This window comes from Salvia hispanica, chromosome 6 (genome assembly GCF_029641045.1).
Source record: "Salvia hispanica isolate PSC_SH4W2 chromosome 6, Shi_PSC_v1, whole genome shotgun sequence".
NCBI lineage: Eukaryota > Viridiplantae > Streptophyta > Magnoliopsida > Lamiales > Lamiaceae > Salvia > Salvia hispanica.
The window spans coordinates 8,845,711-8,915,805 of NC_142697.1; the positions used below are offsets into that span (position 1 = coordinate 8,845,711).

The following is a 70,095-nucleotide window of genomic DNA, read 5'->3' on the forward strand; positions in this document are numbered from 1 at the left end:
ACACTGTCTCCCTTCATCCACGAATAGGCAGCGACGTAATGCCCTCTCATCCGGTATGCGAGTTGGCATCATTTTGTTAGATTTCAAATTTTTATATATATATAAATATATAATTATAAAACTACATAAATTTTTAAACTATTTTTAAAATAGAATAAAACTATAATTTACAATGGCATACTTAAAGTCGAGTATGTAAATTAATAAAATATTAATAGTATAATCATTCACATTACAAAAAAGTTAATGTTGCATGCCTAGAGGGATCCTACTTCTATAGATATTTTGTCACTCTCACATTATTTGTAAGTTCAATATGAAAACATGAATTTTTTTTAGATAAAAATTTGATTATTTTTATATAAATTTGTTTGATTAAATGCAAAATTCAATTCTCGGTCTAGCCGTAAATAAATTTTGTTTAAACCTAATGATTGTGGGTTCATAACCCAACCCCTCATCTATTTTTCGATTTTTAATGTATTTGTTTTTCATTTTGTTACATTCTCTTTTTTTTTTTTTTCTTTTATAATGGATATTTGTATTTTACTAGTATTATGTGAATTTCATTACCAGTATATTTTTGAGTCATTATAACGATATCTAAATATATATTTCAATGCCATTATTGGTTATATGTGAAAAAATCTTCAGTGAACTTAAGGCTAGTTAATGTAACGTGAATACACTAGAAAAAATTATCTGACGGATTAAAGATGTATATTGACCAAGCAGTATTGATTTGCATTGGAAATAAATAATTAGTACATTCAACGTTTTCTTTACGTAATAAAGATATAGTTAGACTAAATTACATAATTTTTCTTGCTTATCCAGTTTATCTTAGACTCTAATCTACACATTTTAAAAGGATCGATATATTCCATTCCACATACATAAATTTTATTGTTTGCAATTAATTAAACCACATTATGTAACATCATTCTGTAGCATCACTATTAATTACTACTAGTTAGGTTAATCAACTTCCTAATATTTGCGTATCTGACTATTTAACTTTTGATATATGATAGCTACCCGATCACTATCCAACTAAGGAAATACGTACAATTCCAACATTGAACGCACTATTAATATACCCAACAATTAATTAATTATAGGAATAATGAGTGTGGGTCATATTCTAATTACTTATAGGACCCTAATCCAAAATCAAGACCAAATTTCTATCCTTAGATTTTAAAATGAGTGGATGAGATTAAATTTTGCGAATCTCAATCAATAGTAGACAAAATATCAACAAAAGGGTAATATCGTCATTATGTTATCATATGATAATTTTCGTGAATTTTTTTTATATCAACATAGTGTATTACAAATATCAATAATATGACATAAGAATATCAACACTAGTACAAGAAAACGTCAACACATATTTATTGAGATTTTTAAATGGTTTTATTGAGATTTTTTGATGTATTTGTTGATAAAAATCTGGTTATCAACATTTACGAAAACTAAAATAAAAAATATCAAATTTCACCATCCGAACGTCGTCGGAACATATGCAATTGATATCTCGTTGGAATCCTTATAAAATTATCTTTAATTTGATATATTTTTTGCGAAAAAATAATTTAAATCGAGAGAGTTACGTAAATTTAAAGTTTTAAGATGATTTTAATGAGAGGATATTGACATTAATACCCTCTAATTTTATTTATTAATTTTCTTAATTAAAAATATAATTCATGTGGCATTATTTCAACCACTAGATCTTCTAATCTAATGACTAAGATTTAGTCTTAGTTTGGGATTGCTAATTAGTTAGCAATTGATCACTCCCCTAATACGTGTTATATATAGTATGCATGTATTTAGTGAGTGTGTAGTGTTAGTGGGTGTTAGGGCATCCACAGCGGCAACAAAATCCAGCCCGGTCTCGTCTCGGAGAGACGAGACGCCCGCGAGACGCCGTTGTGGCTCGCATCTCGTCCCGGGCTCGTCGCTATCCCGTCCCGCGTCCCGTCTCGGCGAGGCAGCTGGCGAGACGGTCTCACCACGCGCTGGGGCGACGTGGCGCACGGCCGTTGGTGCGTGACGCCCACTCGCTGACCCCGCGAGTGGGCGTCGAATATCTGACGCAAATTTTAATTTTTTTTTTTAAAAAAAAAATTGATTTAAAATTTTTTTTTAATTAACGGTAATATTACCGTTTTTTTCAACGGTAATTTTATTTTTTTTTTTCTTTTTTCTTATTCTATAAAACACACACTACTCTCTTTCATTCTCCATTCCACACACAAACACTATAAACACCACATCTATTCTTCTCTGAATTCACTTCTCTTTCCCTCTCCAATTTCTTTAAAAATGTCTGGTGATGGAAACTCCAGCGGCTCCGACGACTTCGATTTAAACGTGCTTGGCGACTGGGGAGGCATGTACAACTCGCTGGCTCGTTCGTCGACGCCGGGCACCGAAGGCTCGTCGACGCTGGCGCCGTACCAAGCTCCACATTTCGATCTGGATGCATACTATCGTCCCTCCCCCCCCCTCCGAGGGCAACGCAGGGATTGTCCCAAATTAGGGAGAATTTTCAGGAGGAACACATTCCAGAATACGTTCCATTCAGCAGCGGTAGAGGCTCCGCCAGCCGCGATACCGAGGACGAAGAGACCCCGGTGGAGGAGGAGGTGGAGGAGGATCTAGGCCGTCATCCATACAACTCCAAGGAGACGTTGGCTCTATACACCTCTTGGCTCACCGTCTCGTACGATCCCATCGTCGGGAATCAACAAAACAAATTGTGCTTTTGGCAGAAGGTCACCGAGCTTTACAACACAGATTCAAAGCCGAGGGGGAGTCGCCCCCGCACCGTGAAGATGCTCCGCGGTCATTGGGACCGGGTCGACAAAGATGTCAAAAAGTTTTGCGCGGTCTACAGGGGTGAAGCGAAGCATTACCAAAGCGGAGCCAGTGAAGCCGACATTCTGCGAGCGGCGATGCGCATCTTTAAAGACGACGTCAAAAAAGATTTCAAACATATCGATGTTTGGCAGCTGGTCAGAAACGAAGATCGGTGGGCTGGCGGTGTCCAGTCCTCGAGCTCGAAACGTACGAAGCACACGGGGGGTGGCTACTCGTCTAGTGAGGGCGGCGGATCAGGCAACGCCTCACATGAGGCTGGGGACACGCCCACTGAAGCCGGTGGCTCCTCCTCCGGTTCATGACGTCGGCCGCAAGGGACCAAGGTGGCGAAGGCGGCTAGAGGGAGAGGGAAGGGGAAGAGCCGGGGCGAATCGAGCCAGGCAGGCGCGGGCGCGGGCATGGGCTCGAACACTTCCCTGTGGTCCGTATACATGCTCTCCACGATGGCTGACACTTCCAAGATGACGCCTACCCAATACGAACATCATGTTCTCGGAATGCAGGCGATGGCAAGGCAACTTGGTCTTCAGCCGGGTGCACCGCCACCGGCTTCGAGGGATGATTCGCCGGCAGAGTAGTTTTTTAAGTGTTTTTAATTTCTAGTATTTTAAATTACGTGTGTTTTTATTTTTTTAGGATTTTAATTATGTGTGTTTTTATTTTTTTAGGATTTTAATTATGTATTTTTTTATTTTTAGGATTTTAAATTGTAATTTTATTTTATTTAATGAAGTGTATTTTTTATTAATTGGATTTGTTGAAAATAAAAATGAAAAATGAAATTAAATGAATAGTTAAGAGATGAGATGGTTAAGAGATGGATTGATGTGGGTGCTATCTCTTAGTTAAGAGATGGAGTGAAAAGTACAGTGGGGCCCATGAATAGTGAAGAGATGAGACGGATAAGAGACACCGCTGTGGATGCTATTATATACTTATACGGATGTATGTACATATTTTTTTTAAAATTCAATTTCATATTAGCTGTGTTTTAAAAATAACAACTATTTATAATTTGGGTCCTTCCTTAAAAATAGAAATTTTAGAAACTTTCTATTTTAGGACATGGATCTCACAATTCACTAATTCTACTTTTACTATTTTTTCTTTTTTTCTCTCTTACTTTATTCATTTTTCTTTTTTTCTCTCTTACTTTACCAATTTTTCTCACTTATTGAAACCCGTGTCGTTTCAAATGTTTCTATTTTCCGAATGCGGATATAGTATCATTTATTTCATTTATTAAATAAAAAATTTGAATTTGAATTCCAATTAAAAAAATTTCAGTTTAGTTTTTTTAAAAAAATCAATTCCAATTCATATTTAATTCATTTACTAAACGGTCATCACAGATTTTGAATATGCAAACCCAATTATATATTCAATGCCTCTTTTAATTCTTATTTTGCAAAATGTGATTAATTGATTCGCGAATATCTGCAATATGAATTTTTAACACAAACTGAAAAAATAAAACCACATGCAACCGAATTTAACATTTGTGTTTCGACGAGAATAGCACCGACTCAATGATCATAGTACATAGCAATTAAAAAAAATATACTCTACTACAGTATTTTACACGGATTCTGTATACATACATATATAGGCGTAGTAATGAGGAATAATTTTCTTGCAAGGTAGCATATGTATTTTATATGAATTCTGTATACACACATATATATACACACGTAATCTAATTTTCTTGCAAGGTAACATATGTAATGTATTGATATTTTTAAAGGAAATATTATGTAATAATTGAAATCCCTCTGCCCCTTTTATAAATTAAATCTCTAAATTCACATTTCAATTTTAAACCGATTGGATAATAAATAAATTATCAAATAGTACTGTTCAATCCCTTAAATCAAAACATTCGCACAGAAACAAAAAAAATCACAAAATGCACAAGAGAAAAAATTACTACTATCATACATTGCCTCGTCTATATATCATGATACATCCACTCTATTTAATGCCATAAATGAATGAACGAAAGAAAAAAAATATGAAAAGAAGAGTTCCAATTCCGTGCATGTATGTGATCCACTTCTAAATTAATGCATTCTTGTGACAATATTCTTTCCTAACAATAACCGTAACCGTAAGTAATGTCTCTATTAATGAAATTTATTATTTCTTCAATTAAAATAATTTCTTCGTATTAAAATACTCAGCCAATTTCGTCGCTACATTAAACTTCCAAAACTCTATTTTGGATTTGTTAAAACTCATGCACATACCAAGGAGGCAAATGATATTTACATTTCTAATCTCCCTCGAATATTTTTATTCAAATATTAGAGTCAACTCAAAGTCCTAGAGTTCACTTGTTCTATTTAATCATTCTTCCAAGTTTTATCATCTTCGATGGTTTTTTAGTTTAAATTACAAATTTATTTATTTTGCTTGTGGAGTAGTATTAGTTAATGTAGGTCTTAACTCTTACTTAGAGTCTATAATAAATAATCTGTGGGGATATAAAGCGTTCATTTCGATTTAGCTATAATTAAATAAGTATTAAATTTTTGGAAAAACACTTACTATTAAAGATCAAGAGTTTAAGTTAAGTAGGACATTTTAAAAAAAAAAGAGGGAGTACCTATTATCACGAACATTAATTTTAAATAATAGCTGGTCAAAGTTCACGAAGTTAAATTTATATAGAAGTTCAAAAAAAAAAATTGAAAAGAAAATATGTCAATGCTTAATCTTTTATTAATTTTCTACATTAAATCTAGGCTAATTTATCATAGCCTTAAATGGGTCAATAAAAATCAGCTTTGATATTATTTAATGTTAACCTTTGAATTTATAATTTTCTTTGTCCTATGTTATTCGCTCTTTTCTTTTATGTTCATTCAAAATGATTTCTATTATATATAAGAATTATTGTATTTAATGATAATATTAAAGTTAATTAAGTATCCCTTATCAGGTGTTTCTTATTACATTTAAATTATTAATTTAATTATACTAATTACTTAATTCTTAATTATGTTTTAAAAAGAAAAATGCACGAGAAGCATAAGCTGGAGGGAGTACTATTCTAACCAAAAGTAGGAGTATTAGATTTTTTTTTTCAAATGAATTATACTCCCTCCGTTCAACAAGAATGTATATTTTTAGATGAAGACGGATTTTAATTACAATTGATAAAATACGAGAGAGATAGAAAGAAAAAGTAATTAAATAGCATCAGTGGAGTATGAAACTCACCTAAATAGGTAAAAAGAGTTTTCAAAATAGAAAAATACTACATATGTGAGACGGACTAAAAAAATGCATAATTTATGGAACGGAGAGAGTACACTGTTAATAAATAAGGATAATGAATCCATCTCAATGTAATAATTTTATTAATTTTATTTGAAATATTTATTTTATATCATTCCTCCTAGTTTATTATTCTAAGGTCGTCATACAAGTTGAATTGCTACCTGATGTATTCGACGATTGACATGATTAATACAAATCGAAACCATAAATATAAAAGTTAATTGATAAAAACACTAGTTATAAAACTGATAAGTTTTAAATATTAATAGAAATTGATAAATATTCCAGTAAATTCGGCATGAATCCTAATCCGGATAACTAAATAAACAAAAGTCATGAACCATTGCACCGCCAATAATTTCTACTACCAAATTAAGAAACGCTAAAACGGTAAATATATCGCTCAGACCCATCATCCGTACAGAATCTATCTGTCAATATACTCTTTTATGTAAGAAGAGTACTCCTTCCATCTTAAGTACTATAAAAGTGCATTTACTGGATTCACGAATTTTAAGAAATTTAAAGAATAATGTTTTGGAAAGTTATTGGAATATATCCACTTTTTTATATTGATTTTATATTAAAATGTGAGTTAGTCGAATGTGAGACCTACTTACAATTCATGGTAAAATAAAAATATAACTCTTACTGTGAGATAAACTAAAATGATAAAGTGTGACTTTTATTGTGGGATGAACTACAATGGTAAAAGTGTGACTCTCATTGTGTGACGGCGGAGTGCAATGTACTCCTTTCGTCCCATAATAAGAACTCTATTTTGCCATTATCCACTTTTTTATATTGATTTTATATTAAAATGTGAGTTAGTCGAATGTGAGACCTACTTACAATTCATGGTAAAATAAAAATATAACTCTTACTGTGAGATAAACTAAAATGATAAAGTGTGACTTTTATTGTGGGATGAACTACAATGGTAAAAGTGTGACTCTCATTGTGTGACGGCGGAGTGCAATGTACTCCTTTCGTCCCATAATAAGAACTCTATTTTGCCATTTCCATGCATCCCACAATAAAAGCCCTATTTCATTTTTACGATATATGATAAGTTAGTCCTACATTCCACCAATTTATTATACTCACATTTTAGTACTCCCTCCGTCCCGACTAAGATAACACATTTATTGGCCGGCACGAGATTTTAGGAAGTATTGGCTAAAGTGTTTAATTGGCACGACGAAAAAGTGATTGTAAAAATATTTTAATAGGAGTGAGAAAATGTGGTTGAATGTTTAATTGGAGAGAGAAAGTTTATAAAAAAGTAAATGTATCATCTTATTTGGGAAAAATTAAAAAGAAAAATGTAGCATCTTAAATATGACGAATGGAGTATAAAATTAATATAAAATAAAGTAAAAATAAAATAAAAACTAAGGAATGAAATTGGATAGTTATATAAGAAAAGAAAGCAACGGTTGGGCGTTCATGGCAATGCCCTCCTTTTTTTCTCTGAATTTCGGCATAACTACATTTCCTCGTATGCTATGTGTATCTCCCGCGCAATGTCATCCACCACCAATTCACCCACCGCCCAAATCACCCACCACCGCCGCCGTGTGCCCGACTCCGATAATCCGGACAAGGACAAGGACAAGCCCGGCGCTGAAATCGCCGACGCCGACGAGGAGGCAATCGCCCACACGCCAACGCGGAAGAGAGCGGCGGAGAGTAGTTGGATTGAGGATTGTGCGTGTGCAGTTTTGACCTCAAGGAAGAACACGCTTTTCGTCTTCCTTTTGTTGCTCCTCATCGTCTCCGCCTTCACCAAATTCTCCTTAACCAAAATCGTCAGGACGGACAAGGACTTTTTGTTTATTCACAATTTTAAGAATGATTTGTCGTCCAATGCCGTTTTTGATTCCGACGCCGCCGCTGCTTTGCAGAAGCGCCAGATGAAGAACTTTCCGGTCAGTTTATCTTCCATTTTTCCGAATTTCCGATTTTCATTCCCATGAGCATGAATCATCAATACAAAAACTGATCATATTCTTAATTTCTCCATTAATTAGTGTAAATGAAAATCAACAAATTGAGCGTTGAAGTTTCCATTTAGTAGTTTGCCTTTGACCCGTTTCGTCCTTTATTGTTTTATCCATGTGGAATTCTGCTTATTATTTTACCGAAATAATTCGTTATGAATCTGTTCTTGAATTTTCTGGATTCTGTTGTTTTCTGTATTGCATTTCATGTGATTTAGTATTTTTTTCCAGGAAGCTCATAGTAACATTTCAAAATTTGACTAATAAGCTATAGCTAATTATTGGTTTTTTTGATACAGGTCCCAGAAATATGGATGAAACCCAATAGTGACAACTACTACAGATGCATAGTTCGACCAAGAAATTGGACAAGTACGTCATTTTTCCTCTGTTTTAAGTTTCTAAGCTATACACAAGTATTAATTTTGAATTTTTTTTTTTTTTTTTTGCAGGGACAAGCAATAAGACAAACGGATACATATTAGTTCATGCAAACGGAGGATTGAATCAAATGAGAACAGGCGTAAGTAGTTGACCGTGCTGTGTTTTTTGCTATCCGGTCGAATGATCTAACAATGCACATGAAATCTTTGAATGCAGATATGTGATATGGTAGCAGTAGCAAAGATTATGAATGCCACTCTAGTTCTTCCTTCCCTTGATCATCAGAGCTTTTGGACAGATCCTAGGTGTCAAGTTTGTTCCAATATCATACATCACTTGTAATAATGCTTAGTAATAATCTGTGTTTTTCTGGCAGTGATTTCAAGGATATCTTTGATTCGGAGCATTTTATCGAGGTTCTGAGAGAGGATATCGACATAGTTGAGACGTTGCCACCACGGTACAATTCCGTGCATCCCCTGATCAAAGCGCCCGTGTCACGGTCGAAGGTAGTGCAGTATTTTTGCTGCAATGTAATACTACTAATTGAAATGGAACTAACTTAAAAGGGCTGTTTATGGTTGATGCATCATAGGCGGGTTACTACAAAGGAGAAATTCTACATTTGATGAAGAAGCATAAGGTGATTAAGTTCACACATACAGATTCACGCCTTGCAAACAACGGCCTACCCTCCTCGATACAGAAGCTGAGGTGCCGTGCTAACTATGAGGCCCTTCGCTACACGCCTGAGATTGAAGAGCTCGGGAAGAAACTGGTTGAGCGCCTCAGAGGCGAAGACAGCGAACCTTATATCGCACTTCACTTGAGGTAATTATACAACAAACTTGTTAGTACTACTTTTTCCGTTCTTGATTGAATACGACGACTTTTAACCTGGTCGTGCACAGGTACGAGAAAGACATGCTTGCGTTTACTGGGTGCAACCACAATCTGAGCGCTTGGGAGGCATATGAGCTTCGTGAGATGAGGTTCAACGTGAAGCACTGGAAGGAGAAAGAGATCGACAGCAGCGAGAGGCGGCTGCAGGGGGGCTGCCCCATGTCTCCGAGAGAGGCAGCATTCTTGCTCAAGGCCATGGGGTACCCTTCGTCAACGAAAATCTACATTGTCGCAGGAGAAATCTATGGCAACAACAGCATGGACGTGCTGAGAAAAGAGTATCCAAACGTCCTCTCTCACTCAACCCTCGCGACAGAGCAAGAGATGGAGCTCTTGAAGCCTTACCAGAACCGCCTCGCTGCGTTGGACTACATCATAGCTTTGGAGGGCGATGTGTTTGTGTACACATACGATGGGAACATGGCGAAGGCCGTGCAGGGCCACAGAATGTTCGATGGATTCAAAAGGACAATAAATCCTGATAGGTATACAACTATACATAGCTGATTCATTATTCAAACTCAACAACCCTAGATTTCAATGCTGAAAGTGTTTTGTGATGACAGGCTGAATTTCGTGAGGCTGATTGATTCTTTGGACGAGGGGGCGATTTCTTGGGAGAGCTTCGCCTCTGAGACGAAGCGTCTGCACAATGACAGAATCGGAGGGCCTTACCCGAGGCAGGCAGGGGAGATACCGAGACTAGAGGAGAACTTCTATGCAAATCCCTTCCCGGGCTGTGTATGCAACAAAACAAAGCATAAGCAGCAGTTGGATCAACAACAAGAAAATAGCAGTAGTTCGGTAGTAGCTTCACAATGACACACGAGGGCATTTGAGTTTGGTTCAGTAGGGGAAAAGAGGTGTTCTGGAAATGGAGAGAGCATTCCACAGACACCCTTCCGAGAACACGCCTCGAAGCAGATTCGCACGCATGCTTTGCCATGTTTGTACATTGACGACGAAGAATTGGTCAAATTTTGGTGGTATGCAGGGGATTATAACCTGCGACGAAATATATACTCCATGTATTCAATTTATTGTTCATAATATATTCGAGCACAGATTGGCAACCAAAGCGAGTTAGAAAGAATTATTCATAAATACAATGTCTATTTTATGAGATATACAAGAGAGGAGAGCACTTTGTTGACATCATAGTTAAAATGACAACTTAGACAAGCAATCCTCGGCTTATGGTTCCAATCAATCAGAAATATGCACTATGATGGCACCATAGTTAAAATGAAAAGGTAAACAAAATGTGATATATAGGCAAACAACTCAGTATATGGTTTTAAGCCATACTAAATAAGAGATAATCAAGTAATTTGCTATATGATTAAATCTGCTTCTTAAATCTAAGATTTCTTATTAATAATACATTATCATTTTAATTGTGGTCGTCATTTAGTATAGTTCATACAAGAAAACCTACATTTATTTATACAAAAACCAAAACCAAGAAGCCTCAATCACTGAACAGGAATCATGACTTCATTAGTCCGGAATGGCGGCAGAGTCCAGGGCGGATTATACCGAGCCAGCACAAAATCCCCAATTACTTTGTACCCATCCCTCTCCAAACACGCCCTTAACCCCTTCACCCTTTCGGCCACCGCCTCCTCACTCGCCACGCCGCTGAATTTCACCACGCCGTATTTCTTCTCCCCTTCCTCCCTTATCACCACCCTCTCATCCACCGGCTGCGGCGCCTCCTCAGCCTTAACATACTTCGACGGCAGTATAAACCCCATAGTCACCAGATCCCCTTCGCCCTTGCTCACGACGGGCGCGGTCATCGCGATCTTCTCCGGTGCCGTTTTGGTGATCACCGGCGCCGTCATGGCGATCTTCTCGGGCTTCGAATTCTGCGGATTGCCGACGGCGCCGATGTACTTGGCGAGGATCATGAAGCCACCGTCTCTGTTGGAATTGAGCTGCGCGGGATCGTAGGTGACCTCGGCCACCACCGACGGCGGGTATTTTCGGATTTCGTAGTAATCGGCGGCGGCGATTATCTCGTATTTCGGAGTTTCGACGCTGATTTTACCTAGTATCATTCCCATTGTGAGCAGGTTTCTGGAGAATTGAGTGATTGGGTGGAGGTTGTGAGGAGATAGATTCCAACGAATTAGGGTTTGCATATATGCTGGTGTGATTGAGTTGAATGGATTTTGTAATGCCACGATTTTATAATTCCACCGCGTACCTATGTTGAAATTAAATTCCTCTTCTTCCGCTATTCAGCCACGTATATACACTACTTAGCTAAATGCAGAATAACATGGATTTTAATAATGTATACTTCGTTGTCTGTCATTAGGAGTCTCATTTTTTTTCGGCATGAATTTTAAGAAATATTAAGTAAAGTGGGTGGAAAAAAGTTAGTGAAAAAATAATCTCACTTATATATATTAGCTTTAAATAAAATATGAGTGGAATAGGTTAGTAAAAGGTGAGACCATATTACCGTTTATAGTAAAAGTGAACCGTAACTCATATTCACGGACGGACTAAAATGAAAAAATGAGACTCCTATTCGCGAACGGAGGGAGTAATTAGTAAAGTAAGAGTGTAATGAAAAGTAAAATAGAGAGATGGAAAAGATAGTGAAATGAGTGTTAGTGGATTATGGGGTCATATTTAGAATGATGTGTTAGATTAGTATTGGTTAAAAATTTTCCTTTTTGAATTCAATCTATTATTTGTAGACGGACTAAAATAGCAAAACTTGTCTATTTTTCGTGGATGGTGGGAATATCATTTATTTCCTTTCTCGTCCGTCCCTAAAAAATTGGCACTTTTCACTTTTATTATTTTTGGTACACATTCCACTAATTCATTCTCATTCACGTTTTATTACTCCCTCCGTCCCACAAGAATATTTACTCTTGCATTTTTAGTCCGGCCTGCAACAATGTGCACTCTTTAATTTTAGAAACCCGTTCTCTCTAATAAGGTGTCTCATTCTCCACTAACAATATTTTATTTATTTTTTCTTTCTATCTATCTCTTACTTTTTCAATTGTGCATTAAAACACTGCCCAACCTAAAGTGCATATTCTTATGCGATGGTGGAGGAAGTATAAAACCTAATACTACTCCCTCCGTCCATAAAAATATGTGCACTTTCTATTTTCGTCTGTCTCACAAAAATATGTGCATTCCATTTTTGGAGTATCAATTTAATAATGTATGTCCCACTATCCACTAACATTATTTTAACTACCAGTCTCATTTTCTCTTTCTTTACCATATCATTCTCCTCCTCTCTCTTTACCAATTTTGTCTTAGAGCATCAGCATCGCCATTTCAATGCGGGCTCGTACTCGTCTCGGCGAGACGAGCCAGCATCGAGATAGCGATGCAGCCCTCCTAGCCCGTGAGTGGGCGTCATCATGCTAGCTGACGCAATAAATAATTTTTTTCAAAAAAAAAAAATCGATTTTTCAATTTTTTTTTTAAAAACAGTAATATTATCGTTTGAATTTAATTTAATTTTTTTTCTTTTTTTATTCTATAAATACTCTCATTACCTCTTTCATTTTATACACAAACACACTTTCTCTCATCTTTTTTTCTTCTCATCACTATCATATCACCTCTCTTTTCTCTCCAATTTCTGCAAAAATATCCGGTGACGAAAACTCCAGCGGCGAGGGGGGCTACGACTTGAACACGTTTGTCGACTGGGGGGCATGTACACTGTCTTGATTTTTTAATTATGTATTTTTTTTTTTAGGATTTTAAATTGTAATTTTCTTTTATTTAATAAAGTGTGTTTTTATTAATTGAATTTATTGGAAATTAAAAAAAAATAAAATTGAATAAATAGTTAAAGGATGACATGGTTAAGAGATGGAGGGTTGCATGTGTTGTCTCTTAGTTAAGAGATATGGTAAAAAGTGCAGTGAGGGCCATGGATAGTTAAAGGATGAGACGGTATTGAGACAAAGATGTAGACGACCTTAATTCTCATGACATACCCATTGCCCATATTTTTATGAGACGGGGGAAGTATCATTTAGTACTCATTTCATCCCACAAAAGATGTACTCCCTCCGTCCGCCATTAGGAGTCCCGGTCACTTTTGCGCACCCGTTTTATAAAAATGATAATAAATAGTTAAAGTAGATAAATTGTAAAGTAAGAGAAAGAATAATGTTGACAAGACTGTTCTCAACATTATTCTCTCTCTTAATTTACTATTTCTTCACTTTAAATATTTATTATCATTTTTATAAAACGAGTGCTCAAAAGTGACTGGATTCCTAATGGCGGACGGAGGGAGTAACACTTATGGGACCAGGATTTTAGGAGGTTTTATTTTGTGTATTAAGTAGAGAGAGAATATACTTTTATATAATGATGTGAGAGAACTTAAAACAAAAAATATGACATCTTTCATGGGACAAATTAGAAAAGGAAAAGTTTAGCATCTTTCATAGGATGGAGAGAGTAGTAAGTATTCTCTCCATCTCATAATAGATGTCACACTTTCCTTTTTAGTTTGTTCCACAAAAGATGTTGTATTTCCTTTTTTTTGGAAAATGCTTACTCTCACATTAATATAAATATACCATCTTCTCTCTCCACCTAACGCACAAAACAATTTCACCTAAAATCCCATGTCAATCCCCAAGTGTGACATCTATTATGGGACTAAGAGAGTATATTTTATTTTCCTCTTCTATTTTGTTCTTTTTTCACTTACCCCGTACAAAACAACACTACTCCCTCCGTCCACGAATGAGAGTCCCATTTTTTCATTTTGGTCTATCCACAAATAGGAATCCCGGTTCATAATTACCATAAATGGTAAAGAGACCCACATTCCATTAACTCATTCCACTCACGTATCATTTAAAACTAATATATACAAGTGAAACTTTTTTTCCACCAACTTTTCTTAACATTTCTTAAAATCCGTGCCGAATAGAAATATGACTCCTATTCGTGGACGGAAGGAATATATAAATTCTCTTGTTATCTAAGAAATAAACCATATTTAGTACGAGTAGTAGCTATATCATTTTTACCTCCAAAACATCATAATCAATGGGAACCAAAGTCGCTAACGCTTTCATACATTGAAGTCGCCTTTTACTTAAACTAAGTGAGCACTGAGCATCAGGGAAAAGGGAAAAGGGAAAAAAAGAAAGAAAACAAAAGTAGCCGAAAAATAAAATTGAGGGTTTCGACAGATTGTGATTTGTGAAATATCGACAAATATCTGCAGTTCGATCGAGTCAACTAAATAGCAAAATGCCGGTGAGAATGGTAGAGACTTCCTCTCCTTCTGAAGTTTCAGGTACTCAACCGGGTTTTTATTTCATAGTTACAATTTTCATCAGCTTTTCTTTCGCACCCTTAATTCTTGTTACTTTTAGTTTGTGTGTTTTTGTGCGAGTGTATATGTGAATTTTAATTTATATGAGTTTGCTGTGATTTTGGAAGGTGCGACTACTGGAAATACTATGCCCCAGCCCTGTACACTCTTAAGTGTTGGACAGGTTATATCTGCTCTCTTTCAATCTTGTTTATTTTATTTTTGGCACTAATTAGTTACTGCAGTTGATTCGATAATGGGGTTATGTAGAAATCATTTCTAAAGCTTTGTAGCTACATAAAAGAGAGTGGGATGAAAAATCACATTTTAAAAAATTTCTTGACTTGATGTTTTACCAAATTCTATCAAAACTGTAGTTTGATTGAGGTAGCACTTTCTTGAGTTGTGAATTTAGGTGCAACTTATGCAAGAGTTGATGATATATGGTGATCATAAATACTACTACCTCCGTCTTTGAAAAATAGAAACTTTTGAAACGACACGGGTTTTAATGCACAATTGGTAAAATAAGAGAGAAGAATGAGTAAAGTAAGAGACAGGAAGAGAGAAAGTAGTGGAAATAGAGTTAATGGATTGTGGGCTTCACTTCCTAAAATAGAAAGTTTATATTTTTAAGAGACGGAGGTAGTAGTATATCTTTAGGATTGTGTTTGCTTCGTGTTATGCTTATACCATGTAGTTCGTCACAGGCTTTCTCAGGGACTCAGAATGTTTCGAGTCTACAGAAAGATGAAGCTTGGAGAGTGAATGTACGAATCCAGGGTTATGACAATGATCGTGGATATCTATGTGGCACAATGGAAGCTCTGAATGTTCCCATGGCAGATACTCCGGTATGAACCTAACCACTATTTATCTTTGTAAGATGAGGAGGCTGCGACTATGTATATCATATTTCAGCTTTGCATTAGGTTGTTACGTTTTGGGAAGGGGAGATTGTGGACACCAAGAACTATACATTCTATACTGGAAAGTGGGGAGCAACGTAAGTCGTGTAATCCTTGCTTGAAAAGATCCAAAGTTCTAACAGTTACAACGCCGAATTTATGTGAAACAAGTGTAACTGACTTGAACTTGGTAACTGTGAATAGGCGAGAAGACGACATCAAGCACTGGACAAAATTTCCATCCTTTCCTCCTCTACTGGTAAGTATTATGTGCTCTCCTTTGATTAGCGTGACATTGTCTTATCTAAGTTCTCGTTTTCCAGCCCAAAGTGGAACCTGATGGAGGGAAATCGTTAGACTTGAGCAACTATCCTTATATATTCATGGTAATAACTTTGATTCTGTACTTCCACTTAGATTTGAATTTAATGTTGACTTTTATCTAGCTTCATTCTCTTCAATTCGGGCAGAGGTGGAAGGAGCAACACTTTGTCAACGTTGGAACTGATTGCGGACTGACAATTGCTGGCTTTTACTATGTCTGCTTCTCCTGTAGTGATGGATCCATCAACGGATTCTATTATGATCCTAACAGCAGGTAGTTTCCATGAATTTGCTTATACAGCATCACTACGGGGTTTCTTCATGTTGATGTGGTACCCGTATTATTTTGCAGCCCTTTTCAAAAGTTGGAGCTGAAGTCCATAAGTGTTGGAAGATCGGGATTCAGTTTCTCCACTTATGAACTGCAGTAAATGGAGCGTGATATTATCTGTCCAAACCATTGTTGGAAGGTAAAATTTTCAATCGCCGGCCAAGCTGATTGAACTAGAATGTCGAGAAGCTTTTCTTGAGATCATTTAAAAGTTTAGAAGCACATACACTATATATGTATGAGAGTGGATGAATTTTGTGTAATTTGATACTATTTCAATATCAGTAATGCTACCCCAAAATATGCTCTCACTGATCCAGCTTGTCGATTTTGCTCAGTTGTAGTAGTATAATATTAACAAGAAAATATTTCTCCCCGATTTATTAGAATTATATACTGAGGATTTTCCAGCAGAGTTGTGTAGTTTGGTAGTAAAAGGAGCCCAAGATCTGTATGCTAAATTGTTAAGTAGTAGTATTGATTTTATTGTATTTTTTGCGCCCGCTCCTCCCTGCAACAGAGGCTACAGCTGGCAGCGCGATGCTCCCACTCGACGTCTGTTGCGAATACCCTAAATTTGTGGGACAAATTAGAATTTGACCAAAATTGATATTTTTATTATTTTTTAATTTAGACTTGTATTCAATGAGAATTTTAAATTGCAAAGCTATCTGCGTGATATTTATGATGTTCAGGCTGTATGTAGTTGGTCCCTCTCCAAAATAGTGGTATTAAAAAAAATAGTATAACTATCTGAGTTCTGATAAAATAAGTAAAGTGATCTGGAAAATTCTTTTCAGCATTTATCGAGTCACAGAGACAAACATCTCCGTTTGAGCAGTGGAGGAAGCTGCAAAATATCAATTCTCTTTTCTGCAAAAGTACAACTTCATGTGGACGAATTTAATGTTAAAATAATATCAGTATATATGAACGCAAGTAAATTAATAATGAGTCATGAAAAATGTATTTTATCTACTTCAATGATACTAAGGTGAATTCTCTTGAAATACAAACTAAAAATGATAATATGGTGATATATTTTTCTTGGTGAAAATAAATTTCAGATTTTTATTTTCAAAAATACTCCTATAAAATAAAATATTAATGGACGAAACTCGATACACATGCATGGTCACCAAAAATAATACTCCTTCCGTTCCTTCATAGTTGAATCATTTTCCCATTTTGGGAAATTTCTTTATAGTTGAGTCATTTCCATATATGATAACTTTTTTCTCTTTCTTATTTTACTCACTCTTACTTTATTCTCTCTACTTTATTCACTTTATACTTAGTCTCTCTACCTTTTTCTCTCTATTTCTTTTATCTATTTATTTAACACACCCAACATTCTTTTCTAAAATTCCGTGCCGAAAAGTTTCGCCTCAACTATGAAGAAACTGAGGGAGTATTAGGAGTAATTTGGGAATACATTTGAACAAATAGAATTAAATCCATTTTCTTTTCTGAGTAATTTGGGAATACATTTGAACAAATAGAATTAAATCCATTTTCTTTTCTCTATTAGTTTATGTATATATATTGGCAGATAACCATTTGAGACACTCACCTTGCCACTAAAATCCTTATTTAACTTGAAAATAATGACTTTAGGGGAAAAAATAGCTAATATTAATAGATAGATAGTAAAATCCATATCATTAATATATAATGAATTTGTTTCTAATTAAAATAGAAATGAACTAATTTTGTTATACCGACCACAATTATAAAGGTAGACTGAGTATTGCGTATGGTTGTATTTTTCCCACGTAATTAATATAGCAAGTAATGATTTTTAAAAGAGGGTCCAGCCATTTTCATAAGAATATTAAATGAGGAAAAAGAAGAAAGCAATAATATATTAAGAAAATATGTTTGGCCCACAAGAAAACTTGAATACAGTGTGACAATTAGAGGGGCAGTCCTCGTGCAATCACGCAATATGTTACTGCAGTCAAAACCATATTGGCTGGCAAATCATAGAATTTCATTTGTCAGCATTTACCCATTTCATGAGATTCGTGGCCCTTTTTTTTATAACCCAATCTTCACCCCATACTCATACTCTCTCAAGTCTCAACCAACCATATATTATTATTATTATTTATACACACATGCATACACTTACCTCTCCTCCAATAATAAAAAAAAACCTTGCATGCATGTTTTGAACAAGTATAAAACCAAACATGCACAATCATTTTCAACTACACTAGTAGTTTTCTTCTTTTTGACTTAAATTTAATTTGTAGTATTATTATATTAAGATATGGAAAGTTTGTTGTGCAATGAAGTTTTTGAAGAGAATGATTGTGACATTAGAAATGGTATTTCATTTGAAGAATGTGAGGAAGCTTTTGCTGTTTATGTAGCTAAGGAGACCACTTATTTGCCTCACTCAGCCTACACTAAGCTTTTGCAGATTAATGGTTTCATTGGTTATACTAGGTTTAAAGCTGTTACTTGGATAATAAAGGTATTTTCTTTTTCATATCTTATCACTCCATGCCACTAATTATATATTCAATCTGATTTCGAAATCCTTTTCTATTACGTCTAGTCTCAGAGAAGAATGGATCTTTGCGATGATACCATATTCTGCGCTGTGAATTATGTGGATCGCTTCATTTCACTGAATAACCAGTGTCAAGTAAGAAATTAATACTACTTCTTTTAAACTAATGCATGGATATTTGCACATTAATTATAGATGTTCAGGGCTGGAAGGGCTGGATGTTTGAGCTTCTCTCCATCGCATGTTTATCCATCGCCACCAAGTTCAACGAAACAACTACTTATCTTCTGCATGAATTTCAGGTAATAAATTAATACAAACTCATCAGATCATATACTTGTACAAAATGAAAATTTGAATGGAAAATGAACTAACAGGAAGATATGGAGATATGGTTTGCTCCAAGGCTTATTCAATGGATGGAGATTGCGGTTTTGAAGAGGTTGGAGTGGAGGCTGGATGCTGTAACTCCAGTTTCTTATACTTATCTCCTCACACAAACCTTCAACAAAACCCTCCTCCAACAATCAAATCAATTACTTCTCCACCTTCTTTTAGGTACCATACCACCAGTCCTAATTACTAATTAAATCAATTTCATTTTATTATTTTGATCTACTGAAAAATATATTATTTTCAGATCCCAAATTTTTGGGGTTCCATCAATGTGTTGTGGCAATTTCGGCCATCAAAACTCTACTCCAAGAATCAAGGGAGCTTGGTTCATCATTTGTACATATTGACAACCTCGTCTCTCAAGATCTCAAGGTGAAATTAAATACTATACGTGCTTCATTTTGTCACAAATTTTGAAAAATTAATGCATGGTTGTGTTGTGTAGGATGATTTGATCCGTTGTGAAAGGCTGATGAGGAAACTAAGAGATGAAACGATTTGCCCTTCAAGTCCGGTAACCGTATTGAAAGTGAACTCCGATGCTGTTTTCTCTATCAAGATGAATGTGGGTTTGGGATCGAGTAGAAAGAGGAAGAGAGACGAAAAAGAAGAGATGATGGGATAATTTTTAATGGAACATGTTGATTTGCACATTACTCTTGAATCTTGTGGTGTGGGAATAATCCTTATCAGGCATTTCCTATGAGCTAAGCTTTGGGAAAATCTAACTACTGATTTTATTAATCTTGTTGCAATTTTGTGATGCAGAATAACATAATTGAATAAATTCCAAAATAACCATTTTTATTGCTGCTATTGGTGAATTCTTGATGGAGTGGATGTTGCATTATACCTTACCTACTCTATTTAATTTATACTCCCATGTTATCTCTTTTTAGATATTGACCTAAAGTCTCATCTTACTATTCTTAATGATAAAAACATCACAAATCACTAATTTATTGTTGCCTATATATCACCATGTACAAATGAAAAAATAGGACCTAATTTTCAAACTCTAGAAATATATTACTCTCTCGGTTCCAAAAATTTATCACTTATTTTCATTTTCTTCTATCCCTAAAAATTTATCACCTTTCACTTATATCATTTTTTATAGTGAACCTCATATTTCACTAACTCATTCAGACTCACATTTTATTATAAAACAAATATATAAAAGTATGACTCACATGCCACTAACTTTTTCAACCCACGTTATATTTACATTTCTTGAAATCCGTACCAGGTCAAATGGTGACAAATTATAAGGGACGGATGGAGTATTCCATTCGTCCCTTAAAAATAGAATTTTTTTCTTTCTTGGTTTGTCCCCTAAATATTAAAGCCTTTTATTTTAGTAAATTTCTTCTTTCTAATGAGATGAGACACATTTTTCGCTAACATATTTTTCTTTTACTTTACTAATTTTGCATTAAATTTACGGTTCTATTTTTAGGAGAACGAGGAAGTATACTATCAACAAATTGGAACTTTTTTTCAAACAATTTTAAGACTCAATCGGCACTTTTTTTTAATATATTAAAACTATGCACAGGTAAAATTGAAAAAAGACAAGGAAGATTTTGGGGCGAGTTAGGCTATGTTCTCTGAAAATAAAATGGGCTGTATTGGGCCAACCGGGATTTGAGCCCATGGTTTCTTTACTGATAGAGACATGATGGAGGAGAGATGGGAGTGAAGCGAGAGATCGAATTGAAGCATCCAATTTGTTTGAATTCATGGAGGATTCCCCTTCTGGCGGCATGACGGTAGCTGAATGCCAGGATTTTATCCGGAAGAGTTTCCAAAGTAGTAGATTTCTTCTTATGATTTTGATGTTTAGAGTTCCAATTTCTAATTGTACATGTCGCAGATCCAACCGTCAAATTTCTGAAAGAGAATTTGGAGAAATCTGGATGCAGAATCGGGACCAATTTCATTAAGGCCGTTCATTGCCAAGGAAGATTAACTAGCCGATTCGCCAGAGGATTTGGGGTATCTCCATTTCTTTTATTATGAATATTTTGGGGGAAATACTATAGCCTGTGTTAATCTTATATATATATATATATATATATATATAGGGGTGCATTAGGGTGCCACCATAGATAGAATAACATCATACCACCAATATAGTCCGTTAGATCTCGTTTATGGACGCCTAGGATTAAGTTTCGTGAAAAAACACGGGTTTGCAGTGTACAGTATTAGATATTGTAGTCTACTGTATTAGATATTGCAGTCGTGGTAAACTGCAATATTGCTGTGATAAGACTGCAATATTTAATGAACAGCACTGCAATCTGGTAACGTAAAATTAGAAATTTCCTATTTTACCCCTCCATGTTTTTACACGTGACAGCATGACAAGCACACGATTTTCAGATCCAATGGCCTAAAATGGTGGTATGGTATTACAATAAAGAGGGTTGTCATCTTAATACATCCCTATATATATATATATATATATAATTACTTCTTTGATAGAGCTATGTTAATAGATATAAATGGAAAACGTGATACATGTCAATACTCATGGCGTTAGACGTTAGTTTTAGCTAAGTGGCATGCTTTTATGTTACTACCTTGAATGGTTAATGGTTATGCATATAAAATGCTTGATAATATCACTGATTCTTGATTGTGCATTAGATTCAAGTATGCAGCAATAACTTGCGATGTGAAGATGAGGTGGTGCAAGTCGTGATTCATGAGCTAGTTCGTGCATATGATGAGTGCCGTGCTGCTAATCTCGACTGGACTAACTGCACTCATCATGCCTGCAATGAGGTTACTCATATCTTCTAAGCATTCTTGTGAAAAACAAATTAAGTTAATTGTAGCTTGCTTCATCATGCTTTTGCTTTGCTGTTTGTTGAAGCAGATTCGAGCAAATCATCTCAGTGGTTATTGCCATTTGAAACGAGAGCTTCTTCGTGGTCATTTCAACATAAAGGGTCATGAGCAAGTGAGTTTACAAGTTTTGAAATAGTTTGATTAGAATGAGTAGAGCAATGCCTCAAATATGTTTGAGTGGATTCCACAGGAATGTGTATGGCGAAGAGCAATCAAAGCTGTGATTGGAAATCCGTACTGCTCGGAGATAGAAGCTGAGGATGCAATGAAATCTGTGTGGAGTAGTTGTTATAACGACACAGCACCCTTCGACAGAGCTCCTTGACTTGAGAGACCCAACCTCAAACATTACTGCTTCATGGTATCTCACTTCTCTTGCTACGAAATTAGCCTGTTTTTGGGACTTAAGTAGTACTCCCCTCCGTCCCATAGTAGATGTTACACTTGGGAGATGACACAGGATTTTAGGAGAGAATATAAAATTTTATAATTATTGTGAGAAGAAACTTTTTCCAAAAGAAGGAATGTGACATCTTTTGTGGGACAAACTAAAAATGAAAGTGTGACATCTACTATGAGATGGATGGAGGTATCATTGAATTGTTCTCCCAACCTGCTACTACAATATGACACAGTTGTGCTCAATATGGAAGTAGGCGCTCAACATTTTTATTTACTCTAGTTACTCAATAAGAGCAAATGTACTTATTCATCGCTAGTTCCACGCTAAAGAGCAAATGTACTTTTCTATAATTATCATAATCCCAGATAGTCATTTAAAACATAAAGTTTAATCAAAATATTACATTGGAATATTAAATCACAAAGTTTCATACGTTTTCAATTGTCCATCTATATACAAAATATTTTCTGTTGACAATGTTCAAAATGAAGTATTTTGCTAAAAGAAATACTAGTATTTAATGGAAAAATGTCGTTTTTAACATCATCAAAAGATGACATTTTATACTCTTTCCATATTCAAAAAATAGAAACATTTGAAACGGCACGAGTTTTAATATACAACTAGTATCCCGTCTGTGCTATGCACAGATTAAGATATTTGAAAATATTTATTTTAGATTGTAAATTAATTAATAAAATTAGAAACAATATTATTATATAAAAATTGTAAACAAATGTTATTATTATTGTATAATAAAAATTATGATGTAGAAAACAAACTTCATATTTAAAGCAATAAAATTGAATATGAAGAACTGAGAACGTAAACAAACATTATTCTTATATAATAAAAATCATGTAGAAAACAAACTTCGTAGTAAGCTAATAACCATAAAGAATAAGAGAGTACCTGAAATTTGATCAAATCTCTGCAAAATGTTCAACAAAGAATATAATGAGAAAAAGATAGAAATATATGGATTATAAGCTATCAAATGTCATATATTTATAGTAGAAAAATAGAAGTTAATTTCTTTCAAAACCTTTCTCTTCCACCACATTATAATCAAAATAAAAAGAATTAACTTCCTACAATCAAAACCTATAAATATGAAGAATAAAACCTCCCACTCACTCCACTTAATCACACATTTTAGCTTTTAATAAAACGTGTTTAAATGGCCTTTAACTATACATTTTCTATTTAATAATAATTTTTTAAATTAAATGGCAATCTTGTAAATTTCTTCAAAACTCCCCTTTTATATATTGTATAGATTGGTAAAATAAGTGAGAATAATTGGTAAAGTAAGAGAGAGGAAGAGAAAAAGTAGTGAAAGTAGAGTTAGTGAATTGTAGGGTCCATATCCTAAAATAGAAAGATTCTAAAGTTTCTATTTTTAAGGAACGACCCAAAATGGAAATAGTTGTTATTTTTAAAAAACGGGGGGAGTATATGGATGAAACAATCGATAAAAACCAACTTCATAATTCAGTTTTAAACTTTATGCGGCAGATCATAATTTGACCAAATTTTATACTCCATATAAATGACTATTAGCCCTTTTTCTAATATGAAGAAAATCTACGATAATGATGATTATAGAAAAGTACTAGTCCTTTCGTTCGCGAATAGGAGTCTCATTTCTTTTTTACACGGATTTTAAAGTATGTTTAGAAAAGTGGATGGAAGAAAGTTAGAGGAATATGCGTCACGTTTGTATATACTTAGTTTTAAATGATATGTGAGTAGAATGCGTTAATGGAATGTGTGGTCTCTTTACCAATAATAATACTTATAAACCGGGATTTCTATTCACAGACGAACCAAAATAAAAAAAGAACTCTTATTCGCAGACAAATGGAGTACAATCTAAATAAAATGGGTTGCAATATTGACCAAATAATTGCCCTTTAGAGCATCTTCAACAATTCCACTAAACTCAAACCCATTTTAGTGTAAATTTTCACACTAAATATTGATTTTTCTCCAACCATTTACACTAAACTCACATCCAAAAATATATTCCCCATCCACTAACTTTTTATACTTTTCAATCATACCTATATATTTTGTCTAAATTACACACTAACCCCATGACACTTATCAATAACTTAAATTAAATTAAATAATATGATAAGATTTATTAATTAATATAACTATATATGAAATCTATTATTTATTAAATCAAAAAAATTGCATAATTTAAAAAAATTTGAATACAATAAAAATACTACTACAAAAGTTATCACAAGGTATAAATAAGTTAACTAAAATTCAAAATTAAAATTCATTTAAAAATACCACAAGTATATAAATTAGGTGAGATTTGATCTCTTGGGAGTCATTATATGAGCGATAGGTAAGCAACGGTTTACCTGGCAACAGCGGTGGAATATGAATTTTTTCTATTAATTTAATTTATTGTCTCCCTAATATTCTCTCTCCATGATAGACTTCATCTCTACCAAATACACCCGTCAACAAACCAGCTACGGATCTGATTCTTTTACTCTACAATTTCATTCAAATCTTATTTTTTTCTCCAAATCAAATTCTCCATCAACATTACGCATAACCCAATAATTTCATCTTCATAATTTTTTTCTCCAAATTGAAATTTCACATTCATGCTTCTCCTAAAATTTCAGAAATCACAAAATTGCAGGCGCGAAATGTTGAACCCCTTCCCACTCTCTTCCTTCTCAAATTTTAGAAAAAAATTACAGTGTAAAACCCCTTCCCAATCTCTTCCTTCTCAAATTTTAGAAAAAAATACAGAGTGAGACGAAAAACTTAAACAAATTTCTTATTTCCACTCACCCCTTTTCGATTTTGGGCATCAGGGGTTTTTTTTATTCAGATTGTACTCAATTATATAAAAATAATTTATAATTCCACTCCACAGCCACGTAAGCAGTCGCTCACGAGCCGCTCAAATTAGGCGTGTAGCAGAACAATTCTCTAAATTAGGTATCCTTATAATTATTAATGTTTAACTGTTGTTTGTTATACTTGATAGCGTATATAGCTTGATATTATGCCTAAATTATGCATTAGGCATAATATCAGTTTAAAATGTCAATTTTTTAAACTAAAATAAATCAATTCTTAATGTTAAAATTTAAAAGCTATCAAATTATGTAGATATTTAATAAAGCATAACTAATCAATATTAACAGACATAACTAATTAATATTTCTATTTGTTAATTTAGAAAAAAAATTCGTGTGTAACTTTTTAACTAATCAATAACATGTGTATATATTAATATGGGCCAGCCTACTAACTAATTACCAACCAAATATTAATAGAATAAAATTAGGTTATTTTCTATTGTTCTTCTCTCCGCCGCTGGAACAGTGCCTGTAGGGGAGTGTTATATTGCTAACTCAATGCTTAATTGCTAACTACAATTCAATAATAGCCATTAGATATTCAAATTAAAGGCTTAGATCATCAACCACGAAATGTCAATACGATCAACAAAAAACGTCAATAAGGTTATAGGATTAATTCCAATAAAAATCAATAGGGGTATTAATGTCAAGTTAGTTATAACTAACTTTTAAAAGAAATCCCTAAACTTTAAATTCATATAACATATATCAAATTAAAGATAATTTTATAAGGATTCCAACGATATACTACATGCATATGTTCCGACGTAAAAATTTGAAAAAAAATTGATTTTTTTTTTGAATTTTCGTATTTTTGACGAACAGATTTATGTCAATACACCTTACATAATATGCCAATATTATGCTTGTAAAATGTTAATATGAAATTGTGTCGACATTATTAAGTCTTCGTGTTGATGTATTTCATACACTGTATTGACATTGTATTTCTAAACCCTAAATTTGATACTCCCTCCGTCCCGGATAATTCGGGTCACTTTGACCGGGCACGGGTTTTAAGAATTGTAATGGAAAATGAGTTGAAAAGGTTGGTGGAATGTGGGTCCTACTTTTAAAATATTAGTTTTATAATAAAATGTGAGTAGGAATGAGTTAGTGGAATATGAGGTCCACTACCAAAAATGGTAAAAGTGAAATGAGACAAATTATGTGGGACAGACCGAAATGGGAAACTGGGACGAATTATCTGGGACGGAGGGAGTAGTTGCTAGTATTATCTTTTTAATTTTAAAAAATGAAAAACGGAATTACACATGGCAAATTGTAGACCACAAGATTTCTAAAATCTTATGGTTTTAAATTAATTGTAGTTAGCAACTAAGGGATGAGTTAGCAATTGATCACTCCCCGCCTGTTGTAAGTGTTTGTTTCTGTGTATTTTTACTTCTCTCCCTTCCCCTCGTTCTTTCCTTTTTATGTTGATAAATATAAAATGATTTGGACTTGAATGTAATAAAATAAAATTAGAAAAGTTTTTTGGTACACTTTTAGACTTTAGTGCAAATCTAAAGATATGTATTTTTTTTTTTAAAATCTATAATGGGATTGGTTCTGTAGGAGGTATTATCCTACTGACTTTTAAGTTTTGCAACTACTGAAAAAAAAAAATATACTGGTGATAATACTCGAACAAATTGGGCTGCAATATTGACGAAATGGGCTTTCTAACCCATTAGTTGAGAGTCAAAGCAACGACACTAGGTTTTGGTTCACTCTCACCCAATACAGCTAAAATCGTTGTTATTCATCGGAGTTGAAGCTCTGATTTATTTGAATTCATGGAAGACGAGTCCTCCTCCGCCGGAATGACGTTTCTGGAATGCGCGAAATATATCCAGAAAAGTTTCCGAAGTAATTCTCTACTACTTTTTATTGTTGCTTTGCTGCTTGTGAGCTCTACACTCATTTCTCAATGTTGCAGATCCAACGGTGAAATTTCTGATGGAGAAATTGGAGGAATCTGGATGCGGCATCCAAAAGAATTTCATCAAGGCCGGCCATTGCCAGGAGGATTGCTCCGGTGGATTCACCAGGGGATCTGGGGTATGTATGTCTGTCTATTCAAAATCCTAATTTTGCAATCGAAACTAATTTAATTCGTGATCGTGATTTGGATTAGTAGATTGTACTCTGCTATAATCACTTGCAATTTCAAGATCAAGTGGAGCAAACGATGATTCACGAGCTCATTCACGCCTACGATGACTGTCGTAGTGCTAATCTCGACTGGAGCAACTGCGCTCATCACGCCTGCAGTGAGGTCATTAGCTGCTTTTCAAAAACAAATTTAATCTATCATTATTTGAATTTGAATTTGTTGGAGCAGATTCGAGCTAATCATCTGAGTGGAAACTGCCGTTATAAATATGAGCTTCTCCGTGGTTATGTAAAGATGAGGGGTCATGAGCCTGTGAGTTTCATCTTCACTATCTATATGTGGCCATTATGTTTTCTGAATCATCGCAATAATATAGGAATGTGTGAAGCGAAGAGCGTTGCAGTCGGTAATTGCAAACCCTAACTGCTCCCAAGTAGCAGCAAAGGACGCGGTTGAAGCTGTGTGGAGCACCTGTTATAACGACACAAAACCCTTCGATAGAGCTCCTTGAATTCAATGTTGCTTTCCTGGAATTTATAATGTTTCTCTTGCGTGATGTTGAAAATCACATACCAAAGGAGTATGTTAATTGCCAAAAGTCACAAATTGTTGACATTATTGGTAGCTTCAAGCTTATGCCTTATGGTAGCAATTACATGCTAAAATAACCATTTATTGTTGCTGGCATATTTTTAACACTGATTTTTCCATTTCTTTCTATATAAATCTTATCTGGTTGCTGTTGTAGATGCTTGAGAATTTAATGGTGTTACCTTTGTAACAATTCTAGCATGCTAATTGTTTATAACCGACCAACCCAACTCATCAAACTGTCTTAACACAAGATTTGGTAACACTATCAGAACGATAAATAAACTAGAAATATATTGATGCAAACAATCAACTGTTGCTGATTTGAGAAAAAAAAAAAAGGTCCTATTTTCTGAAAATAGGGAAAGTACAAATATAGCACAAGATCTTGGACCAAGCCACAAACAATGATTCTGGTGGCACAATTCTTTAAGCTGATGGTCCGGGACCTAATAGCAATGGCGCTTCCTTCTTCCCGTCCTCTGGTTTTGGATCCGGATTTCTGTTTGCAGCAAAAGCTCTAAGAGGCGGCTGGAAATACTGGCTTGCTACATCTGGAGGAGGAGCGTCTTCTCCGGGGAGGGATAGAAGACCCTGCTCAAAAAGAGGTGATGGCTCATTGTGACAGGCTTTCCAAAGAGAGTCCACGAGCTCCATTTCCTCTTTCGCGGCTCCTAGGTCCTCGAGAGACATCTCACTAATCCCTTTGACCCTGTCTTGTAGGATCTGCTTCAGTTTATCATCATCTTCACTTGAGGTAATGGGCTTCTCTGATCTGTCCCGAGCTAGATCAAGAAGGCTCCTTAGTGCAGCTTCACGCACATCAGAATCCTCACTCGATGCAAGGTGCATCATGATGCGAGGAAATCCAAGCTCGGATATGACACCAATGTCTGAACGATTCTCGCTAAGTAAGTAATGGATCAAGTTAAGGGCTTTCCTGCACAAGAGTTACACAAGATATAATCAGCCTCAACTTTGGGCTAAACCACTGATCCTGAAATTGTTTGAATAATATACCTTTGAAATCTGACACTCTCAGATCCTAACGCGTCTCTTAGTGCGGCATAACCATTAGCCAACCGGAACGCAGCGATTCCAGACTTGTTATGCCTGATCAGAGCTGCAAAAAAACAACTGTTAATCTCTTCATCACATGAATGTACATTGCACAAAACAAACAAGAGGATGCGATGCTTACAAGAGATTGCCCCAAGTGCTTTTGTACGAACCGTAACATCCGGATCAGAAGTAAAGTTTGTAAGCAGTGGCTCCATACCATTGGCTTCCATTACCAACTGTTGGCTCCTGGGATTGTTTTGCACGACCGTGCTAACAACATCGGCCGCTTTCGCCCTAATATTAGGGTGTGAGTTCCGGAGGTAGTCAAGTAGAGGAGCAAGACCACCAATGGAGTGAAGATCTATCCAAGAACAAAAACATAGTAAAAATCAACTGTATCTTTGCATCAAAAACACATTATTATTATATATAAAAACTAACCATTAGCATTGTCTATAGATTCCACATGCTCTTGTAGTTCATCCAACATATCTACACAAGCAAGCAACAAAATTGAAAAGAATTCAGAATTGAACCTAATACAAATTAAAAACTGAAATAGTCAATTGTAACTATAAACACCTTCAACATCTTGAGGAGTCACCCCCTGAGACTCCAAAACCTGCTCTGGGGTTTTCATAACAAGTGTAATCTCCTTCATTCGCTTTATAACATCGATTGTTTGCCCTTGCATCGCCTCCATAAACCATCTTCTATCCTCCTCGCTGAATCCAAAATTAAATTAATTACTATCGAAACAATACTTTCAATCAACTAATTAAGCAATATTTTTGGTTGAAAAATAATTGGGGAATTATGAAAATACCTCAAATTACGAGTAGTGTTAGTACCGTCGGCGTGGGAAAGACTCCACTTGAGCAAACCTTCCCAATTAGGGCCTTCTCTTGCCATGGTTTTGCTTCACAATCAATAAACTTAAACTACAAGGATTAACAACAACATCAGATTTATCGGTGAATTTATAGTTTTCGTGGAGGGCTTCTCGAATTCCCTTGAAGGATCGAGATTTTGCAAGCGGAAAGTGGGCTGGGGCCCAAACCTAATTTTAAATGTTGGCCCAAGAAATACACAATTTTTACGGAAGTTCATATACTCCCTCCTCCGTTGATAAGTTGTACCTTCTGTGCTTCCCATAAAATGTCCTTCATTTACTTAACTTATTATACTTATATACTATTAACAAGTATTCGGTTTATGAAATTGTATCTTAGATTAAATATATAGTGTATTTTGTTCATAAAATTTAATCTCATAATTCAATTGTAGATGGATAATCATGAGATAATTAGTCAAGACTAACCTCATATGACTAAAATAATCTCACAACTCAATCTTAGATTATATCGTGGTATTATTTTATCTAGGAAATTGAACACCACATTATAAAACTAATACTCCATTTGTTTCCCATTAATGGGAAAATTTCCGTTTTTGTCCGCCCCCAATTAATTGGACCCTTACTTTTTAGTACTCCCTCCGTCCTAAATTACTTGAGTATTCCATTTTGGTTTGTCCTAAGTTACTTGAGGCATTTCTCATTTTAGCTAAATACAAAACATCTAATCCCACCTACTTTACTCTCTCTTACTTTATTCACTAATTTACTGTATTTTATCTTTATTTAACTCACTAAACATCACTTTCTTAAATTCTGTGCCGAAAAGTAACGCCTCAATATTCTTTTCGGCACGAGATTTAAGAAAAATTGTGTCAAGTGGGTTAGGTAAAAGTAGAATAAAGTAGAAAATGAAAATGGTAGGGAGATTAAGAGAGAATAAATGAAGAGAGTAATAATTGAGAAAACAATATGTTGACTTTTACTAAAAAAGAAAATGACTCCACAACTATAGAACATATCAAAATGGCAAAATGACTCTAATACTATGGAATGGAATGAGTACTACCTTTTATAATGTATCCTACATATCACTAACTTAATTTACTCAAATTTTATTATAAAATTAATATACATAAAATTAGGTCTCACATTCCGCTAACTTTTTTCTCTCGCACTTTTCATTACATTTTTTAACTCACGTATCTAACACTAAACTAAGTGGAATGGGGGCGAATAAAAAGTTGTAAAATTTCCGGATAAGGTGGGGGCCACATTATCCAATTGCAAACTCAATGTGTTGTTCATCGCGTGTCCACTTAATTACATACCCGATCACAAAATCTGTGTCACTATTAATATAAAATAAATTCCGAGTCAATCTCTGCAAATAAAAAAACAAGCTGAAATGGCGTCGGTCGCTCAATTCCAGGCTCTCTTCGTCCCCTCAAACTCGATCAAAAAATCATCCTTGAATGCATTCTTCGGCTCAACAATTTCTTTGCACCGTGAAATTCAGAAAATCAGACAAAGAAAGCAGCTGACGGTGGTCGCTGCCGTCGGAGATGTCTCGGCCGACGGGACTGTGTATCTGATAGCCGGCGCCGCCGCGGTGGCGTTGCTCGGAACTGCTTTCCCCATCATCTTCTCCCGCAAAGACACGTCAGCATAAATTAAAAAAATTACACTTTTCTATTTCCTTTTTTTATTAATTGTAATTGTAATTGTAATTGTAATTGTAATTGTAATATGATTATCAGGTGCCCGGAATGCGACGGAGCAGGATTTGTGAGGAAAGGAGGGGCGGCGCTGAGGGCAAATGCGGCAAGAAAAGATCAGACTCAAATTGTATGCGCTAACTGCAATGGTCTTGGCAAGCTCAATCAAGTTGACAAATAGAATTCTTATTATGTTTCTCCCAAATTTAAATTGTATTCTTCTTTGCTTTATCTCTATTTAATAATCATGTCCATCAAATATTTTAATTTCTGTATTTTTTTTTTGTCTTACGTTGATATGGGATTGAAGGTTTGGATTTGAAATCGTAACTTTTGATTCCAAATTCATTATTTAGTATACACAAAACATGTTTCAATTTGAAATTAAATTTATAAATATGAAGGCTCCTGATTCTACAATTAAATTATATAGACAAAATAAGTATTTGATCTAATATAAAATTGAATATTTCTCACGCTTACACTACAAACACATAATACACGCGGCAACATTGCGAACACACTATGTACATAACACAATACAACACATTCACGCAAATACACGACACACGTCGCACACACTCGCCTCACGCAATTACATAACTGCATATTAATAATATAAAGGGGTAACTGCTTTTAAAGTCATCAACTTTCCACGAATTCCGATTTTTCCCACGAACTTTAAAAAGTTTGTGTAATATCATGAACTTTATTGTCAGTTGCTATTTTCCCATGTCAGATTTTCCGGTCTGATTCATACTGTTCGTTTCCTATTAAGACAATGTCCAAATTCTTTTATCTTACTATCATTATTTTCGTTTTTGAAATAGCTTCGCGTGGGTACTTTGTACGCCTCAATCGGAACTCGGATGAAGAAGTTATGGCTATTTGATGAAGGCTGCGACCTTTGTGCGACCTTGTACTATCATAATGGCCATAACTTCTTGATCCGAGTTCCGATTGAGGCGTACAAGGTACCGACACGAAGCTATTTCAAAGACAAAGATAACGATAGTAAGATAAAAGAATTTGGACATTGTCTTAATAGGAAACGAACAGTTTGAATCAGACCGGAAAACCTGACATGGAAAAATAACAACCGACAATAAAGTTCGTGGCATTACACGAACTTTTTAAAGTTCGTGGGAAAAACCGGAATTCATGGAAAGTTGGTGATTTTAAAAGCAATTACCCTAAATATAAAATGGATGGAATAATATATAAGAATAAATAAAGTTATTTTTTCACTACAATTGATGTAGTGAAGTGATGAAGGAGCGAAACTTGTATCCGATTGACATACGGCTTACTAGATAGATGAGGGGCAACAACATCATCTCACATTAAAAAAAACATGCCTATTTACATTTTTTTTATCGATAATAATTATGAAAATATTAGAATATCTTTACATTTTCTTGAAAATAGTGGGCCCATGGCCCCTCCAAGCCTTAATGTTCATTTGTCGTTGACGAAGACAGCTGCCATATATTTTAAGTATAAGATATTAAAAGGATTCACTAGTGTAATTAAATTAGTATTTCAAAGATCAATTTTAATTGTACGATAAAACTTAAATTGCAGTAGAGAAATATTTTTAATAGTATTGCAAAATTAATTCTATTAAGGTAATACCAACTATTTACACTAAACTCAACGCCATTTTAGTGAAATATCACATCAAATAGTGACTTTATTTCAGCCATTAATATTTAACTCAAATTCTAAAGAATATTCTCACTCAATAAGCTCATTATCGATTTTCATCGGCTTCTTACACTCCAGCACACCGCTGAACCCAAATACGTCAAGCCAATGCCTCACATTGTCATGCATTTCCACCTCCCATACCTTAGTTTCTGTCTGGCAAACTCTAAAACTATGCTTTGTGCCATCTACCAACAATGTATTCGAAATGTGCTTATGTTGATAATAGAGCACTGACGTCTCCTCGAATCCATAAAATAATTATTCTCCAGTACTTGAAGATGTCATCTACTTCAACATATTCACAAAACAAGAATTATAAACTTATCTATTTCATGGGGCTAGAAATAAAGGTAAAAGGTAAACAGATTACCACAAGCAAAATAGCAAATTCAGTTCCATAATTCAACAAATTCACTAATCTTGTTTTATAATAGTGTTTTAATCAATAAAATTAGACATTGCAAAATTATCCAATCTAATCAGGCCAATAAAGGTTAAATACAAGTTTCATTTCAATACACTCTAAACTTCACCCAATAAAAAACAAAATCACAACACCAAGCATCACAAACATATCAAAAACTTCCACCTAGACTCATTATTCCATCGTCCCATCATCTGTCACTATTGTCTTACCACAACCAAAGTCCAAAGCTAATCCTGAAAAAATTAATAACTAACCCATCAAAATCATGGTATACTATTTATCATTTTAATAATGATTCATGTAAAATGTGATTTTTAATTTTCATGAAGAATTAATTATGTACATGCCAAAATAATGACACGAAAACAACCTTTAGTTCAAATTGATTGATTTAATTTGATTTATCTATATTTATGTTGTAGTTGATCGAGATGAAAGACTTTTCTCCAACTATTATTGAAGAACACTGAAAATTTGAAGATTTTATATGAAAAAATATCTAAAATTTTAAATAATTTTATAGAGGAAAATTTTGATACAAGAGACTATTTTCAAAAGTTTTTAGGTCCGAATAGCCCAAAACCCGGTGGGTAGGGTTAGGGTTGAAAATTTATGACCCGAAAAATTCATAACCCGAATAGCTCGCACCCAAATAGCCCCGCTGTTAGAGTTTGTATACTAGAAATTACGTTTTGAGTAATTGAATACTGTAAAACTCTTATTTTATTTTCCAAGGAATAAAACAGATTATTTTTGTCATAATGTTGTTATGTTTTACATTTAATGGATGTTAATTGCATGTTTAAATGTATAAGTTAACTTAACAAAGTCTAAGTCTTTGTTTTAGTAGACCGGTTGTGGGCGGCGTCCACTTTAAGGTAACACGGTCAGTCCTAAACAAAGAAAAAGAAAAATTTCACGACCTAGATGGAATTAGACTATCCATCGTGAAAGGTTGCAATGTCAGTCCGCATATTTCTAAGCCTTACTGAAATAAGATGACATTGGTGTGGTAAAGCACTGAACGGATCTAACAGCAAGACTTGCCTTTGTGCTATCTACTGAAAGGCAAGGTCTTGATAAATATTTGTTTCTTAATCAATGTAGGTTAACATTGAGCATACGGTATTGATTATGCATTACTTTGACTTATCAAATGGTGCGGGTTTTTCATAACCCAATAATCCTGATATATTGGGTGGTGGTGATTAATATCTAGCGGTGCTAGGATTGCTATTATATTGAATCGTGCGCGAGGTGGGTCTCGTTTGATAATGTCTCTTTTATTTATAGAGTTCAAGAATATAATCCCACAATTAAATAAATAAAGATTTGGGAAGATATGGGGGAGAGAAGTTGACGTGAATTATGGGGCGAAACGAGGTTTTATTATTCGGAACCTAGCTAGTTGGAGTTTGATCACTCTATGAGTAATAAATAAGCGTTTCATGCTAAGTCCACTCTTGGAATTAATAAGAAATTAATTAATTAAGTCCATAGCAGATATTAATTAATTAATGAACATTTTTATCTTAAGCGCGGGAAATGAAAGTTAAAACGGAAACCCGGATTACTTATGTAGTGTTGATAAGGCTAATATCATACATTGGTTATGTGGTGAAAAAACACTTTATTTTGCTGGGTCTAACGCAGTTTTTAAGCTAGGTGTGTGAAGGAGACGCTAGATCCAGGAAGAGCTGGAGGCAATGGACTAGCAAAGGAAAATGAAAGAAAGTGAGCAGAATTGAAAAGAAAAAAATGGCTAGAAGAAGGAAGTCAATAGCTGAGGGCATCAAAGACTATTCATACCTCGCTGGACCCACTTCAACGCCTATAAATAAAGGAGCATGCAACACACGCCATATACATGATTTGCTCTTAGCTCACACACTCACACACACACTTGGGAAATGGGAATTCTGGGATAGTTTAGGGTTTCTAAGGGGTTCAGGTTCGGCGAAAGTCAGTGGTAACACCGTCCTCTCGGAGGGCGAAGAAACAATCTGTTTTCATTCAGCTTTTAGCACTTTTATTCCGTCGAACTTCATTGTTTTGGAAGTCGATTTGGTTGTTGCTACTTATCGTTATCTGACAAGACGAGGTTTTTATTAGGGCGGCGACTCTTGTGTGTGCGTGTCAACTGGCCAGGAGGGTGCCTAGACCTAGCTGTGTCGTTGGGTCTGTGCCTAAAACCAGTTGTGAACAAAAATACCTCAACCCACTTCTACTGGCTAGTATAGTGGAGTAAGGGTCGATCCCACAGAGATGGATGTAGGCGAAGTGCAATTGCAAAGACATTTTGGAAGGGTTGGTTAGCTACCACGCTTTTGGGGATGAGTTCTACCTAGGCACAAAATTAAAATGAGACTCTACCTATACTGACCAGTAGGTAACTAAATGCTTAATGCTATTGGATGTGTACGTGAATGTGAAAGTTGGACACCTAGTTATGCATATGAGAAGCTACTAGACGAAACTTACTAAAAATGACTAGACAAAAGGTAAAGGGAATCAAAGGACATGTTGGCAAACTGGTTGCTGGATTTGCAGAAAAGCTGAAAAAAGTGCAAGTACAAAAGCAAAAAGTAACAAAAGCAACGTATCTTTGATTGTGACATTTTCTTCTTCACCAAGCTAAACTAACCAAATCTAACAAACTCCATTGATAAATGCTCAAGCTCAAAAATTCGTAAATGTAATATTTAATTTGAAATCAAGAACGGAAGTAAGAAAAACTGAGATTTAGGCATACTGGTCAACAGGACAGAGTGACAGACACAAGCAGAAACGAATTCCATGCATTTTTGTGAAACTTAAACCGATTAAAACTTGTAAACACTTAGATCTAACTAAGCTAGGCAGATTCAAGCACTTAAACAACATAAAACTATCAGATCTAGTTAACTAGAGAGATTTAAAGCAATAACAAAGCTGAAACTCAAATAAAACCATAAAAACTTAACTTCATTCAAACATTCAAACCATAAGATGCTTCAAACAGATTAACTACTGAAATCCGAGACAAATGCAAGTAAAACAAGTTCTTAAACTAAGAAAGCATTAAAAGAAAGCATGTAAATGGCTGATGACTTCTTCTGAAACTGGAACTGGACTACGGCGGTTGGAATGATTCAGGCATGATGACTCCCCGCCGGCTGGTGGCCGGAATTTTCATGGCAGGCTGCTGGATTTAGAGAGTGGAACTTAGAGCTAATAGAGCTATTCTCCCAAAAAAGTGTTCTCAAAGTGATGATAAAAGTGATAAAATGATAAAAAAAAAAAGTGATTCCTCCTTATGTTCAACTCCTATTTATAGGGTGGCTTGCCCTAATTTCTAGGACTGCCTCTTCATGCGAAATGACAATTTTGCCCCTCTTTAGTAGTTGATTGTTCCAAGCAAGTCCTTCCTTCTAGTGTCTAGTTTTGTAGCATCCATCCTGGCCAGTTTGCACTTGTTCTGCCCATAATTGCCAGTTTGCACTTTTTTTGCTCATACTGGCCAGTTGCACACTTTTTGCTGCTTTTTCGCGCCAATCCCTTCTGATCCTTTCCTCCTGATTTAGTACCTCAACCTGCACACTTTAGCAACTATTTTGCACATATTATCAAATAAAGCACGTTATACTGACCAGTAACCAAGGCCTAGAACGAGACTCATCATTATCTATGCATTTAGTTTATGTCATGTTGGTGTTTATCTTGTGTTGATTTACGATTCTGTGTTTTTGTTTGAGGTTTTATTTCGGCAGTTGAATGTTATTCTCTGTTTTGGATAATTCTGCGCTTGATTTCGGAAAGAGGTTGTGGATCTGAATTGTTGTTGTTGATCGGTGGTTATTTGGCGAATCTGCAGCTATGGCTATACTTTTGGTCGGAGTTGTGTCGGATGCTTGGATCCGGAGTGGATTTAGCATCCGAGGTTGGATCTGAACAAGGGAATCAAGTTGTGCATGGATTTCGAACTCTTTTGCTCTCTTTTCATTTTACTCCGTCTAGTAGCCGTAGATCTGCTTAGTATTTAATTGTTCTTCGTTAAATTGCTTTAAATTCAGTCTGCTTCGTTTCCGATTCACGTTCCATCTCTGTTTCTACTGAAATTTTATGCAAATTGATTGGAGAAGATGATGTCGCTGTTAGTTAGTACTTTAGTTAGTTGTTTTCCAGCTTTTCATCCGTACTTTACCTTTTTAGCAAATGGTCCCCACCGTCAGTTTATTTCCCAGGTCTAGGTAATTTAGGAAATAGTTTCTTAGATCTAGTGATTGTCTCGTTTTCTGGTTTTCATGCATGATTTCTGTTCTGCCTAGATCTAGTTGTTAGCATAGCAGATTTCACTCCAAGTTTAGTTTAATTTCCTCAACCCAAAAATGCGTGGCAGCAGCCAACCCAAAAATAGTCCCGAATCCTTGAGCATGCTTTATTACACATTCATCTCTGTGGGATCGATCCCTACTTCCCTGTGCTAATTTTAGTATACGTGGTTGAGGGTTTTTATTTGAAGCGATATGTTGTGTGTCCGACGACCGAGATCTTCCAACGATCTGTGAGTTCCTAGACTTTGTGATCTAGTGGATTCGCTGGACCTAGGAGACTTGTTATTCCTTTCTGTGCACACAGTACTTAGCAAACAGAGGCTTCAAATGGCGCCGTTGCCGGGGATGGATGGCGTTAATTGTTTATGCGTTTGAGGATTTGGTGTAAATAGTTTAATTTCTATTATTTTGTTTTTCTTGACAGTTTATGAACACGGGCTTCCATTCTGGAAGTTGGGCTAGTTCATCTGGGTCTAGAAACGCCTGATACAAGTGGCAAGTCAAGGAGTCTACGTCCACCGTCACTACCAGATCAGGGTTAAGGACAGCAGACCCGTTTCCGTTCGAATCAGAAAGTGAGAAGGAGTGGAACTCGTCAGGAGAAGAGGACCCGAAGTCGTCCACAGAAACAGAGCATTCCGAGACCGAGGAAGAGGAAGACGTGAATATGGCACATTTAGTGGATCCCGATCCGGAGATAGGTTCACTCACCGCGCATCTAGACCGTGAGCCCGCCCATGCCATAGTCTCAAACCCGCGCCGGAGGTCTATCGATATCAAGACAAATGTGCTCGGGGTTTTGCCCACATTCTCTGGACGAAGGAACGAATGTCCTTACGAATTCCTAAACGAGTTTAGTAAGCTGTGCAGCATTCAAAAGAGGCCCAACGAGGCGACTGAGGAGGACTACCGCTTGCGTGCAGTCCCGTTTGCCCTCAAGGGGGAGGCTAATACTTGGCTGTTGAGGCTCCCACCAGACTCGATCAACACATGGAAGGACTTCAAGCTGGAGTTCTTGGATTATTTTTTCCCGTCCAACAAGACAAACGCCTTGAAGAAGGAGATCCAGGAGTGCAAGCAAGAATATGATGAGTCTCTGAGCTCTTATTGATCCCAGTTCAAGGGACTGTTGGATGCTTGTCCGAACCACAGGATGATCGAGGCAGAGACTTACTATCTGTTTTACGAAGGTGCAAACCCTGAATCAAAAGACTTGATGAATTCCTCGAGCGAGGCAAATTTTACCAAGAATAAAGCAAGTGAAGCCAGAGAAACTTTGGGAAGATTGATCGAGGCGAAGAAGGCCTATGATAACCCGCGAAGCATTTTGAGAAGGGGATCAGCTAATGCAGTAACAGAATAAGATGACAAGAAGGTGAAAGACATGATAGATAAATTGGAGAAAGCACTGCTGAATGCAATTGAGAAGTACAATCCTCATGCTCCATCAGAAAATGAGAAACCCCCTGGTCCGGAGGAAAGGCAACTTCAGCCTTATTATGGTCAACCTTGTGAAGGGGAATGCCAAGCCCAGGCGAATTCAATGGGAAGCTGGAATCCGGATGGAAGTTGGAACCAAGGGAGACAAAGGGAGGCCCCATGGAGAACTTACCCCAATTTTAGATGGACTGACAATGATCAAAGTCAGCCGCCCCCACTGCAGCTCACAAATTATGCACACCCTCCAGAGAGGCAGTCCAACTGGTCGGGGAAAAATCAAGAAGGGCAACTGCTACTGGGGTACAAGAATCAGGATCATACTAATTGGGGAAACAGGAATCAGAACAATCCAGGGAACTCATATGTGCCACCTCAGCAGAGGAATAACCAAGGGAACTATCAGAATTCCCAACCAAATCACCAAGGGAATCAAGGGTCTAGCAACCAGTACAATAACCACCAAGGAAATCAGGGGAACTATCGATAAACCCAAGGACAGAACCAAGGTCAAGGATCAAATTCTAATCAATTCAACTCTAGGCCACAAAGGAGTCTGGATGACATGGTCCACGACCTAGTGAATTCACAGTAGTTCATGCAGAATAACTTGCATTCCAACAACGACGTGGTGCACAAATTGCAAGACGCTCAGTCGGAACACAAAGCCGCCATGGACATGATGGCAAAACAGCTGTCCCAGATCGCGGTTTCTTTGAATGAGATGCGGGGCAATGAAGGAAAACTTCCCGCCACGGTCAAGCCACCTGACTGAGCAAACATTAGTCACATCACCTTGAGATCCAGGAGGGGCTATGAAGGACCGACACTGGAAATCAACGAAGAAGTTCCGCGCAAGCAAGTAAGGGGAAGGAGAGTCAGGGAGCTAGCCCTAGACCCAGAGAAGTTCCTGTTCAGGATGACCTCCAGAAAGGAGATTTAGGGGGATCTCTACCTCGATCAGCTGATCCATTTTTCCTAGATCTAGAGCCTGAGTTAGTAAGAAAAGAAGGAAGTAGGGAAGCTGGCGAACCCCTAGCTGGGAGTTCCACAAATGCGGTTAAGCGGGCAAAGCCATTTCCATACCGAGGGGAAGCAAAGAAAAAGAAGGATGATACAGAGGACCTCATGGAGATTTTTAGCAAGCTGGAAATCAACCTGCCTTTCTTGCAAGCCCTGAAGATGCCTGCCTTTAGCAAGTTCATTAAGGAATTCATAGCAGGGAAGACCAAGCCGGACGGGAAGATTGTGATCGGGGAGAACGTGTCTGCTGTGATACAAAAGAGAAGGATGCCTTCGAAATGCACATACCCAGGTATGTTCACATTACCTATTTCTCTAGGGGATATCAAAGTCGAGCATGCTATGTGTGATCTAGGGGCGTCTATAAATGTTTTACCGCTTTCAATCTACAAGAAACTGACAGGGTTTAGGATGGTCGCCACTAAGGTGGTAATCCAGTTAGCAGATAGAACTTGCATCCGTCCTAAAGGTGTGTTAGAAAATGTCATAGTCAAGGTGCATGATTTTCTATACCCTGCTGATTTCTATGTTATCAAAATGAATGATAATGAGTCTGCTGAGTCTAGTGGTGTGCTTTTACGGAGACCATTCTTGCGCACTGCTAAGACCATTATCGATGTCTTCGATGGAACAATTTGCTTAGATTATAATGGGAAAAAATATACATTTAGCATAGATGAGGGAATGAAAAGACCATTGGATGTTGAGAATTTGTATCCTATAGATGTTGTTAACCCCTTGGTCCAAGAATATCTTGAGACAGAATTGATACAGGAACAAATTGACAACTCGGAGTTGAGCCATTTAATCGATCGAGAAGTTGTAGGGTGGTGTGCAGCAATGAACACAACGGAATTGACAGATGATGAACTAACAGAGGCCATCATGGAGTTTTGCAGAAATCCCGAGTCAGCTAGATCAAGGGGATCAGCCCATGTGGCTAGTCTGGAGAATTCTCCTGAGTCTGGGAAGGAAACGTTACCTGATATTGCAGAAAAAAATCCCTTGCCCCAGGAAACGAATAATACAAGGAAGGAACTGAAGACACTTCCACCAGGCCTCAAGTATGCTTATTTGGAGGAGGATGAGGCATTCCCAGTAATAGTCAACAGTAACTTGACTGGGAGCAGGAGAAGGAACTGTTGGATGTGATCAGGCGGAACAAGAAAGCAATAGGGTGGACCCTCTCTGATTTAGTAGGAATCAGTCCTGATCTCTGCATGCACCACATCCGTTTAGAAGAAGGTGTGAAGGCTCACCGAGACGCACATCGGAAACTGAATCCAAACATGCGAGAGGAAGTTCTGAAAGAGGTTTTGAAATTGCTCTCTCTAGGGATCATCTACTCTATTCCGGACAGTAAGTGGGTCAGTCCTGTCCATATGGTGCCCAAAAAGTCTGGAATACAGGTTCTCAAGAATGATAAGAATGAATTGGTGCCCACTAGGCTGGTGACGGGGTGGAGGATGTGCATCGACTACAGGAAGCTGAATGAGGCCACAAAGAAGGATCACTTCCCCCTACCCTTCATTGATCAGATGTTAGAAAGATTGGCTGGCAAACAGTATTTTTGCTTCCTTGATGGATACAGTGGCTATTTCCAGATCTACGTTAACCTAGAGGACCAAGGGAAAACCACGTTCACGTGCCCTTTTGGTACGTATGGATACCGAAGAATGTCGTTTGGATTGTGTAACGCACCAGGAACGTTCCAGCGGTGTATGATGAGTATTTTTTCGGATTTGCTTGAAGTATGCATTGAGATATTCATGGATGATTTTGCCGTATATGGGAATTCGTTCGACACTTGTTTGGCCAGCCTTGACCTAGTGTTAAAAAGATGCCAGGAGAAGCACCTAGTTTTGAATTTTAAAAAATGCCACTTCATGGTGACTGAAGGTATTGTCCTGGGTCATGTGGTTTCTGAAAGAGGAATACAGGTGGACAAGGCAAAGGTATAAGTGATATCAAAGTTACCTTACCCCACGAACCAAAATGAAGTCAGAGGTTTCCTGGGTCACGCAGGATTTTATAGGAGGTTTATCAAGGATTTTGCGAAAATCGCGCAACCGCTCACTCATTTGTTGCACAACGATGTGGAATTCGTCTTTGACGAAGGATGAAAGGAAGCCTTTCAGTTGCTTAAGGACAGACTCGTGTCCGCACCAATAATCAGGGCGCCAAATTGGAATCACCCTTTGAGATAATGTGCGATGCGAGTGATTTCGCTGTGGGAGCTGTCCTAGGGCAGAAGATAGACGGAAAAAGTTATGTGATCTTCTATGCATCCTAGACTCTAAATCAAGCTCAGAAGAACTATGATACCACGGAGAAGGAAATGTTGGCTGTCGTTTACTCGTTTGAAAAATTTCGACCTTATCTTCTTGGGTCGAGGGTTATTGTCTTCACATATCACGCAGCAATAAAGTACTTACTGGCTAAGAAAGAGTCTAAGCCGAGGTTAATCCGTTGGGTGTTGCTTTTGCAGGAGTTTGATTGGGAAGTGAGAGACAAAAGAGGAACGGAGAATAGAGTAGCCGATCACTTGAGCAGAATTCATCAAGGGAAAACGGAAGAGGCCATACCCGATGCTTTTCCTAAAGAGCATATGTATTATCTAGGGGATTTTCCTAGACGGATCAGTTGGGAGGTAGTTTTGGCATTAACCGGTCTAGGAGAATCCGACAAGGGGAAGCAAACACTTAACGCAAAACCATGGTTTGCTGACTTAGCAAATTACTTGGTCACGGGAGAGGTGCCAAGTTCAGACGAAGTTTCTCGGGCCCAGAAGATGAAAATTAAAAGCGAAGCCAAATATTACTTGTGGGACGATCCTTACTTATGGAAGATGTGTTCGGATCTAGTGATTAAACGCTGCATTCCTGAATGGGAACAAAGAGATGTGCTAATTCATTGTCACACCTTGGCGTGTGGAGGTCACTTTGGACCAAGGAAGACAGCAAGGAAGGTATTGGACAACGGTTTCTACTGGCCAACGCTTAACAAAGATGCTTTCGAGTTTTGTCAATATTGCGAGAGGTGCCAACAGACAGGAGGAATTTCAAGAAGGGACGAGATGCCCCAGGTCCCGGTGATTGTTTGTGAAATCTTCGACGTATGGGGGATGGACTTCATGGGACCATTTCCATCATCCTGTGGGAACACATATATATTGGTTGCAGTAGACTATGTGTCTAAATGGATAGAAGCTAATGCCACCACGACATGTGAATCGAAGGAGGTGGCAGAATTTCTGAACGCCGATATCTTCAACAGATACGGAGTTCCTCGAGCCATTATCGTTATCTATGCATTTAGTTTATGTCATGTTGGTGTTTATCTTGTGTTGATTTACGATTCTGAGTTTTTGTTTGAGGTTTTATTTCGGCAGTTGAATGTTATTCTCTGTTTTGGATAATTCTGTGCTTGATCTGGAAAAGAGGTTGTGGATCTGAATTGTTGTTGTTGATCGGTGGTTGTTTGGCGAATCTGCAGCTATGGCTATACTTTTGGTCGGAGTTGTGTCGGATGCTTGGATCTGGAGTGGATTTAGCATCCGAGGTTGGATCTGAACAAGGGAATCAAGTTGTGCATGGATTTCGAACTCTTTTGCTCTCTTTTCATTTTACTCCGTCTAGTAGCCGTAGATCTGCTTAGTTTTTAATTATTCTTCGTTAAATTGCTTTAAATTCAGTCTCCTTCGTTTCCGATTCACGTTCCATCTCTGTTTCTACTGAAATTTTATGCAAATTGATTGGAGAAGATGATGTCGCTGTTAGTTAGTACTTTAGTTAGTTGTTTTCCAGCTTTTCATCCGTACTTTACCTTTTTAGCAAATGGTCCCCACCGTCAGTTTATTTCCCAGGTCTAGGTAATTTAGGAAATAGTTTCTTAGATCTAGTGATTGTCTCATTTTCCAGTTTTCATGCATGATTTCTGTTCTGCCTAGATCTAGTTGTTAGCATAGCATATTTCACTCCAAGTTTAGTTTAATTTTCTCAATCCAAAAATGCGTGGCAACAGCCAATCCAAAAATAGTCCTGAATCCTTGAGTATGCTTTATAACGCATTCATCTCTGTGGGATCGATCCCTGCTTCCCTGTGCTAATTTTAGTATACGTGGTTGAGGGTTTTTTTTTTAAGCGATATGCTGTGTGTCCGACGACCGAGATCTTCCAACGATCCGTGAGTTCCTAGACCTTGTGATCTAGTGGATTCGCTGGACCTAGGAGACTTGCTATTCCTTTCTGTGCACACAGTACTTAGAAAATAGAGTCTTCAAGTGCCTGCTCGTAATATTCCAATTAAAGCTTATATTAAATTATGAGTTCAATTTAATTAGTAAAAAGTAAATTGGATGAGCCCATATCCAAAACCTTCCATAGATCCCTGTCTGGGCCCAAAAGGAACTTAATATAAATAGAAGAATAAAGGAGATAGAAATCATAATTTTTATTGCTTAAATTTGCTTAAATTCTCCTCTTAGGAGTAGGATTTCTCCTGTCTTCTTTATTTACGTCCTAGTATTCCGGTGAGATCAGCCCACACTGATATTGGAGTACAGTTCGGGAACCAGAGAGAAGATCCGTGGTCTAGTATTCAAAGCGTCATGTGGAGAAGTCACTAGCCATTTGATGAGCTGGGACTTAAGAGCTAATAATGGTTAGCGAAAGAGTGTTCTAAAATTAATGAACAAAACCCTCGGTTCAGGAAATCCGCTAGATACTGGGTCTAGGAACTCAGAGAACCTTGAGCTACCTGTCGTTGGTCACACAATCACTACCTTAACTCCCCCTTCAAAACCCTCAACCCGCTTTAATTAAGAAAACTAGTACGTGGAAGTAGGGATCGAATCCACAGAGATGAATGCGCAAGTAAACATGTTCTAAGACTCGGGAACTATTTTTTTTGGCCGCTGCCACGCAATTTTCGGGGTTGAGCTTTAATTCCTAGACTTGGTAATTAAAATATTATACTCTAACAGATAGATCTAGGCAGAGACATAAAAGCTTGCATATTAACCGAAATAGAGTGAGACAATTGCTAGATCGAACGAACAGTTTCCTGAATTAACATAGACTTGGGAAAGAAACTAGACGTGGGGACCATTTTCTGAAAAGGTAGAGTACGATTGAAAAGCTGCAAAATAACTAACTAAAGGACTAACTAACAACGACATCATCTTCTCCAATATTTATCACGAAACAACGAGTTAAAATAGAGCAAGAACAAAAATCGAAGCAAAGTAAGCGAAATTAAACCGATAAAAATGAAGAACAGTTAAAACTAAAGCAGATCTACGACTACTAGACGAGGCAAACGAGAATGCATAACTTAAACAACGGAATGAAACGAGAACAAGCAGATCCAACCACAAGATGCTTAATCCACTCCGGATCCAAGCCATCCACAACAATCAAACATCATTTCCACCTCCGATCCTCACACTGCTACGTAGATTCAACCGATCAACAACAGTCTTCTTACAAAACAACTCCAAACTCAGATCAACCAACAATAATCAGCAAATCAAACCCAAAACAACACGATAAGATAAACGAAACAAAAACAGTGATATCCATAGCAAAATACGAAATATCCAACGATAGTAACAGAGCAAGGCCGAGCCTTGAACAGCGAGGGCTCGGCGAGTACCAAAAGTAGACAGAAAAATAAAAGACAATTGTTTCTTTGCCTCCCTAGAGAAGGTGTTGCACCACAAACTTCCGATGAAATGAGAACCCCCCTAAGATTTCTCCCAAGTGTGTGAGTGTGTAGAGAAAAATTGGAAAACTAAGCTAGGAGCTGAAAGTTGATGATCCTTCATGTTGATTGCGTGCTCCTTTTTATAATTGATAGAGCTTCTAGACTGTTCTTGTAATGCCCATTTTGCCCTTCGATTCGATGCCTATTTGTCTAGCGCTCTTCCTTGTTCAGCTTATTTTCCCTGCCGACTTCCTCCACCAGGTGATCTCTGTCTTCTTCCTGGGGTTGACAATTTTCTCTACACACCTGGCTCAAAAAGGTTTGTTAGACCCGGGAAATCACAGAATTTATCCCTATAACCAATGCATAAAATTAGACTTATCAAACTGCTCACACTTAAAACATACTTGTCCTCAAGTATAAAGACAAGAAAAGAGAAATAAGGCGAATTTCAATGCATGGTTATTCCCTGACCAAAGAGAACTCCTAGACCTAGACACTAACATGAAAGAAAAAAGAAAAGACAATAACACTTAAGGAAAATAAAACACATAGGCATGAATTAGTTCAGATTTTGGGCAGCTGTCCCCACAAGTTTAAGGTCAATCCAATAGTCTACACTCTCCAAATCCTCCCCTTCCCTTCTTCCACCTAATCGGTTTGTCAGCTCGTCCAGATAGCCATTAGCCTGCTAATTATTAGATTTGCTCGATCACTCATTCTTCACCAGGGATGTTAGGATCGATCGCTCATAGTTAGTTCCTGCTACTGATGCTTCGGGTTATGAGAATTTCTCCTTCTATCCTCCTTTCCTAATGATTTTCTCTCTTTTCCTCTGGACTTTGTCCAGCTTATACCTCCTCTTTCTCCTGGACTTCGTCCAGCTTATACCTCCTCTTTTCCTGGACTTTGTCCAGCTTATTCCTCCAGATTTTTTTTCTTTTTATTTTATTTTATTTTATTTTCCTCCTCTGGACTTTGTCCAGCATATACCTTCAGGTTTTTTTTCTTTATTTTTTATTTATTTTCCTCATCTCTAAATTCTTATCCCTAAGCATCAGGTAGCAGCCCCTTTTATTATGTTAGCACTCAATGTTAAGGCTTCTAACTCACATTAATAGTGGGTCTTCACAATTAGGTCAGCTAAGACACCTTCTATCGTTCTTGCCTCCTCCAAACCGATTTTAGCTTATTAAGGAAAGAGGCCTAAAAGTTGTAGTGCATCCTATTTTCAATTACTCTCCCTAAGGGAATCTTGCCTTATTATCCTTGTTAATTCATGCTTAAACACATAACCTAAAAAAAACTAGAACTCCTAGACCTAAGAACTCCTTTACATGCTGAGCACATAGTGCACTAACTCTCCCACCCCCTCCCACTTCACTCCAGCTTGTTCCCAAGCTATCGTAGTGAAGGGGGGAAATGAGGGAGTTGGTGCACACAATCAAAATAAAACACATAAAACTTCTCACACTTAGACCGAAGAACGGGCTAAGTGGGAGAGAAAAAACAAAGACATAAACAGGAACAAGCATACTGAATATATACACAAACTTCTCACACTTAGACCAAGAATTGGGATAAGTGGGAGATGAACACCTTATCACCAAAAAAACATGCTGAAGAAACATATAAACTTCTCACACTTAGACCAAAGATTGGGCTAAGTGGGAGAACACAAGAAAACAATTAAACATGCTCAACACAAACAATATGGATATTCAAAAACAGAAAATAAAATGAAATGACTGAAATGTAAAATTTACTTGGTCAACGGGGGGGATTCAATTCTGGGTCCGGCTCCCTTGGGAGCCAGACTTGGATGGTACGCTGGGGCGGTTCACTTTCACTTTCTTCTTTGCCGGTGACGCCGGCGCTTCTTCTTCAGTAATAACGGGGGGTCTCGATAGGGGTTTCTTCACAGGGACAGACGCCAAGGATGGAGACACAAGCGGGGCTACCGAAGGCTTGGAGGGGGGTGGAAGCTGCTGCTGGGGGGAACTTCTCGGACCGGGCTGCCGCTTCTCCTTGATGTGGGGAAACATCTCTCCCAACCATACTGCCATTTTCTGCATAAGCTTGACCGCCTCGGTCATCCTCTCATTCTGGGCAGATGAGCGTCCAGCCAGGGTATTCAAACTACCCTTGATCTCCTGTAGCACCTTCTTGACTTCCCCAATATCTCATCTCACCTCAGCCACCTCCTTCTGTAGTTCGGTCACATCCACATTCACCACGTCTTCCACCAGCTCTGGTTCGCGCTTCACCTTGTCCACGTTGGCCCCTATGTTGTAGAAGCACAACTCCTTCCCTTCCATGTGTAAGAGCCCTTTGTTGAAAAAGTACTCCATGCTGAATAGCTCCGGGGGCTCACACATTGTAACACTCGGCTCTGTCTTCCCAATCTTGATGTCGAAGTTGCGCTCTATATAGGCGCCTAGAAGGTGGCAGGTGTACATGTGGCGGGAAGGGTTGGCAGCCATCTGATGGCAGGCCTGGGCTGATCAATATCTAAGGTGAACCTTGATGCGTTTAGACATGCACCAAGTATAGTAGAGCTCGGTGGTAGTGATGTTGGAGCTGGCCGTGCCCATCAGATTGTACCCAATGAATTCCTGGGCGAAACGGAGAAGATGGTCGGTGATGTGGATCCCTTTTGATATGCTTGTTTTGAAAATCCCACTCCTAGCGTGTATAAAATATTCCCAGGCAGCTTGTGATGAGAATCCAGGGGTGTCTCTCGGTGGGCCGTATACTCTATCATCCCAAATACCCTTGTCATCCTCTGCATTTGTAAATAGCCCAATCCTCAAAGACCACTCCCTAACACTCATGGTATGCTCGATGGTGAAAAGACGGAAAGAGATAGAGTTCGCATATGGATCGGTAGTTGCCTTGAATTTAAAGGTGGAGAAAAATTCCCGAGCCGCTTCCACTGGTACCTCCTGTTCACTATGGTTCAGGAGCACTCAACGCCTATTCCCTTGATGTGACCAAGGAATTCTTCCTCGCACTATATCTCCCTCAGCGAGTCCCTGTCGTATCTCTTCCCTGATTTGGCCAGTTTCCGACTGCACTTCGATCCTTGTACGTCTGTGTCCTCTTCGAGTCATTGAACTTAGACATAGCTCCAAAGAGCTTCTTCGTGATCCAGACTTCCTCTCGCTCAAAGTTTGGGGTCTCCTCTTCTTCCTCGAGCTCTTCCTCGGTCTCGCTACTCTCATCACCAGGTCCAGAAGCCTTGGGAAGCGGGCGAGGAGATTTATCGATCGAGATGAGTCTCTGAGATTTCCTGGGCCGAGGGACGACGCTCCCTGGCCACTCGACGCTCTTCCGCGGCGTCCACCTCATCTTCAGAGTCAGGAGTCTCTCCTCCCTGCATGCTAGTCGCCCCCGGGGCCAGGAATCTTAATCCCTTCGTCTGGTTGTCCTCATCGACTTCGTCCAGCAAGCTTCGCCGTGCCATCTTCCTGGACGCCCGCAGATCAACTGGTGAGTCCTCTGGTACCTCCTCTAGATCCATTACCTCCAACGGCCCGTCCTCTTCGGGCCTCTGTTATGTAACATCAATGGGGACCTCATCCCCTCCAGAATTCCTAGGGATTTCTCCCTCAGCACACACAATTGGGTTTTCCCCCGTAGATTTATTCGGAGTCTCCTCCTCAGGTTTGTTAGGGATTTCTCCCTCGGACACAACTGGGGTTTCCCCCTCAACAAGCAAAGTCGGGGTTGCCCCCTCATAATCAAACGGGGTTCCCCCCTCCATATATAAACTCGGGGTTTCCCCCTCCACAATCTTAGAAACAAGGGTTTCCCTCCCCCCTCCCCCACAATTTCAACCACAGGGGTTTCCCCCTCCACCAATTGTAAATCAGATGCGTTACCTTCCCTTGCGACTCCATCTAAAGAGTGATCCACCGCCATCCTGTCAATTTCGTCTGCAAATTCGCTGACGCTTTCCTCCTCGAGTCCGCTGCTGCCTTTCCCCTGTTCTGCAATGTCTGGGCTCGGCCAAGTTTCTGCATGCGTCTGATCTAGGGTTTTGGAGTCCCCTAGGTTTGAACTCTGTGGTTGCTGACGAAACATCGAGAAACGGGAGAAAAGCTTCTCGGCCTCTTCCTTACTCCCGAACTTCTCCTCCAGTTCTTTCAAGAATGCCTCCTCATCGGAACTTTTGTCGGTAGAGGAATCTGGCACAGGAGTCGGGTTCCATTCTGAGCGTATATCGATCACCAAGAAGGTCGGCTGAGCCGGCGGTTGTTTGGCGGTTTGGTCTCCCTTCTTCACGGTGGTTTCCTGTGTTTTCTTCATGGTTACCTGCAAACTCACAATATTCTGGGGTAGATTTGGTTAGGATTTGAAACGAAATTATTTAGAGAGAGAATTATGAGAGTAGAGAGAGAAGTGGACTATTGATTCTGATTGAAAATCAAATATCTTCAGCCCTTTTCAGAGTGGCAGGCGAACAGTTGCAATATGATGTAAGCAACCGTACGTTCCTTGAAAAGCGGAATTCAAATTTCAAAAGGCAACCGCCTTCCCTCCAATCTACAAGCTCTTCCTCCCCCTATCAATTCAGAACAAAAGAAATGAAACACCAAATTCCTGGGTCGAAGATCATGAGTGACAAAGCAATTTCGCTAAGGAGTTTGGTGCTTCGAAAATATTTTTAGAAGATTAAAATTTTAATTTGTTTGGATTTTCTGTTTTTTTTAGAAAGCAAATGAACTATTTACATAGCAAATGAGTATCCTCAAGATTTCCTAGGTCAGTGCAAAAATAAATTTTTGTTTCCAACTTTACCTGACCTAGGAATTCATTGAGGATATCCACTTGCCTGACCATCCTAAGAAATAATAGCAGATGCATGTAGTGGCGTCTCTTCCACCACATGCATATCTGTATTATCTCTATATACCTTCACTCTGTGCCCATTTACCAGGAAAGGAACTGCGTTTGGGGCGCTTCCTTGAATCTCTACAGCTCCATTTGCTCGGAGGCCAATGATCGTGTATGGCCCTATCCACTTGGATTTCAACTTACCAGGCATTAGCTTCAGCTGGGATTGAAAAAGGAGTAATTTCTGCCCTACTCGAAGTTCCTTGACTCGGAGATTCTTATCATGCCAGAGCTTGGTTCTTTCTTTATACCACATGGCCGAGTCGAATGCCTCCAGTCTTAGTTCCTCTAATTCATGTAGCTGCAGTTTCCGTTCCTCTTCACAGGCATGTGCCTTCATATTCATATCTTTCACAGCCCAGTAAGCCCTATGCTCCACTCCCACGGGCAAATGACACATTTTCTCGAACACCAATCTGTACGGTGACATCCCAATTGGTGTTTTGTAAGCAGTCCTATACGCCCAGAGAGCATCGTCGAGGTGTTTACTCCAATCTTTTCTTGTGGTGTTCACCGTCTTCTCCAATATGCTCTTGATTTCTCTATTTGATATTTCCGCCTGACCATTCGACTGGGGATGATAGGGTGTAGCTAACCGATGATGTACACCATATTTTCTCATCAAAGCTTCTATTGTGTGGTTACAAAAGTGCGTACCTTGGTCCGAGATGATAGCTCTGGGCACCCTATACCTATTGAAAATATTGGCCCGCAGAAATTTAGCTACCTCCTTTGACTCGCAGGTGGGTGTAGCCTTTGCTTCTATCCATTTGGATACATAATCCACCGTAATCAAAATGTATGTATTCCCATATGAAGATGGGTTCATATGGGATAGGGCCCATAAAGTCCATGCCCCAAACATCGAAAATCTCACAAACTATTATCGGATTCTGCGGCATCTCATCTCTTCTAGAAATTCCCCCGGTCAGTTGACATCTTTCACAGACTTGACAAAACTCAAAAGAGTCCTTGTTCAGAGTCGGCCAATAAAATCCACTGTCCAAAACCTTCCTGGCAGTTTTCCTAGGCCCAAAATGCCATCCACAGGCTAAGGCATGGCAGTGGTTCAAGACATCCTTCTGTTCCCACTCCGGGATGCATCGTCGGATAACCTGATCTGAGCACATCTTTCAGAGGTAGGGATCATCCCAGAAGTAGTATTTGGCTTCACTCTTCAGCTTCATTCTCTGGGCCCAGGAAATTTCGTGGGACCCTGGTAGTTCTCGAGTGACTAAGTAATTAGCCAGGTCAGCGAACCATGGCTCTGCATTCATCGGGCGCTTCCCCCTGTCTGATGTTCCTAGACCTGTTATTGTGAACACTGCTTCCCAGTCAATAGACCTAGCGGACTTCCATATAAAATAAAGATGTTCCTCGGGGAAGGCATCAGGTATAGCTTCATCCGTATCCCCTTGGAGTATTCGGCTCAAATGATCTGCAACTTTGTTCTCCGTCCCTTTTCTTATCATTTACCTCCCAATCAAATTCTTGCAACAACAGCACCCATCTAATCAACCTTGGCTTAGACCCCCACTTGGCCAGGAGATACTTAATCGCAGCATGATCTGTGTAGACTATTACTTTTGACCCTAGCAGATACGGTCGAAATTTCTCGAATGAGTACACCACTGCCAGCATCTCTTTTTCTGTGGTATCATAGTTCTTCTGAGCCTGGTTGAGGGTCTTCGAGGCATAAAAAATGACATAGATTTTCCCGTCAATCCTTTGACCTAGGACCGCTCCTACTGCAAAATCACTCGCATCGCACATTACTTCGAAGGGGTAATTCCAGTCTGGTGCGCGGATTATCGGGACGGAGACAAGTCTATCCTTCAGCATCTGGAACGCCTTCTTGCATCCTTTATCGAAATCAAACTCCACATCATTGTGCAAGAGATGCGTTAGCGGTTGGGCAATTTTTGCAAAATCCTTGATAAACCTCCTATAAAAACCTGCTTGACCCAGGAATCCTCTAACCTCCTTTTGATTCGTGGGGTAAGGCAGTTTCGAGATTACATCCACCTTGGCTTTATCCACTTGAATCCCTCTCTCGGAGACCACATGAAATGACATTTCTCGAAGGTTAGGACTAAATTATTCTCCGACACCTTCTCAATACCATATCCAAATTAGTTAAGCATGCATCGAAGGAACTCCCATACACCGTGAAATCATCCATAAAAATTTCAATGCACACTTCCAACAAGTCCGAGAAGATGCTCATCATACAACGATGGAATGTACCCGGTGCATTGCATAATCCAAACGGCATTCTTCTATCATAAGTACCAAATGGGCAGGTAAAGGTTGTCTTCTCTTGATCTTCCGGATCTACATATATCTGGAAGTATCCACTGTATCCATCTAGGAAGCAAAAATATTGCTTTCCAACCAACCTTTCCAACATCTGGTCAATGAAGGGCAAAGGAAAATGATCCTTTTTACTGGCTTCATTAAGCTTCCTGTAATCGATGCACATTCTCCATCCAGTCACCAATCTAGTAGGCACCAATTCATTCTTATCGTTTTCCACAACTTGTATTCCCGACTTCTTTGGTACCATGTGAACTGGGCTGACCCATTCACTGTCTGGAATGGAGTAAATAATCCCCAAGGATAGCAACTTCAATACTTCATTCAGAACTTCTTCCCTCATGTTTGGGTTTAGCTTGCGTTGTGGGTCTCTGCGCGTCTTCGCCCCCTCTTCCAGTCGGATGTGGTGCATGCAATGATCAGGGCTGATTCCCACCAGGTCGGAGAGCGTCCACCCTATGGTGTTCTTGTTCCTTCGGATTACTTCCAATAGATCATTCTCCTGTTCCGCTGTCAAGTGGCTATTGATTATTACTGGGAATGTTTCATCTTCCCCAAGGTAGGCATACTTCAGGGTCTCGGGTGGTTTCTTCAACTCCTTCTTTGGAGTGATGCTGGAAATTCTGATTGTTTCCGGTGGTGTTCCTCTGATGTGGTGGCACATAAGAGCTCCCTTGATTACTCTGGTTCCTGTTGTTCCAATTGGACTGGTCCCCTTGATTGCGATAACTCCAGTTATTCGATCCTTCCTGGTTTTTCCCTAACCAGTTTGAATTATGCTGGGGTCCGTCTTGACCACGGTTAGGCCAGTTCTGCTGGTTCTCTGCTGGACCTGGGTACTGTAGCTGGAGCTGTTGGTTTCCGTCTGCCCATCTAAAACAAGGGTTGTCTCTCCATGGTGCCTCCTTGATCTTCCACTGATTCCAGCTTGTATTCTGATTACTTTGATTCCAATTCCCCACTGCATTTACTTGGGCTTGGAACTCTCCATCGGGTGGTGGACCATAATAGAGCTGGAGTTGATTTTTCTCTGGACCTGGCGGCTTCTCTTTCTCCTGCGAGGTCGGGGAATTATTTTTCTCAATCGCACTAAGAAGTGCCTTCTCTAACCGATCTATCATGTCCCCAACTCCTTCTCCTTCTTGTTCCTTAATTGCGTTTGTTGAACCTCTCCTCACGATACGCGGGTGATCACAGGCCTTCTTTGCGTCGATCAGCCTTCCCAAAATTTCTCGTGCTTCACTTGCCTTGTTCTTTGTAAAATTCCCACCGCTCGAGGAATTCATTAAGTCCTTCGACTCAGGATTAGCTCCTTCATAGAACAAGTAAAAAGTCTCAGCCTCCATCATCCTATGGTTGGGACAGGCGTCGAGCAACCCCTTAAATCGAGAGCAGTATTGACTCAAGGACTCATCGTAATCCTGCTTGCATTCCCGAATCTCCTTCTTCAGGGCATTTGTTTTGTTGGACGGGAAGAAATAATCCAGGAATTCCAGCTTGAAATCCTTCCATATGTTGATCGAGTCTGGTGGAAGCCTCAGCAGCCAAGTATTAGCCTCCCCCTTAAGGGAAAACGGAACTGCACGCAAACGGTAGTCCTCCTCAGTTGCCTCGGTAGGTCGCTTTTGGATACTGCACAGCTTACTAAACTCGTTTAGGAATTCGTAAAGACATTCATTCCTTCGTCCAGAGAATGTAGGTAAAACACCCAGCACATTTGTCTTGATATCAATAGACCCCTGGCGCTGGTTCGAGACTATGGCATGGGTGGGCTCACCGTCCAGATGCGCGATGAGTGAACCTATCTCCGGATCGGGATCCTCCAAGTGTGCCATATCTACGTCTTCCTCTTCCTTGGTTTCGGAGTGCTCTGTTTCTGTAGACGACTTCGGGTCCTCTCCTCCTGACGAGTTCCACTCCTTCTCACTTTCTGATTCGAATGGGAATGGATCTACTGTCGTAAACCCTGATCTGGTGGTGATGGTGGATGTCGATTCTTTAACCTGCCACCTGACTTGAGCGTCTTTTGACCCAGACGGGTTACTCCAGTTCCCAAATCGTGAGCCCTTGCTCATAAACTGCCAAGAAAAACAAATAACAGAAATGAAAACTATATACACCAAATCATCAAACACGTAAACAAACTACGCCATCCATCCCTGGCAAGAACGCCATTTGAAGAGCTGTGATTTAAGAGCTAATAATGGTTAGCGAAAGAGTGTTCTAAAATTAATGAAGAAAACCCTCGGTCCAGGAAATCCGCTAGACACTAGGTCTAGGAACTCAGAGAACCTTGAGCTACCTGTCGTTGGGCACACAATCACTACCTTAACTCCCCCTTCAAAACCCTCAACCCCCTTGAATTAAGAAAACTAGTATGTGGAAGTAGGGATCGAATCCACAGAGATGAATGCGCAAGTAAACATGTTCAAAGACTCAGGAGCTATTTCTTTTTGGGTGCTGCCACGCAATTTTTGGGGTTGAGCTTTAATTCCTAGACTTGGTAATTAAAATATTCTACTCTAACAGCTAGATCTAGGCAGAGACATAAAGGCATGCATATTAACCGAAATAGAGTGAGACAATTGCTAGATCGAACGAACAGTTTCCTGAATTAACCTAGACTTGGGAAAGAAACTAGACGTGGGGACCATTTTCTAAAAAGGTAGAGTACGATTGAAAAGTTGCAAAATAACTAACTAAAGGACTAACTAACAACGACATCATCTTCTCCAATATTTATCATGAAACAACCAGTTAAAACAGAGCAAGAATGAAAATCGAAGCAAAGTAAACGAAATTAAACCGATAGAAATGAAGAACAGTTAAAACTAAAGCAGATCTACGACTACTAGACGAGGCAAAATGAGAATGCTTAAACAACGGAATGAAACGAGAACAAGCAGATCCAACCACGGGACGCTTAATCCACTCCGGATCCAAGCCATCCACAACAACCAAACATTATTTCTGTAACGCCCCCCACCCGATCGTCCATCGGCCGAGTAGGTGATGTCACAATTCCGGTACCATAAAGTATGACAATTTAAAATTTTCATTTTCTGAATTCAAACCAAATATTTAAATCATTAATCAATATTTGTAATTACAACAGAAGTAACTTATTATAATATTTGGTACTAACATGCCATAACTAACAAATCAAAACGTCTATCAATGACAGAGCTCAGTGACCCGCTAAGGATGCAGTGCAGAGACAGACATGAAGAAAGGTCAACTCGTACTCTCCAATATCGATTAACCTGTAACACAGCCAACACCTCAGCCTAAAAATTCTCTCCAAGCAGTAATTATGCAACTTAAAATTCTTATTATCATTTTATTTACCACTTATTACCACATCTATCATATTATTATCGTCTTATTAATTTCTAACGTAAACTGGGCAGCATCTCTCTTATAACCAACACATGCTCAGAATCCAACAATAGACAATATTAATCGCAGAGCATATCAACCGTCATCAACATTTCCATAGCTTGAAGTAGTCCACGTGACATGTACAAAGCAGTATCACATACCAACGCACATAGCACATATACAAACCAACCACATTTTCACATATGCAAACACATAGATAGCCCCATTAAGTGCTTAGTGACAGACTGGGTATGCGGACCAGATTAGAAACAGAATCAGATGTAGACGCGGATTTTGTCCTCGAGAGGACTCCGCACAGACCACCCATTTAGGGTGCAGAAAGATACCAGAGAGATCAGAGACAGATCAGATACCAGAGACAGAGATCGGAGACATATCAGATTTGATTTCAGACGATCCTCGCTTCGGTTATCCAGAAGACGAGTGATCGCCGATAATGCAGCGCTGCTGTCCTATGGCATGCCAATTGTACCCACAGAATACACCAATGCACGGGGCATTAACACAGTCAAATATACATATTTTCATCTCAAAACATATTTCCAACAATATATAACATAAGAGATCAAGTATACATATTTTCATCAACAACTTTGTCAGACTATATCGTATTAAATTAATATATTAAATTCCAACTCATCCCAGATTCACATATCCAGAACTCACATAATTCACACCATAAGCACCATAAGCAATATATTCAGATCGTATATTGTATCACTGATTAGCACACACTATTATATACGCAATCACATAGACTTAATTTAGGAACATAATTCACACCATAAGCACCATAAGCAACATATTCAGATCGTATATTGTATCACTGATTAGCACACACTATTATATACGCAATCACATAGACTTAATTTAGGAATTAAAATCTATTGAAGAGTACACTACCTTAAAACCGAGAGTGTCTTTGTCTGCTCGTTGCTCGTGCTATCTTTTGGGAAGAATTAGATTTCAATATGCATTTCTTATATAAGCATCAAAACAAAGTAATTTTAAGCATATATCAAGTTCTCCTTTTTACTTACTCTTAGCTAAATTTATGTACAATTGCTAAAAATTCTATACTTGCTCTGATTCTCAACCAAAAATCTTTCAATCAAATTATAGCTAACATATTACTCTGTATAAACTTTAACCTTAACATCTATAGTGAAAATTCTCTCAATTTTGGAAACTAAGTTAGCGACATCGATAAATTTCAAATAAATTCAATTCAAACATTATCAATGATTTAAATTTCAAAACCAAAGACCAATTTATCAGAATAAAATCACCACATATTGAACCCATAGCTGATCAGCTTGACCCTTTCCTAAGTTCAACCTAAACTTCATACTTCTTTCGTTTTTCGATCCAAAATGAGCTCCTACACGTCGTGCAACATATATCTCTATCCAAATCAAGCTAAAACCCAACCAAATCCAACATTGAAACACCCCCTGCATTCAGTCATTATATTTCTAGGCTTAAATTACAACCATTTTGTTTTCCTAGTTATGCATATAAATCGGTCATATTGCAAAATAGAGGAAGGAATTAATTTATTTTGGGTAAAATGGCTATTTTTTCCTTTAGTATATTACATTCACTATCTTTAATTAAAGTCCAATTCCTTTCTTAAACCCGATCTAAATCATACTATTGATACTTAAATTCTAAATACTGCATAAATCCTACGTAATTATCATTAATTAGATCGAGCAATCTGATTCATTTTCAATAACATACCGATACGATCATCGACAAACCTCGATTGGCGAATTGGATTCTAATCGCTTTATCTTTAAATTTAACTACATGTACCATTTATAATAATTATTCTACATTATTCTTATATCGACGTCAATTACTAAACATAGAAATCTCATTTCACGGGCTGTTATAACCGGAACTATGATTCTCTTTTCGGGTCCATTTTGGGATATTACAATTTCCACCTCCGACCCTCACACTGCTATGTAGATTCAACCGATCAACAACAGATTTCTTACAAAACAACTCCAAACTCAGATCAACCAACAATAATTAGCAAATCAAACCCAAAACAACACGATAAGATAAACGAAACAAAAACAGTGATATCCATAGCAAAATACGAAGTATCCAACGATAGTAACAGAATAAGGACGAGCCTCGAACAGTGAGGGCTAGGCGAGTACCAAAAGTAGACAGAAAAATAAAAGACAATTGTTTCTTCGCCTCCCTAGAGATGGTGTTGCACCACAAACTTCCGATGAAATGAGAACCCCCCTAAGATTTCCCCCAAGTGTGTGAGTGTGTAGAAAAAAATTGAAAAACTAAGCTAGGAGCTGAAAGTTGATGATCCTTCATGTTGATTGTGTGCTCCTTTTTATAATGGATAGAGCGTCTAGACTGTTCTTGTAATGCCCATTTTTCCCTTCGATTCGATGCCCATTTGTCTAGCGCTCTTCCTTGTTCAGCTTATTTTCCCTGCCGGCTTCCTCCACCAGGTGATCTCTGTCTTCTTCCTGGGGTTGGCAATTTTCTCTACACACCTGACTCAAAAAGGTTTGTTAGACTCGGAAAATCACAGAATTTATCCCTATAACCAATGCATGAAATTAGCCTTATCACCATCGTCGATTCTTTGGAGAATAAATAAGGTATTATTTCTGCTCTGTAGAAAAACATGTTTTAGGTTTCTATATACTTAAAGCATGATTAATTCAAGTTATGAGCATGATACATGTGAGAATTATGCGAATAGATTTTTTCTAAATAATTTGCTAAATAGATCTAATTATTATCTGATTTATTTGTTCGATTAATTATTAAATATGAAAACTCGAACAAGCTTCCGCTGCCAGTTCCTTCAATTGGTATCAGAGCCAGTCTTTGGCTCTGATTATTTGGATTTAAATTTCGCGAAATTCATGTATGCATGTGTTATTTGATTACGAAGCATGTTCTTGTATTTTATTGTTTGTTTGTATGCATGATGAACTCAAGAACATTCGAATCAAAAGAACTTGAATTATTCGATCACACGAGATGTGCGATCAACCGGCGACGCGCAGACGAGCGTGGACTCGTGTGCGCCGCCGGCGAAGACCGCCGGTCCCGGAGCAGCCTCGCGAATCGCGTCGACCAGAGGGAGCTAACGAAGCGATCCAACGGCGACATGAAAACGAGCAAGGGCTCGTCCATGCCGCCGTAGAGACCGCGACGGAGTTCATGCTCAGCCACAACTGTCGTCGACAGTGGTGGAAGGAGGCGGAGCTCGCTGCTCGTCCGAGAGCAGCGGCTATCCTCTCCGCCGGTGATAAACCGTAATCCTAACCCTAAAGGTAACCCTAGTCAGCTTCCGGCATGAGCGAAGCCAAATCGAGAGCTCCGCCGCCTTGCATGGCGGGTGCTGGTTCTGGTAGGATCACGGTCGTCGGAGGAAGCCGCCGGAGCAATGCGGTGATCGCCGCGCGATCGGCAAAGTCGACGAAGGAATTACCAGGCGTTCAACGCCGGAGAAAGGGGAGAAAGGAAGCAGCGCGCCTCGCGCGCGGGCTGCCGACGAAGGCTGGACGACGAACTTGTCGTTTCGGCGAGCATATCGCCGGTGAATCTTCATCGTCGTTGATTTGTGCAAACCTCGAACAACGAGATAACGATGAAGCATTTTTAATGATTATTTAATTCCTAAATTAAAAGATATCATTAAAAATAATATTATTAATTGAAATAAAATATTTTGGGAAGATTTCCCTAGATTTTAGGAATATTTTGATTATTTTCTATATCTATGGAATATTTTATATCCTAGATGATATAGATAAGAATAATTTAATAGTTTCCTAAATATTATATATCTAGAATCCTAATTAGGATAGATATGTAAGATTACATTAAATAATATAATTATTTCTTCCTAATCTTGAACATGGATATAATTTGAATTTAATTTTTCATGTCTTATTAAGATTTAAATAATGTACTTTATTTTAGATATATCTTATAATATGACATGAATAAGAATTAATTTCAAGATTAATTAATTCCTAAACTAAGATTCTTAAAGATAATAAAAAGATTTAATTATCCAGTCAATTAAATACCAACAGAATTTAATTAGTCTTAATTTGCCTTTAGGATAATTAATGAAAAACCATATCCCAAATATCTAAGCGATAATTATGAACTTAAAGTTAATATATGGTCTCCATCGGTTAGACTGCCAAATTTTGTGAAGCTAGTTTTTAATATTATCGCCACCCACTCTGTGGGGACAATAATCCTACGAAACAGTAAGTTCATAAGGGCGGACTTCTCACGTAATAAATAGAATGTACTAGAAAGTGGTTCCTAATATTATTGCCACCTACTCTGTGGGGACAATAATCCTAAGGAACTACGAGTTTCAGGGTTCAATCAAAATTTATGAGATAGCTTGATTTTGTTATCAGCACATGAACATTGTCATGATAGTGTGTTGTAGAAATAAAATTCTGTAATGCTAAATCTGATGGTCGTGCTTAGGCAGCATTAGGCGGCCATGCCATTTTGTGGTCTCTGGACTATTCGTCGGTGTTGTGACTAGTAAAATTATCAAAATTTTAATGTGTATTAACCTCCTCTGGAGGGTACAAAATTTTAATTTTGCTGTTGTAAGATTTTGAAAAGTTTTATGGTTAATCTACTCAATTTCCTCACATAAGTTTATGACAAATAGTAAATTTTTGTGTTTGTAATGCAATAAAATCTGTCAAGATGTCTTTTAATCCTCTTTCTGCAATACTCAAAGAAAACAAACTCGAGGGCCAAAATTACATAGAATGGAAACAAAATTTGGATATCGTTCTCAAAGCAGAAGAGTACAAGTTTGTGCTCACTACTCCACAGCCTCCAGTTCCCGCGGCTAACGTAGCGGTGGGAGTTTAGAATGCGCATAAACGGTGGCATAAGGCGAATGAGATGGCTAAGGGCTACATGTTGGCATCTATGTCTTCTGTACTCAAGCATCAGCATTCTGCCATGGCGACTGCCGCCGAGATTATGCAAAATCTTGCAAATCTTTTTGGTACTCAGAATCGAACGGCTAAGTCTCAAGCCTTTCGGAGTATCATGACGAAGACTATGAAGGAAGGCACATCTGTGAGGCAACATGTCCTCGGGATGATGAGCCACCTCAACCAGATTGAGGTTTTGGGAGGGACGATCGATCCCGAGTCCCAAATTACTATAATCCTTCAGAGTCTTCCCCCTAGCTGCCAACAGTTCAAGCTCAATTTCGAGATGAACAAGTGGGATTACACTTTGGCTGAGCTGCTGACTGAGCTTCAGTCGGCGGAGGACCACATGGTTCAAGCTAAGGTAGCTATGCTGAGCTTGACACCTATCCTCTGGCTCTAAGCCTCGCGCAGGAAAGAAAAAAGCACCGAACCCAGTTGCAGCTAAGAATGCTAAGGGAAAGAAGAAGAAGAAGGCTGATAAGAAGCCTACTGGAAAATGCTTCAAGTGTGGAGAGAAAGGTCATTGGAAGCCAGACTGTCCTAAAAAGAGCAAGGCTACAGGTATGCACCATGCTTTAGTAGTCGAGTCATGTTTGGCTTCGACATCTACTCATACGTGGGTTATTGATACTGGAGCAATTGATCATATATGTTTTGATCCTGACTTAATGTAGGTGACAAGATGGTTACATGATCGTGAGATCGAAGTCCAGCTGGGCGACGCTACTAAATTGGCGGCCGTTGCAGTGGGAGACGTTTATTTACGTTTTAGTAGTGATAGATTTTTTATTTTGAAGAATGTTTTGTTGATACCTTCTTTTAGAAGAAATTTAATTTCAGTTTCTAAATTGTCTTTTGATGGATATTCGATTTCTTTTAATGACAACTGCGTTATTAAGAAAGATGGTTCTTATATCTGTCATGGTATCATGGAAAACAATCTGTACACAATCACTTCTACACAGTTTAATCAACGTAAATCAGAACTCAATGTTACATCGAAAGTTTCAAAGAAAAGAAAAGAACCTTCAATTTCAATGAACACAACGTACTTATGGCACCTTAGACTTGGTCATGCCAACGAAAGAAGGATTCATGCTATGGTTGATCAAGATCTTATTAAAGGTCTTGAGAAGAAGCCGTTTTCAAAATGTGAATCATGTGTAGAAGGCAAGATGATTAAGAGAACTTTTAGGTCAAAGGATAATAGGTTCGAGGAAGTACTTGAGCTCGTTCATACTAATGTGTGTGGACCAATGTCAACCGAGGCAAAGGGCAGTTTTCGATACTTCATCACCTTCATTGATGACTTCTCGAAAATTGGATACGTCTATTTGATGCGCAACAAGTCTGAAACTTTTGACAAGTTCAAGGAGTATAAGGCTAAGGTAGAGATTCTTCATGGTAAGAGTATCAAATGCTTACGATCTGATCCCGGAGGTGATTACCTAAGTGCCGATTTTTTGGACTACTTATCAGCATCGGGAATTCAATCGTAACTGACTGCGCCGAGCACACCCCAGCAGAATGGCGTACCTGAAAGGAGGAATAAGACTTTGTTAAACATGGTCCTATCGATGATGAGTTATGAACGGTTACCAATTTCGTTTTGGGGGCATGCCTTGCTATCAGCAAGCTATATATTAGACAACTTACCTTCTAAATCAGTTCCTACTACCTCATATGAGTTGTGGACTGGGCGAAAGCCCAATCTGGAACATCTCAGAGTGTGGGGGTGTCCGACTCATGTATTGAAAAAGGATCCAACTAAGCTGGAATCTAGGACGGAGGTATGTGTGTTTATAGGTTACCCTAGTGGATCGAAAGCTTATGAATTCTATAGTCTCCGTGATAAGAAAGTAATTGTGAGCACACATGCCACATTCTTAGAGGAAGACTTTGTAATGAATCATAAGTCCAGCAGTGAGATAGCTCTTGAAGAGCTAACTTCAGTCACAAGTTTTATTAACGAAGAACAACTGCCTAGTGTAACAACAATTCCAGAAATTTCAACTACTACTTCGAATGTTGTAGTGTTGCGTCGCAGTGGGAGGGTCTCCCATGAGCCCGAAAGATACATTGGTTTGGGAGAGTGCATGGATCACTCCTCAGACAACAATGCACTTGATCCCTGGAATCTTGCAGAGGCGCAGACAGATGTCGATCATTGCGAATGGGTGAAAGCAATGGATTCGGAACTACAATCAATGGTAGACAAGGACGTCTATGATTTGTCTATGCTACCCGAAGGCTGTACTGCCATTGGGAGCAAGTGGATATACAAACGTAAATGTGGACACGATGGACGAGTTAAAGTCTTTACGGCAAGACTAGTGGCTAAGGGGTATACCCAAAGGGAAGGCATTGATTACGATGAGACCTTCTCCCCAGTAGCCATGCTCAAATCGATCAGTATACTTTTGGCTATAGCAGCTTGCATGGATAGAGAAGTATGACAGATGGACGTTAAGAATGCGTTTTTAAACGGGAGTCTTGAGGAGACCATCTACATGGACTAACCCGGAGGCTATGTGGTAAAGGGAAAGGAACACATGGTTTGAAAGCTTAAGAAGGCCATTTATGGCCTCAAGCAAACTTCTAGATCATGGAACCAGTGTTTAGATCAAATTGTTCAAAAGTTTGGATTCGAAAAGTGCCATAATGAAAGCTGCGTGTATAAGAAGCTTGAAAAATGAAATGTTGTGTTCTTAGTTTTATATGTAGATGACATTCTTCTAATTGGAAACAATAAAAAGATGTTATCATCACTACGAACTTGGTCGTCTAGCCAGTTCGAGATGAAAGATATGGGTGATGCGGGACACATTCTCGGTATCAAGGTTCTTCGGAACCGTGCAAAGAGAACGTTGTGCTTATCCCAAGAATCTTACATCGATACAGTATTTAGACGCTTTAGCATGCAAGATGCCAAGAAAGGTTTCTTACCTTTTAGACATGACATCCATTTATCTCAAGAGATGTGTCCAAAGACATCATCTGAGATAGCAGAGATGAGAAGGATACCATATGCCTCGGCTGTTGGTAGTCTCGTGTATGCTATGCTTTGTACTAGACCTGATATTTGCTTTGTTGTTGGCATGGTAGCAAGATATCAATCAAATCTGGGCTAAGGACATTGGACTGCCGTAAAGAACATACTCAAGTACCTTAATCGGACTAAGGACTAAGTTCTAGTTTACAATGCATCCGAGTTCTGTCCTTTAGGATATATAGATTCAGACTTTCAAGCTGATGTAGATTCGAGAAAATCAACTTCCGGATATGTGTTTACCTTAGGAGGTGGAGCTGTAATTTGGAAGAGTGTAAAGCAGAAATGCATTGCAGACTCTACCATGGAAACCGAATATGTGGCCGCTTCAGAGGCTGCAAAAGAGGCTGTTAAGAACTTCCTTCTGGACTTAGGTGTGGTTACGAATATGCCCAAGAGCATCACCATTTATTGTGACAATTCTAGTGCTGTGACAAATTCGAGGGAACCACGGGCTCATAAAGCGAGCAAGCACATAGAGAGGAAGTATCATATCATTAGAGATATAGTGCAGAAAACAACCTGGCAGATCCTTTCACGAAGGCGTTAGCGGTCAAGCCGTTTGAGAGCCATGTTGAAGGAATGGGAGTTCGACTAATACAAGACCTCAATCCGCTTTCAGTATAAGTGGGAGAATTAGACGTTAGCACATTTTTTTTGTATACTCAAAAGTGTTTTGAGTATAAGTGAGAGATTGTTATAGTTTGTATACTAAAAATCACGTTTCGAGTGATTGAATACTGTAAAACTCTTATTTTATTTTCCAAGGAATAAAACATATTATTTTTGTCATAATGTGTTATGTTTTACATTTAATGGATGTTAATTGCATGTTTAAATGTATAAGTTAATTTAACAAAGTCAAAGTCTTTGTTTTAGTAGACCGGTTGTGGGCGGCGTCCACTTTAAGGTAACACGAATCTAATAGCAAGACTTGTCTTTGTGATATCTACTGAAAGGCGAGGTCTTGATAAATATTTGTTTCTTAATCAATGTAGGTTAGTATTGAGCATACGGTATTGATTATGCATTACTTTGACTTATCAAATGGTGCGGGTTTTTCGTAACCCAATAATCCTGATATATTGGGTAGTGGTGATTAATATCTAGCGGTGCTAGGATTGCTATTATATTGAATCGTGCGCAAGGTGGGTCTCATTTGATAATGTCTCTCTTATTTATAGAGTTCAAGAATATAATCCCACAATCAAATAAATAAAGATTTGGGAAGATATGGGGGAGGAAGTTGACGTGAATTATGGGGAGAAATAAGTGGATTTCAAATTCTATGCTAATTAATTAATATATGAATTAATTTTCACGAAGTGAAATAAAATATTACGGAGCAGAATAATAATAAATCCCATTATTAAAAATAGGAGTAGGCCAGTTCTGCATATCAATCATGTGTAGGATTTATTTAAATTTTGACGGAAGGAAGGATTTCACGGAGCAGAATAAAATAATAATTTCCCCCAAAAAAATAGGGAAGTGGTGTTTTTCTTTCTTGCCCTCCCACAAGGAATTAAATTCAAATTCTAATTAAAATAGGATATGACAAGATCTCTCTAGATATGGTTAGATTTGCTAGGATATTTGCATTTATTCATGGAAGGGAATAAATAAGGGATCAATTAATATAATAAATAATTTCTTCACCACAATAATAGGAGATTTTCGAAATCTCCATGGTATAAAGTATAGGGGTCGAAAATTTCATGGAAGAAATAGGGACTAATCGGGTTTTGGATTTAAATGGATAAATATCCCAAGCAATTATTAAATTTTAAGAAAATAGGATTCATCTCCAATAATTCATAGTGGTCAAAAATTCCAAATAAAATGGGTAAGATAATTATCGATAAACCTATTTAATCTCACTCACCCTTAGGAATTAATTCATCACGATATATATTCCCCACGTATCAATTATTCAATCAGCCACGTCACAAATTCAACGGAATTGACCATTCAACGGCCACATCATTCCTTCAACAATATTGACTGTTCAACAGCCACGTCATATACTCAACGAATTTGACTTTCAAACCAAATCTCAATTCCAAATCACAACTAGGTCACAAAGAAATCGTGTGATTCACTCATCATTTAATCCACATACTTCACGGCATTTAGCATTTAATGCAAAAAATTTTATGTTTCGAAAATTAGGGTTCGATAAGTGGGGCGTTACATCCTACCACTCTTAAAAGAAATTTCGTCCCGAAATTTGGTACCTTCATGGGAAGAGTTCCGGGTACAGTTCCATCTTCTTGTCCTCGTGCTCCCACGTGACTTCTTCGTGCCCGTGATTTTTCCACAGTACTTTCACACAAGCAATAGACTTATTTCTCAAATTTTGGACCTTTCGGTCTAGGATCATTTGGGGTCGCTCTTCGTAACTTCTTCGTAGTGAATCACGTATTTTGGGTCGAACACGTATCTTCCCACCATTTCTTCAACAGCATCGGGTCCGAATACCCTTCGCTCGCTAACTTCATCCCAGTAGAGTGGCTATCTACACTTTCTTCCATATAGTGCTTCATACGACGCCATGTTGTGCTGGGGTTTGGAGCCCCTTGCACAGCGGAAGACTTGTACAAAACAAATACATCAGATACAGATCTATTTGACCGATTATGCGATTAATCAATTCACATGTTAAACAGATAATTGCATGCTAGAACGCAAATAATTCATGCTTAGAAAATATAAATCCTAAACATGCTTTCTACGGTTTAGGGTTACCGATTTGATTCTCCAAAGAATCATCGATTGCTCGCGCCTTCTCCACGTGATGATATTCAAAACCAGACCACGGATCTTCAGACTGGTTACCGAACTGTATCTCGATATCAGGGTGGGCTGATCTTATCAAAATACTAGGACTCGAATAAAAAGAAGACAGAAATTCCTCACGGAGGAGAGCTGAAGAATTATTGAGCTCCTCTACTAATTAGAGAGGGGGACGGAAATTTCATCTAATAATTAATTGTCTTTCTGTCTCTCCTTTATTCTCCTATTTATATTAAGTTCATATTGGGCCCAGACAGGGATCTATGGAAGGTTTTGGATATGGGCTCCCCAATTAGCTTTTTACTAATTAAATTGAACCCACAATTTAATACAATCTTATATTGAAATATTACGAGCATCCACTACAGAAGTAATATTGATCTCTCCCCATCCAAATCCGAAATTACAAGTAATCCGGGTTTCCGTAATTTATATTATTATTTCCTGTGCTTAAGATATAAATGTCTACTAATTAATTAATGTCTGCTATGGACTTAATTAATTAACATCTTATTAATTCCAAGAGTGGACTTAGCAAGAAACATTTATTTATCATTCATAGAGCGATAAAACTCCAACTGGCCAGTTTTCTGAATAATAAAACCTTGTTCGAGCTCCTCTTGAGGACATTATCAAACGAGACTCACCTCGCGCATGATTCAACATAATAGCAATCCTAGCACCGCTAGATATTAATCACCACTACCCAATATATCAGGATTATTGGGTTCCGAAAAACCCGCACCATTTGATAAGTCAAAGTAGTGCATAATCAATACCGTATGCTCAATGCTAACGTACATTGATTAAGAAATGATAATTTACATGACCTCGTCTTTCAGTAGATAGCATAAAGACTGTCTCACTGTTAGATCCATTCAGTGCTATACAACACCAACGTCATCTTATTTCAGGAAGGCTTAGAAATCATAGGACTGACATTGCAACCTTTCACGATAGGTAGTCTAAGCCTATCTAGGTTGTGAAAGTCATTTTTTTCTTTGTTCAGAACTGATCGTGTTACCTTAAAGTGAACGACGCCCACAACCGGTCTACTAAAACATAACAACATTATGACAAAAATAATCTGTTTATTCCTTCGGAAAATAAAATAAAAGTTTTAACAGTATTCAATCACTCGAAAGGTGATTTCTAGTATAGAAACTCTAACAATCTCCCACTTATACTCAAAACAGCTTTCGAGTATACAAAAAAAATGTGCACTACGTCTAATTCTCCCACTTGTACTGAAAGCGAGTTGAGGTCTCGAGCGAGTCGAACTCCCATTCCTTCTACATGGCTCTTGAACGGTTTGACCACCAATGCCTTTGTAAAGGGACCTGCCAGGTTGTTCTCTGACGCAATCTTGACCACTTGTATGTCTCCTCTCTGCACTATATCTTTAATGATATGATACTTTCTCTTTATGTGTTTGCTCGCTTTGTGAGCTCTTGGTTCCTTCGAATTTGCCACAACACCAGAATTGTCACAATAAATGGTGATGCTCTTGGGCAGATTCGTAACCACACCTAAGTCCATAAGAAAGTTCTTGAGCCATACAACCTCCTTTACAGCCTCCGAAGCGGCCACATATTCGGCTTCCATGGTAGAGTCTGCAATGCATTTCTGCTTTACACTCTTCCAAATTACGGCTCCACATCCTAAGGTAAACACATAACCAGAAGTAGATTTGCTCGAGTCTTGATCAGCTTGAAAGTCTGAATCAGTATATCCCAAAGGACATAGCTCGCCTGCTTTGTAAACTAGAACATAGTACTTAGTCCGTTTAAGGTACTTGAGTAGGTTCTTTACTGCAGTCCAATGTCCTTGGCCCGGATTTGACTGATATCTTGCTACCATGCCAACAACAAAGCAAATATCAGGCCTTGTACAAAGCATACCATACATGAGACTACCAACTGCCAAAGCATATGGAATCCTTCTCATCTCTGCTATCTCAGATGTTGTCTTAGGACACATCTCTTGAGATAAATGGATGCCATGTCTAAAAGGTAAGAAACCTTTCTTGGCATCTTGCATGCTAAAACGACTAAGTACAGTGTCGATGTAGGGCTCTTGAGATAAGCACAACATCCTTTTCTCACGGTCCCGTAGGACCTTGATACCTAGAATGTGTCCCGCGTCTCCCATATCCTTCATCTCGAACTGGTTTGACAACCACGTTCGTACTGATGACAACATCTTTTTATTATTTCCAATTAGAAAAATGTCATCTACATATAAAACTAAG

At 38.1% G+C, this 70,095-nt stretch overlaps 8 protein-coding genes across 10 annotated transcripts; 6 read left to right on the forward strand and 2 right to left on the reverse strand.

The window, feature by feature from the left end:
• Nucleotides 1-7,643: 7,643 nt before the first annotated feature.
• Nucleotides 7,644-10,596, forward strand: LOC125207318 (O-fucosyltransferase 19-like). The gene is made up of 8 exons (XM_048106608.2): nt 7,644-8,105; nt 8,477-8,549; nt 8,630-8,700; nt 8,778-8,866; nt 8,938-9,070; nt 9,157-9,392; nt 9,473-9,949; nt 10,031-10,596. The coding sequence occupies exons 1-8, from the start codon at nt 7,683-7,685 to the stop codon at nt 10,284-10,286; spliced, it is 1,758 nt and encodes a 585-aa protein (XP_047962565.1). The 5' UTR covers nt 7,644-7,682; the 3' UTR covers nt 10,287-10,596.
• Nucleotides 10,597-10,783: 187 nt separating this feature from the next.
• SOUL-1 (SOUL heme-binding family protein) lies at nt 10,784-11,646 on the reverse strand. Its single transcript, XM_048106609.2, has one exon. The coding sequence runs from the start codon at nt 11,609-11,611 to the stop codon at nt 10,940-10,942; it is 672 nt and encodes a 223-aa protein (XP_047962566.1). The 5' UTR covers nt 11,612-11,646; the 3' UTR covers nt 10,784-10,939.
• A 2,950-nt stretch (nt 11,647-14,596) lies between these two features.
• LOC125204398 (glucose-induced degradation-like protein) lies at nt 14,597-16,670 on the forward strand. Of its 2 annotated transcripts, none has more exons than XM_048103054.2 (8): nt 14,597-14,778; nt 14,925-14,980; nt 15,507-15,650; nt 15,729-15,802; nt 15,909-15,963; nt 16,028-16,090; nt 16,151-16,302; nt 16,381-16,670. In XM_048103054.2, the coding sequence occupies exons 1-8, from the start codon at nt 14,733-14,735 to the stop codon at nt 16,457-16,459; spliced, it is 669 nt and encodes a 222-aa protein (XP_047959011.1). In that variant the 5' UTR covers nt 14,597-14,732; the 3' UTR covers nt 16,460-16,670. The 2 variants fall into 2 exon arrangements, with proteins under 2 accessions (XP_047959011.1, XP_047959012.1); XM_048103055.2 differs by having other exon boundaries at nt 14,599-14,778; nt 16,175-16,302.
• Nucleotides 16,671-18,527: 1,857 nt separating this feature from the next.
• On the forward strand, nt 18,528-20,073 carry LOC125203871 (cyclin-D2-2-like). Its single transcript, XM_048102374.2, has 6 exons — nt 18,528-18,841; nt 18,926-19,015; nt 19,084-19,182; nt 19,258-19,438; nt 19,521-19,648; nt 19,722-20,073. The coding sequence occupies exons 1-6, from the start codon at nt 18,635-18,637 to the stop codon at nt 19,899-19,901; spliced, it is 885 nt and encodes a 294-aa protein (XP_047958331.1). The 5' UTR covers nt 18,528-18,634; the 3' UTR covers nt 19,902-20,073.
• Nucleotides 20,074-20,888: 815 nt separating this feature from the next.
• LOC125207904 (mitochondrial inner membrane protease ATP23-like) lies at nt 20,889-22,811 on the forward strand. Its single transcript, XM_048107413.2, has 5 exons — nt 20,889-21,088; nt 21,153-21,274; nt 21,932-22,069; nt 22,164-22,247; nt 22,326-22,811. The coding sequence occupies exons 1-5, from the start codon at nt 21,019-21,021 to the stop codon at nt 22,458-22,460; spliced, it is 549 nt and encodes a 182-aa protein (XP_047963370.1). The 5' UTR covers nt 20,889-21,018; the 3' UTR covers nt 22,461-22,811.
• Nucleotides 22,812-27,126: 4,315 nt separating this feature from the next.
• On the forward strand, nt 27,127-28,307 carry LOC125207250 (mitochondrial inner membrane protease ATP23-like). 2 transcript variants are annotated; one of them, XM_048106513.2, is made up of 5 exons: nt 27,139-27,313; nt 27,384-27,505; nt 27,585-27,722; nt 27,789-27,872; nt 27,937-28,307. In XM_048106513.2, the coding sequence occupies exons 1-5, from the start codon at nt 27,241-27,243 to the stop codon at nt 28,069-28,071; spliced, it is 552 nt and encodes a 183-aa protein (XP_047962470.1). In that variant the 5' UTR covers nt 27,139-27,240; the 3' UTR covers nt 28,072-28,307. The 2 variants fall into 2 exon arrangements, with proteins under 2 accessions (XP_088917953.1, XP_047962470.1); XM_089061827.1 differs by having other exon boundaries at nt 27,127-27,313; nt 27,585-27,872.
• Nucleotides 28,308-28,406: 99 nt separating this feature from the next.
• Nucleotides 28,407-30,185, reverse strand: LOC125207249 (hsp70 nucleotide exchange factor FES1-like). Its single transcript, XM_048106512.2, has 6 exons — nt 30,040-30,185; nt 29,796-29,938; nt 29,655-29,705; nt 29,353-29,574; nt 29,172-29,274; nt 28,407-29,091 (listed from the first exon to the last, which is right to left on the reverse strand). Exons 1-6 carry the CDS (start codon nt 30,123-30,125, stop codon nt 28,581-28,583), a joined length of 1,116 nt encoding a protein of 371 aa, XP_047962469.1. The 5' UTR covers nt 30,126-30,185; the 3' UTR covers nt 28,407-28,580.
• A 1,249-nt stretch (nt 30,186-31,434) lies between these two features.
• Nucleotides 31,435-32,117, forward strand: LOC125204762 (uncharacterized). Its single transcript, XM_048103489.2, has 2 exons — nt 31,435-31,731; nt 31,830-32,117. Exons 1-2 carry the CDS (start codon nt 31,478-31,480, stop codon nt 31,966-31,968), a joined length of 393 nt encoding a protein of 130 aa, XP_047959446.1. The 5' UTR covers nt 31,435-31,477; the 3' UTR covers nt 31,969-32,117.
• Nucleotides 32,118-70,095: the final 37,978 nt, after the last annotated feature.

What these genes read in the sequence shown, in the direction of transcription:
- LOC125207318 (XM_048106608.2), top strand. Translation starts at nt 7,683, where the DNA reads ATGTGTATCTCCCGCGCAATGTCATCCACCACCAATTCACCCACCGCC. An exon ending in GCCAGATGAAGAACTTTCCG is followed by an intron (nt 8,106 to 8,476) that starts GTCAGTTTATCT and finishes TTTTTGATACAG; the next exon opens with GTCCCAGAAATATGGATGAA. An exon ending in CGCCCGTGTCACGGTCGAAG is followed by an intron (nt 9,071 to 9,156) that starts GTAGTGCAGTAT and finishes GATGCATCATAG; the next exon opens with GCGGGTTACTACAAAGGAGA.
- SOUL-1 (XM_048106609.2), bottom strand. Translation starts at nt 11,611, where the DNA reads ATGCAAACCCTAATTCGTTGGAATCTATCTCCTCACAACCTCCACCCA.
- LOC125204398 (XM_048103054.2), top strand. Translation starts at nt 14,733, where the DNA reads ATGCCGGTGAGAATGGTAGAGACTTCCTCTCCTTCTGAAGTTTCAG. An exon ending in CTCTCCTTCTGAAGTTTCAG is followed by an intron (nt 14,779 to 14,924) that starts GTACTCAACCGG and finishes TGATTTTGGAAG; the next exon opens with GTGCGACTACTGGAAATACT. An exon ending in CACTCTTAAGTGTTGGACAG is followed by an intron (nt 14,981 to 15,506) that starts GTTATATCTGCT and finishes AGTTCGTCACAG; the next exon opens with GCTTTCTCAGGGACTCAGAA.
- LOC125203871 (XM_048102374.2), top strand. Translation starts at nt 18,635, where the DNA reads ATGGAAAGTTTGTTGTGCAATGAAGTTTTTGAAGAGAATGATTGTGAC. An exon ending in CTGTTACTTGGATAATAAAG is followed by an intron (nt 18,842 to 18,925) that starts GTATTTTCTTTT and finishes TATTACGTCTAG; the next exon opens with TCTCAGAGAAGAATGGATCT. An exon ending in CACTGAATAACCAGTGTCAA is followed by an intron (nt 19,016 to 19,083) that starts GTAAGAAATTAA and finishes ATAGATGTTCAG; the next exon opens with GGCTGGAAGGGCTGGATGTT.
- LOC125207904 (XM_048107413.2), top strand. Translation starts at nt 21,019, where the DNA reads ATGGAGGATTCCCCTTCTGGCGGCATGACGGTAGCTGAATGCCAGGAT. An exon ending in TATCCGGAAGAGTTTCCAAA is followed by an intron (nt 21,089 to 21,152) that starts GTAGTAGATTTC and finishes TACATGTCGCAG; the next exon opens with ATCCAACCGTCAAATTTCTG. An exon ending in GATTCGCCAGAGGATTTGGG is followed by an intron (nt 21,275 to 21,931) that starts GTATCTCCATTT and finishes ATTGTGCATTAG; the next exon opens with ATTCAAGTATGCAGCAATAA.
- LOC125207250 (XM_089061827.1), top strand. Translation starts at nt 27,241, where the DNA reads ATGGAAGACGAGTCCTCCTCCGCCGGAATGACGTTTCTGGAATGCGCG. An exon ending in GATTCACCAGGGGATCTGGG is followed by an intron (nt 27,506 to 27,584) that starts GTATGTATGTCT and finishes TTGGATTAGTAG; the next exon opens with ATTGTACTCTGCTATAATCA. An exon ending in AGATGAGGGGTCATGAGCCT is followed by an intron (nt 27,873 to 27,936) that starts GTGAGTTTCATC and finishes GCAATAATATAG; the next exon opens with GAATGTGTGAAGCGAAGAGC.
- LOC125207249 (XM_048106512.2), bottom strand. Translation starts at nt 30,125, where the DNA reads ATGGCAAGAGAAGGCCCTAATTGGGAAGGTTTGCTCAAGTGGAGTCTT. An exon ending in GACTCCTCAAGATGTTGAAG is followed by an intron (nt 29,706 to 29,795) that starts GTGTTTATAGTT and finishes TTGCTTGTGTAG; the next exon opens with ATATGTTGGATGAACTACAA. An exon ending in ATCTATAGACAATGCTAATG is followed by an intron (nt 29,575 to 29,654) that starts GTTAGTTTTTAT and finishes GTTCTTGGATAG; the next exon opens with ATCTTCACTCCATTGGTGGT.
- LOC125204762 (XM_048103489.2), top strand. Translation starts at nt 31,478, where the DNA reads ATGGCGTCGGTCGCTCAATTCCAGGCTCTCTTCGTCCCCTCAAACTCG. An exon ending in ATCTTCTCCCGCAAAGACAC is followed by an intron (nt 31,732 to 31,829) that starts GTCAGCATAAAT and finishes TATGATTATCAG; the next exon opens with GTGCCCGGAATGCGACGGAG.